The 62605-nt window shown below is 30.8% G+C and overlaps 6 protein-coding genes and 1 long non-coding RNA gene across 7 annotated transcripts; 6 read left to right on the top strand and 1 right to left on the bottom strand.

The window, feature by feature from the left end:
* The first annotated feature begins 11289 nt into the window (after positions 1-11289).
* Positions 11290-15278, top strand: LOC100796415 (receptor-like protein kinase HSL1). Its single transcript, XM_003526213.5, has 2 exons — positions 11290-13951; positions 14657-15278. Exons 1-2 carry the CDS (start codon positions 11368-11370, stop codon positions 15043-15045), a joined length of 2973 nt encoding a protein of 990 aa, XP_003526261.1. The 5' UTR covers positions 11290-11367; the 3' UTR covers positions 15046-15278.
* A 4709-nt stretch (positions 15279-19987) lies between these two features.
* NAC163 (NAC domain-containing protein 163) lies at positions 19988-23508 on the top strand. The gene is made up of 3 exons (XM_003526212.5): positions 19988-20724; positions 20932-21124; positions 22409-23508. The coding sequence occupies exons 1-3, from the start codon at positions 20608-20610 to the stop codon at positions 22954-22956; spliced, it is 858 nt and encodes a 285-aa protein (XP_003526260.1). The 5' UTR covers positions 19988-20607; the 3' UTR covers positions 22957-23508.
* A 2406-nt stretch (positions 23509-25914) lies between these two features.
* LOC102670249 (GDSL esterase/lipase At1g29670) lies at positions 25915-29924 on the bottom strand. Its single transcript, XM_006582718.1, has 3 exons — positions 29831-29924; positions 26238-26357; positions 25915-26132 (listed from the first exon to the last, which is right to left on the bottom strand). The coding sequence occupies exons 1-3, from the start codon at positions 29922-29924 to the stop codon at positions 25915-25917; spliced, it is 432 nt and encodes a 143-aa protein (XP_006582781.1).
* Positions 29925-32705: 2781 nt separating this feature from the next.
* Positions 32706-35220, top strand: LOC106794182 (uncharacterized). Its single transcript, XM_014776800.3, has 3 exons — positions 32706-33639; positions 34090-34218; positions 34916-35220. Exons 1-3 carry the CDS (start codon positions 33511-33513, stop codon positions 35057-35059), a joined length of 402 nt encoding a protein of 133 aa, XP_014632286.1. The 5' UTR covers positions 32706-33510; the 3' UTR covers positions 35060-35220.
* A 1696-nt stretch (positions 35221-36916) lies between these two features.
* On the top strand, positions 36917-40364 carry LOC100795544 (uncharacterized). Its single transcript, XR_001388820.3, has 4 exons — positions 36917-36998; positions 38330-38468; positions 38913-39049; positions 39929-40364. It is a non-coding gene; the product is annotated as an uncharacterized lncRNA (long non-coding RNA).
* A 9107-nt stretch (positions 40365-49471) lies between these two features.
* Positions 49472-51986, top strand: LOC100794314 (uncharacterized). Its single transcript, XM_003526209.5, has 3 exons — positions 49472-50405; positions 50856-50984; positions 51682-51986. Exons 1-3 carry the CDS (start codon positions 50277-50279, stop codon positions 51823-51825), a joined length of 402 nt encoding a protein of 133 aa, XP_003526257.1. The 5' UTR covers positions 49472-50276; the 3' UTR covers positions 51826-51986.
* Positions 51987-53673: 1687 nt separating this feature from the next.
* Positions 53674-57091, top strand: LOC100793794 (uncharacterized). The gene is made up of 4 exons (XM_003526208.5): positions 53674-53764; positions 55096-55234; positions 55679-55816; positions 56690-57091. The coding sequence occupies exons 2-4, from the start codon at positions 55106-55108 to the stop codon at positions 56873-56875; spliced, it is 453 nt and encodes a 150-aa protein (XP_003526256.1). The 5' UTR covers positions 53674-53764; positions 55096-55105; the 3' UTR covers positions 56876-57091.
* The last annotated feature ends 5514 nt before the right edge of the window (positions 57092-62605 follow it).

Raw genomic sequence — 62605 nt, 5'->3', positions numbered from 1 at the left:
ATCAAGTACTCAAGTTTAGATTAAGTGAAGTGTAAAATCTAAATACAAACAAATCTAAGTGTAAAATAATACAATACAAATAATCCAAACAAGTTTAAGTGCTAAAAAACTCTTGTGTTTGTTAAAGCACATACTATTTTGTTTTTTTTATAGTAAAAGTTAAAATACTTATAGGTAAAACCCATTTAACCTGAGAGTTATACAAGATGAAATAAAAAGTCCATTTTTTAAAACGTATTAAAAAATATGAGACCCATATATCATGTGGACTCCAAATTTTACATGTAGCCCATAACCTAATCCCATTTGGCCAACTCTACTCATAAGTTTAAATATTTAATACAGATGTCTCTAGTTGTGAAACAGTCATGATGGAAGTCAAACTTGCTGTGAAAGTAGTAATTGGAATGAGTATATAAAATATGTGAATAGTTGGAAAAGAAAATTGCATAAATTTAATATGTTAATAGTTGGTATTAGACAGTAACTGTTACTTGAAAAGAAAAGAAAAAAGACAGTAACGGCTACCGAAATTTTTAGTTATAGGAACAATATTATAGGATTTAATGGATATGTACTAGTGTTAAATTATTAACCAATTAAAAATAAATTTTAGTGTTATTTTTAGGGTGATTATTATTAAAACCTTTAAATTTATTATACATGGTTGGTAATTGAATATATACCAGTGAGAAAAATTATATTATTAGTGCATATAATTTAGATTTTAAATTTAGAAATTAGAATCAACAACTTAAATTATAATATAAAAATTATTTTTAATTATTACTACTTTTTTTCAAAAAATACTATTGAAATTTAATTTAGAGATCAAGATAAAATAAGCTAGATTAAAATTAATATACAATTAAAAAATAAAAATATAAACGTGAAAAAAGTAGTTTGAACTGGTTAAGAGATAACTTTTTTTGTTAATTGTGAGGATATTCTGTGAAATGATGCATATCCAATAAAGAAAAGAAAAAACTGTTGAATTGAGAAAGTAAAAAGAATGAAGTTAGCTCAAAATAAATTTGTGATAACAGTACTCATATTATGAAGTTATTTTTTACTATATTTTGAATTATTATAGGAATGCATGCGTGTTATATTAAAAAAAGTTTGTGGTCAATTGCCCCACAATCATACACATGGATCTATAATGGTTAAATTGCAGAAGAAAAAAAATGTATGTAAATAATTTTAAACCTTTTAGTATTTAAGTTCAATTCCTACGTAATAAAAATATACAAAACAACTCACTAGCTAATAAAAATTATTTATAAGGATAAAAATTTCAATTGAATAACATGTGTCATTTTAACTTTTTAATATAATATTAATAATAAGATTAGTTTAATAAAATAATGATTCTCTTTTATTTATTTATTTATTAGTTTTTGTTGATATTTGTAAAGAAACTTAAAATGTCACTGGGATAAAAAGTATTATTTTTAATTATATATTTATTTTTACTTAATTTTAAAATATTTTTATGATTACAAAGTTAAAAATAATTTTATAATGAATAAAATTTAATTTCTTTATACTATTAGTGTGAGTTTTTTTAGTTGGTGAACAAGAGAAATGATGATAAATATACTTTTTAAGATTGTTATTAAAAAATATAATAAATGTTAATTTATGATTGAATAATAGTATAAAAGTTTTTTACATTGCAAGTGTTTACACTTTTTTCATATAATTAAACATATTAATGGTAATTTTATTTTATTTTTAAATTAAACAAATACAAAGAAATGAAGGAGTCCTAAAGGCTTAATTATACTTTTTCTCCAAGTATCGCAATGATCAATTGGGTCCCCAAGTATTGTAATTGTGCGATTTTTGTCACTTCATTGGCAAATTTACGAAAGAGAGTTGGTTTTGAAAACTATTTACGAAGGATGGTTTGTTTTAAAACAAATTAAGGGGGGGGGGGAGGGTCTCTTTCTGACGTGGGTGCCGCCATTGACACTGGCGGGAAGCTTGAACCGCCAATGACAATGGCAGGATAGGGGCTGACGCTGACTAGGAGAGAGGGGGAGGGGTGCCGCCATTGCTGTTGGCGGGATGGGAGGAGAAGGCTAGTCCCGTCATTGAAGCTGGCGGGATAGGAGAGAGATGGAAGGGTGCCGCTGTTGCCATTTGCGGGATACTTACAATATATATTTGAATATGTTTAGAGATATTTAATTTTTGTATACTTAATTTATTTCATGTTCGATTGATGCTTATTGAGTTTCTTTTTGTCTTTTCTATATTTTATATATTTTTCATTTTTTCCATCAATTTTTTAAAATAAATTTTCAAGTTTTCAATATTTTTTTTATTTTATTTTTTTAGAAAAAATAAATTTTTTACTGTTATGCTTGCAGAGTAACATATCCATTAAACTACAGGATAAGTAGATCGAGTGCGGAATCAAACAAAAGTATCTAATAAACAACTTAGTCCGGTTTAGTTAACTCATTCAAATGGTTGATAATCATATTTAGAATTATTTTTTTTCAATCTAATTTTTTTTTTATTTAGAGGACTCAAATTCAATATTTTATTTAAAAAATTGAATCTGAGATCATTTGAACTAACGTAACTGTTTGTTGTCTTTTAAATCACTTATGTAATTTTGGATTCTATTTATAATTTTTTGTTTTTTTAGTCAAATTCTATTTACATGTTTAATCTCATTAGGAAACACATTAAGAATTCAAAATTAATTTTTTATATTAAAACAACTTTAACTAGTTTTTGGCTTAATTAGATACGAAATTTTATAATGGACTATTTTAGTTTACTAACATGTTTTTAAAATAAAAATATTTAAACACGAGTCACCTTACTTTAAAATAAATTTTAACAAAAAATAATTTCATGAAATCAATTTTGCACATACCTCACGTTAAGTGCACATGAATTTTTTCATTTCTTTAAAACATTCTATCAACATTTCTAATTTTTTTTATTTCTTTCTTTTTGTCCTATCATAAATTTTATTATATGTATAATTATTTTTATCAACTCTCTAAGATAGTATTCATTAAACATTTTTCTTATCAGAAAATGATAATTAAACACCATGCAACACTGCTAGCTTTCAAACTTCAGTGAGTGTATAAGTGCAGAAGGAGGAGGACACGCAGTTACTATTCTGAATCCACTTTGAAAAGCGTCCCAGAGAGCAGTGAACTTGCCCAAAGTGCGGTGATAAGTTGATAGGGTCCAACACTTCGATTGTTTCACATTCATTTCCCCCTTTCTTTTTGGATTCTTTTTCTTTTCCATTTACTCTTTCCGCTGAGCAATAAGCATATATAGTTGGAACCACTACCTCCACGCTCTTATCTCCTTCATCATCTATCCCTAAACATATTCAAATATATATTGTAAGTATCCCGCAAATGGCAACAGCGGCACCCTTCCATCTCTCTCCTATCCCGCCAGCTCCAATGGCGGGACTAGCCTTCTCCTCCCATCCCGCCAACAGCAATGGCGGCACCCCTCCCCCTCTCTCCTAGTCAGCCCCCTATTCCGCCATTGCCACTGGCGGTTCAAGCTTCCCGCCAGTGTCAATGACGGCACCCACGTCGAAAAGAGATCCCCCCGTAATTTGTTTTAAAACAAACCCTCATTCGTAAATAGTTTTCAAAACCAACCCTCCTTCGTAAATTTGCCTCACTTCATTTAATAAACCAACGTCATTCTTGTTAATCTATATGAAATAGTATATATGTAAAAGGCTAAAATCGCACAATTGTTATACTTTGGTACATGGTGGGTTCAATAGTAAAACAATTAAAGTCTATGTTTTAACTTCGCCAACAAAAATTATTCGTTATTGATTTTTATAAAGTAAGAAAGATCACATATGTTAACAAAAATGTCTCATGTTGGCAAAAAGACCCAATATATAGTTTTTTTTCAAGTAAAATTTTTTTCTCTTTAAACTTGCTTTAGGCCCCTTTCGCTATTGTACCAGCCTTGCTTTGGTACCATTGCAATCCTAGGGACTAAAATGACACATTTGTAATAAATGAGAATCTGATTGGCACAATTGAAACCAAAGAAAATAAAGTCTCACAATATAAATTGCAATATATACCTAAGAGACCAAAAGTGCAATTAAGAAAAAAATAATTGTTTTGTCATCCTTTATGTCTACTTTGGTAGAAAGGAGAAAAATAGGGTGAATGGAACTAAAAAAGAAGTAGAAATAGGTGAAAAATAATATAAAAATTTAAAGTATTTGGTTGAAGAGAAATATAGGAGACATGGTCATGAGAGAGATGAAGAAATGAGTGGAAATATGTGAAAAATAATATAATGTGTCTCACTAGTTTTAAAATTATTTTCACGACTTTGTCTAGTTTATGAAAGAAAATGAGAAAAAAAATGGGATGATTTTTGGATTGTTTGGTATGAGAGATAATGAGAAGACTCAAAATTAAATAATATACATTTTTAACTTAGTAAATAATTACTCTATTTTTTTGATAAATAATATTTTAATCATAATTTTATTATTTAATTACTTAATGTCAAAAAATAGTTTTTTGCCCATTAAGTTTATATTGTAATTTATGCATAATTTTAAGTTGTGTTTCACTTTTTCCTACCTAATCTGAGCGTATTGCAATTTGGGGTGGGACCCATTGTTGGTTTCCTTTCGTGCCTAGTTTTAACGACAATCAAAGGAAAGAAAAAATTAAAAAAATTGTGTAATTTTTTCATTTATTTTCCTTGTGTTCTCTTTTTATCATAATTAAAAACATTACCATATGTTTTGTTCCTCGTTTTTTCAAATGTGATTCACATCTACTATGAAGCCAATAGGATTAGCTTCCATGCCTTTTTCATAGAATTGACATGAAAATTCATTATGTGCTTCTATGTTTTTTTTGGTAAAATAAAGCGAAAGACCCACAAGAACCACTAAAAGTGGAGTGGAAACACGATACATGTTACATTAGTCAAAATGATAAGACTAGCCCAACATAAAAAAAAATACGAAGGATAAAAAAAAATATGAAGTATATCCTTAAAGGATTGAGCATAATTAGCTCTAATGCATCTGTGACTTGATTAGCTTCCCTATGAGCAAGACTGACCCAAAGATAAAACAATTAAAACTTAAGTTTTAGACCTAATAACAAAAAAAATATTTGTTATTGGTTTTTTAAAGTAAAAAAGGTCATATATGTTGACTAAAAGGCCCCACATATCATTCTTTTCTTTAAAGAAAAAAAAAATCCCTACAAATTTTACTTTAAGTCTCATTTTTTGTTGAGCCAGTCTTGCCTATAAGTATGAGATCAAGAGAAACTACCTCCAATAGAAAGGAATCATAAGATATTATGAAAAGGACCATAACAAAGGTGAGTTCTCGCACAACCATTGCATGTGTAGCAAATTATTAGCTACTTGTGAATCAAATTCAACAACAAACCCTATGAATCCTCGACTCTAATAAGTGAGTATGCTCAACAAAATAGAAATGGATAATTTAGGAAGATGCAGTTTGAAAATAGAAATATGTTTATGTTTGCACCCGATCGAACCCAACACACAACTAGTTTAAATTTTTAAATTGCATACTACATAGCATGTGCTACAAGTCTATGGCTATGCAATTTGCACCAAGACTCTCAAAGACTTGACAATGACAGGGCATTTTCTCTTTATCCTTGAATCCTTTTGTGAGACCCTTCTTATTTTTTCCTTCCTTCTTCTTTTTCCTTTCTCCTTTTTTACTTCATTGTTCTCGCTCAAGATCAACATGTTATACAAGTATTCACCACCAACACCGGTCTTGGTCTCCTTCTCAAAAATGTCAACAATGTCTTTTATGACACCAGCTGGTACACCACCAACTGCTTCTTCATCAACATCATTTTCTCTGACACCAATTAGTCTCCCTCCATCACAACTGCATTCTTTACTACAAAATTGGTATTTACTATCGATTTTTTTGGACATTCAACATCAGTTTTGAATCGATGTTGAAATGATTGTCGTTAAAAATAGGTCATTTTTAACATTGGTTATAAAAACCAATGTTGAAATCCATCATACAACATCGGTTCTCCCTAAAAAACGACATCGGTTCTAAAAATCCGATGTTGTAAGTATCATACAACATCGATTTTGCCAAAACCAATGTTGTATAGTAGCAAATAGACAAAAGAAAAACAAAGATGATATTGGTTCTGAAAAAATTGATGTTGTAAGTATCATACAACATCGGCAAGACTCCTATATTAGAGACAATAGTGAAAGGTCTTAGCAATAATGATTAGAACATAGGCAAGACTCCAATATTAGGGAAAATTCAATGTTGTAAAGCAAATTCCACAAGCAAAAATGAAAATGATATATCTTCTTTAAGTTTGATTTGAAGAAAATAGATTTTTGACTTTAATTTTGCAACTATGAAGTCAAATTATGCATTTATACTTATAACATAATACATATCATGCTAAACAGATATATAAATCTCATGCTTCTATGTCTAAATGATAGTGATTGACTGAGAAATTTGAAATCTCATATCACAACCCAAACTCATTAATGATTATAACAATAGCTTCGACTCATTTTGAACACCAACATTGACCATTATTAAATGAAAGGATAATTCAATGTAATTTGCACGATTATCATCACTCAATTCAATAATAACTTCAAATGTCAAGTTAGTATAATTACATGCCTAGGGCAAATGTGACATAGGTGTTGGAAGATAACTCTTTTTGTTCTCTAAGAATATATGTTAATAGTGTTGTAGTCCCACCACCAAGTGAGTGCCCAACAATCTGTGGTATGAAAAGCCAAGAATATGATGAGTCGTGTGATTAAATAAAATACATATAATTTCATTTTAAAAGCAAACATTAAAAAAAGAATATGGCATTCTAGTGAAAGGATAAAAAAAGTAAGAAACAAAAGGAAAAATAGAAGAATTTAAAATACAGGGTGATAACATCATAGTATTCTTCTAAGAATAATATAGAACAATACCTTGACTTTTGTGTCTAGAGATTCATAGCCACCATAATATAGGGTTGTAGCATCATAATATTCTTCTAATAATAATATAGAAACTATGGGAACATTTACTTTCTTGGGAGGAAAACAATGGCTTATTACATATCAATGACATTAATAGAAATAGAAAGAAAGACCCAAGGATCATAGCCACCATCATTTCTCATTGACTTGGTAGTGCAACATTATGTCAAGCATCAAGGACAAGTGACATTAAGTTATGTTAATTACTAAGTAACTCATAACTGCTATGTATAGGTATATTTTGGGATTAAATTATATAGGAATTGGTAATTTTTCTCTCTTATTTCTTCCTTTTTGTGCAAATAATTAGAATTTTAACATCATTTAAGTTGTTGTGCAGAAAATATTAAAAGTTGATGAATTTAAGATGTGTAGTGAATAATTGGAGCAAAAAAAAAAAAAGTAAAACCCAAAAGAGCAAATTGGTGATATGAAGATACGTGCTTAGCGCGTCCCAGGCCCTCAGTGCTCATCACAGGCTCAATAGACACAACACACTTAGTGCCAGGAAGTATGGATAATTCTAGAAAGTGAAGGCGCGCTTAGCGCGAGACACGGGCTAAGCGCGAGGTTACCGCCATACTCACTAAGCACGGCAATCGCACTTAGTGCGAAGGTTGCATGAAAACCAAGCTGAATTGTACCTATAAAAGAAGGAGGAAGATGAGGGAAAAAACAGATAGAAAATTCAAGAAAACACAATTCCTTATAGAAGACAAATGCTAGAAGAAGGAGAAGCAGACATTAGAGACTATTCCTTCCCTTCATTCCCTTTCTCAATTCCCCTCTTACAATTGTTCCCCTCTACTAAATATTCTCCTCTTACAATTGTAAAGCCTTCTATGACAAGCAGATGTTAAACCCCCTTTATTGGAAACTTAACAGCCAACTGTTCTTGATATAATTTCTTTTCCTATCTATTATGAATATTACTTTTGCATTATCCTTTCCTGTGCTTAATTTTATTATTTATGGCTTAATCACTCATTTGTATGGTAAGTTTTAGGAGTAGCATTTGGAAACGTTATTTTCTAATAGAACTAGGAAATAATATCTAAATAACTCCATCACTAGGGATATGTTGATTTTACTTAGCCTGTTATACATTTATATTCTTAATGTAATTTAACTATTTTATCTTTACAAAAGGATTTGGGAGAGAAGATAGATAAGTTAGACTTTTTCACTTAAGGGATCTTGGTTAGAGTATATGAGTAGATGCAGGTGTAAAATTGGAATAAACATAATTAGAAAAAAAAATCATTAATATTATATCAAGAGTAATTTTTGTAGGCTGAGTTCCCAACATTCTCATCTTTTGAAATTAACTTATATAATATTAGTTTTTCTTATCTTTTTTGTTTTTAACTAATTAATTTAAATTCATGTTTGATTTCTTTCCTTGTTTAATTTAATTTAATTTTCTGCCAATTTAATTTATTGTTTTTCTACATCTTTTTCCAAATCTTTTTAATTAAATATTCATCTATCTAAGTATAAAAAAAGTCTCTATAGATTCGACACTTGAACTTTTGTTTTAACTTTACTACTTCTGATAATTTGGTGTACTTGTCAATCATCTAACACTAACTCATTCTTTAAGTGGCCACAATTACCTTTAATTTGTGTGAGCACTAACACAATTCCAATCACCATAGTTTGTAAGAACTCACCAAAATCACATGAGTCATTATCATTACACCAAATTCATAAATGTTCAAGATTATTTTACTGTAATGAAAGCACATCAAAATTTAAAAGCAGTTGTGACAAGAATACCAAATTTAGCACCTACTACAATGAAGCAATCAAGATATTAAATTGGACAATTACAAATGCACGTTAGGATTTGATGGTTTTGATAAAGAGAAAAACACTCCTTTTAACACATGCATGCAACTTACCTTCATGCATGCAGCCTAACGATTGGGGAAGAATGATTATTTAGTTTTAGATGATACCTTCCGAGCAACATCTCAATGTCACATTCAATTGTCAGAATCAAAATCAATTAAAAGAGATAGATTTTTTTTTACATATATTCATGCTACATTTCATTTCAAACTAAACAATGGCCATAAAGCGATGCACTAGAATTAAAAGTTCGAATTAATTCCTTTATGATAGTTTGAGGAAAACCCAAATGCTAATAGTAATCCTCATGATAGATGACATCTCAATTTATTGAAATGTAAAATACAAAAACAAAGACATTGTAATAGTCACTAACCTCAAAAGAAGTGTCAACATGACTAGAATAGACTCTTGATTGATAACTGTGCAAAATCCTATCCAGCCAGTAATAATTTTCCTAAAAGACATGTGCAAATAAGAAAAAAATAGCTTATAACTTTTATCATTGTTTACAGTTGAGAATTAAGGGTTATACGAATTCGTATGTCTTGGTCTATCTATTTTGTTCCATTGATTGCATAGTAAAAGGCTACAATGCTAACAAGACAAACTTCAAGAGACCAACTAACCTGCAGTCCTTTCTCACAAGCTTGTTGCTCAATTTCAAGTATGGTTGAAACATCCTGTTCTGAAGGTCCTTCCTCTTGAAGATGTAGCATTTCATCCAAAGCAATATCTACCTATAAAAGATTTACAAGACAATAATTTTCACAAAGTTAAGTATTGAAAAGTTCACTTATTTTACATTTGAAGGAAGCTTGCCACCTTGAAATATATCTCTGGATTAGAAAAGAAATTTATGATAATGTCTCCATGAACATCACCTATTCTTGATGGTTTATTACCACCAAGAAATACTAAAACACCTACATATATTTGATACACAAATGTAAAGCCTTAGAAATAATAGAATACCATATATAATGATAAAGGCTAAAATCAACTGCCACCCAACAAACCCGAATCCAACTGATCTGAAGATGTTCATGGTTGACTACAATCCTAAAGTGTTCGATTTTGGTCGGATTGAACATCTAAAACCTAAGGGTATGTTTGGTTTACATTTTCATTTTCTGAAAACTGTTTTCATTTTCAAAATATTAGAATTATGAAAATATGTTTGGTTTGACTTTTTATTTTCTATTTTCAGGAAATAAAAATACTGAAAATTTATGATATATTGAATTTTTGTCTTTTTTATATTTTTAGATTTGCTTGAAATTACATTCATTGTCATCACATTTTCATTTTACCCAAAATGAGATTCCTGTTTTCAATTGAAAACATTGAAAATGATATTTTATTATTTTCATTTCCTGATTGTTTTGTGTTTTCATTTTCACTGAAAATATTTTTAAAAATCCAACCAAACACATTTTCATCAACATTTTCTATTTTCAGTGAAAATAAAAATAAAAAATAATCAAACCAACCACCCCTAAATTTGACAAAATCGATTGATGATGAGGTCTACCCAGATTGGGCATCTTTTATGCTTGAGTAAAGTTCTATTATTCTACTAGTACTTTAATTGCATGATATTGTAGTACTCTTATCTTGATTCCTGGTCTAGTCAAACATGCATAAATGATCTTGAATGTCATTTATTATCGGACACATCAATAAGGTAGTAAATATGTCAAACATATATCCAAATTTTAAGATATGTCAAATTTCAATGCAAAATTCACCAAAAATTACCTTACGAGTACTAAGTTTCAACGGTAATTAAATGAATTTTTAAACAATCAATTGTTTATTAAAAAAAAAAGCAATCGTTTTTCTTGAAAAATGAAAGATTGTTAACTAGCTAACAAAACCACCTAATGGGAAACGTTTTTCCCCATAGCAGTTTTTTCACGCTGTTTTGCAGATCTCTCCCCAGAATCACAATTAAACACATTCTATATTTCTTATCTCCTTTTCATTTTTCACATACCATACGTAGCTTTAAGAAACCGTCATTCTTTTGCAAAACAGTGGGACTCAAATCGTGAATCATATCAAACACAAAAGAGAAGATGGGAAAAAGTAGTAACAGCACAACAAGAAAAAGAAAAGTGAACACATGAATAATTCAGGAAAGTGACTTCTATTCAAACAGTTACTAATCAGAAAATAGTAGATAAACCCATCACAACCCATGCAGAAAAAACGTGCATTCTAGCACGGAATAGGAGAATTCTCGCGTGCCCATGCGTTTAACAGGTTCAATTTCCATTAAAATAGAGAGTCACAGTGGGACCCACTTTGTTGCTCTTTTTAGTCTTTTGTGTTTTTCTCTTTTTATCTTCCAAATAACAAAAGTACAAAACAAAACCGAGACAGAGAGCAGTGAAGTGAAACAAACGACCAAACCGAACAATCTTTCTGATCTCTCGCAGGATGTTCGTGTTTTTTCTGCTATTCCTCTGCTTTCTCTCTCCTCTTCCGCACTCTCTCTCTCTAACCCAAGACGGTCTCTTTCTCCTCGAAGCAAGACGGCACCTTTCCGACCCGGAAAATGCCCTCTCCTCCTGGAACCCTGCCGCCACCACCCCATGCCGTTGGCGCAGCGTCACCTGCGACCCCCTCACCGGCGCCGTCACCTCCGTGAGCCTCCCCAACTTTTCTCTCTCCGGCCCCTTCCCCGCCGTCCTCTGTCGAATCGCCTCCCTGACCACCCTCAACCTCGCCTCCAACCTCATCAACTCCACCCTCTCCGCCGTCGCCTTCGCTGCGTGCCGCAACCTCGTCTTCCTCGACCTCTCCCAGAACAACCTTGTGGGCCCCATCCCGGACTCCCTCGCCGGAATCGCCACTCTCCAGCACCTCGACCTCTCCGGTAATAACTTCTCCGGCGCGATTCCGGCGAGCCTCGCCTCACTCCCTTGCCTCAAGACGCTCAACCTCGTCAACAACCTCCTCACCGGAACAATACCCTCTTCACTCGGTAACCTCACTTCATTAAAACACCTTCAACTCGCTTACAACCCGTTCTCGCCGAGTCGCATACCGAGTCAACTCGGTAACCTCAGGAACCTCGAAACGCTTTTTCTCGCTGGCTGCAACCTCGTGGGCCGCATCCCTGACACTCTCAGTAACCTCTCTCACTTAACGAACATAGATTTTTCGCAGAACGGAATCACCGGTCACATTCCGCAGTGGCTCACGCGCTTCAAGCGCGTGAACCAAATAGAACTCTTCAAAAACAAACTCTCCGGGGAGTTACCCAAAGGAATGTCGAACATGACGAGTTTAAGATTCTTCGACGCGTCCACGAACGAGTTGACTGGGACGATTCCGACCGAGTTATGCGAGTTGCCACTCGCGTCGTTGAATTTATACGAGAACAAGCTCGAAGGGGTTTTGCCGCCGACTATTGCGCGTTCTCCGAACCTCTACGAACTCAAATTGTTCAGTAACAAACTTATTGGGACATTGCCGAGTGATTTGGGGAGTAACTCGCCGCTGAACCACATTGATGTTTCGTTTAACCGGTTTTCCGGCGAGATTCCGGCGAACATCTGCCGGCGGGGGGAGTTTGAGGAGTTAATTTTGATGTACAATTATTTTTCCGGGAAGATTCCGGCGAGTCTTGGCGACTGCAAGAGTTTAAAGAGGGTTCGGTTGAAGAACAATAACCTCTCTGGGAGTGTTCCTGATGGGGTGTGGGGTTTGCCACATTTAAATTTGCTTGAGCTTTTGGAAAACTCTCTTTCTGGGCAAATTTCCAAGGCGATTTCGGGCGCTTACAACCTGTCAAATTTGTTGCTTTCGTATAACATGTTCTCTGGGTCGATTCCTGAGGAAATTGGGATGTTGGATAATCTTGTGGAGTTTGCTGCTAGTAATAATAATCTCTCGGGAAAGATTCCGGAGAGTGTGGTGAAGTTGAGTCAATTGGTTAATGTTGATCTTAGTTATAATCAACTCTCTGGAGAACTTAATTTTGGTGGAATTGGTGAATTGAGTAAAGTCACTGACCTTAATTTGTCACATAATATGTTTAATGGAAGTGTTCCAAGTGAATTAGCAAAATTTCCTGTGCTTAATAATCTTGATCTTTCTTGGAACAATTTTTCTGGGGAGATTCCTATGATGTTGCAGAATTTGAAGCTCACTGGGCTGAATTTGTCTTACAATCAGCTTTCTGGGGACATTCCTCCTCTTTATGCCAATGACAAGTATAAGATGAGTTTTATAGGGAATCCTGGGATATGTAATCATCTACTTGGGCTTTGTGATTGTCACGGTAAGAGTAAGAATCGGAGGTATGTGTGGATTTTGTGGTCCACGTTTGCACTTGCTGTAGTTGTGTTCATTATTGGGGTGGCATGGTTTTACTTTAGGTACAGAAAGGCGAAGAAATTGAAGAAGGGGTTAAGCGTTTCGCGGTGGAAGTCGTTTCACAAGCTCGGGTTTAGCGAGTTCGAGGTTGCTAAGTTGCTGAGCGAGGACAATGTGATAGGAAGTGGAGCTTCTGGGAAGGTGTACAAGGTGGTGCTCAGCAATGGTGAGGTTGTTGTGGCAGTGAAGAAACTGTGTGGAGCACCTATGAATGTAGATGGAAATGTTGGTGCTAGGAAAGATGAATTTGATGCTGAAGTTGAGACTCTGGGGAGGATTAGGCACAAGAATATTGTGAAGTTGTGGTGTTGTTGCAACAGTGGGGAACAAAGGCTCTTGGTTTATGAGTACATGCCAAATGGGAGTTTGGCTGATTTGTTAAAGGGTAACAAGAAGAGCTTGTTGGATTGGGTCACAAGGTATAAAATTGCTGTTGATGCTGCTGAGGGGCTTTGTTATTTGCATCATGATTGCGTCCCTCCCATTGTTCACAGGGATGTGAAATCCAACAACATATTGGTTGATGCAGAGTTTGTGGCTAAAGTTGCAGATTTTGGAGTTGCCAAAATGGTTACAGGAATCAGCCAAGGGACACGGTCAATGTCTGTGATTGCAGGATCCTATGGCTACATTGCACCAGGTTTGTGAAATTAAGTTTAGAAAAAAAAAATCATTCTCATTTCATTCTGTTTAAATTCTTAAACCCTATAACACAAATGTTAAAATATGCTTTCTCTAAAGTGAATAAGTGTAAATAAGTAATTATAGTGTAAATAAGTCCTTTAAAAAAAAGTAAATAAGTAATTAATTTCAATGGTTGAGAAAAATTATAGGTTTATATTGTAACATATTTAGATTTAGATTTGTTATGCATCTCTATGGAATATATCAACTGTCGTCAACAATTAAGATGCTTACGTGAGTTGCTAGCTTTAAAGGAGCCGAACCTTAAATGTTAAAGCTAGCACATAAATGTTAGAATTTGTAGTCTTCTCCAAAGTTAATAAGTGTAAATAAGTAAATTCAGTGGTTAAGGAAAAATTAACGGTTTACTAGTATATTCTAATATATTTGTGATTTATTATGCATATGTAGTTAATTTTCTTGTCAATAATTAAGATAATTCACTTTTCCTCTGAAGTGAGTTGCTCACTTTAAAGAGACAAATCCCCAAATCCTAAATCAGTGTGCATTTCTTCGTATTTGTCTTTCATTTGTCAATATGTTGCTATTTCTATCATGTAACATATTCTTGTCTAGATAGAAAGGAAATGGACTTAAATTAACATACTTTGTAACATGCATAAGTTACTTATATAAGTGCTACTTTTTCTTTTATGTGCAGAGTACGCGTACACTCTCCGTGTGAATGAGAAATGTGACATATATAGCTTTGGTGTGGTCCTTTTGGAGTTGGTAACTGGAAGACCCCCAATTGATCCAGAGTATGGTGAAAGTGATTTGGTCAAATGGGTTTCCTCCATGTTGGAACATGAAGGACTAGATCATGTGATTGATCCTACATTGGACTCCAAATACAGGGAAGAAATCAGCAAGGTATTGAGTGTGGGGCTTCATTGTACCAGCTCCATCCCAATAACTCGCCCCACAATGAGAAAGGTGGTTAAAATGCTTCAGGAGGTAACAACTGAAGTTCCCAAATCTAGAAGTGTAAACGGTGGAAATGTTCCATGTTCCTATGAAGGGGCATCTCATGCTATCAATGAAGTGTAGTTTGAGCAATGATGTGAAAATATATAATAGATAGCTTAGCTTTTCTCTATTGCATAGTGCAAAGGGTGGAGTATTTGACAAGGGTGAAATATTGAAGCTCATCTATCTTATAGTCTAGGATCGCTTAATTCTGTTTTAGGGGATAGTAGTTGTATTGTATCATATACAACAACTGCAAGAAATCTTTTATATATGGATGCAGTAACATGCGAAAGTCATTCATTAACCTGAAATGTTTTTGTGCTGTAGAACATGGATGCAGTGTAATTTTTATAAATCATTTTTTGCTTAATTATGCTTTAGGTCCATAAATTTGAAATGAATCCAATATTGGTTCTCAAATTTAAAAAGAATTGTTTTCGTTTTTTAAATTAAAAAAATACGATTTTTGTCCCTCAAATATACTATTTAGGAACTGAAAGACGGTTATGAAAATCATTTTAGTTTCTCAATTTAGTGTTTAAGAGCTAAAGACATATTTTTTTTTTTGAAATAGAGACTATTTTTATAAATTTAGGGAACCAAAACTAGATTCACTCTAAATTAATTGAGGAGCTAAAACACAATTTTTTTTAATTTGTTTTGTCTTAAACCATACAAATGTAAGAGATTAGCAACACATTTTTTGGGCAAAATTTCTTAGTGGGTGAAATTATGTAGGCTTTACTAAATAATTGAGTCTCATTCTTTATTTAGTTGGTTTCATATTTACACTATCAAATTTACATGAAATTTAACTAACAAATTAAAGGAGTAGAGAAATTCTAACAATACATTATTTAACATTAGTATTTTTGAACATGTTCTCTATTGCAGTAAAAAAAAGGTTCTCTATTTAATATATATGTCTCATTTGTAATTTTGTATTTTATTTATAAATCTTGTAGTTCTTATTTTTTGTTTAACGAGTATAACTTATTATTTTCTATTTTTGATTAATTTTGTGATTCTCATCTCCTATTTAATAAGTCTTATTTTATATTTTTTAATAAATTTTAATCATTAATAATGTATTAGAAGAAGTGTATTACTAGACTCTCAATAAAAATATATTGAGAAAAGAGTATATATGCTGCTACCATTAATATTATTATATTAAACATTCGAATAAGTTTACGATAAACAGAAATTTTTTCCCTCTAAAATGTTAACGCAACTAACATTATCGTGAATAACAACATTAAATTGAGTTTGAATGAAAATATATACTCCCATTTAGTAAATTGGCTTATTAAAATTAGTCAAATTGATAGAAACTCACAATTTTGACCACCCAATAAATTTTATGTATTGATTACATGGGAAACAGATCATAGATGTATAAATTTTAGTCTTGCTCTCCCCATTAGAGAAGGAGGACCCATGTGTTTCCTTGAACGGAAGGAAGCTCATTGGAAAATGTAATTGATATTTTCTTTAATTTCTTTGGTAATTGGCTATGGCGTTGGTAAGTTCTTTTCTACCATGCTTGTATAATTAATTGTTTTGCATTGGTGTCTTTAATTAAGTTTCCCCTTCATAGGAACTGTTTATTTGATAAATGTATAACATTAGTCTCGAATATACATACTGAGTATCATAGATTTGAAAATTTTTGCTGCTTAATTTTGTGATGAGCTTTTTGCATTGGTGTCTTTAATTAAGTTTCCCCTTCAAAGTTATTATGCATGAGCTTCAAATCAAATGTGTCCTACAAAATTTGAATAATGAGCTCTTTCTCGTCTTAATTCTTTAATTTGAACGGAAAGGTATAATTACATCACCCAAAAGAGAAAAAAATAAAAAAGATATTATATGATTAGAAATTTACAACAACATATATACATGTCCTCGAGTCCTTGGCAGCAAGTTGCTTACTTGTTTGGTACAAATGTCTATAAGTGATGAGCTTATTTTATAAGGCCGACCATAGATTAATGTTTAGGTCCATTGTCAACCTCGCAAAAGTGTCTGCCTCATTGACTCTCCTTTTGCGTAATACTAGCAATATAACTATACTACTTAGTTTATTAAATCTTTTAAAAAAAACAAATGAATTTGTCTGCACAATTTTATAGTTTTATAAAATATTTTTGTTTACAATATGTTTATTTATTTAAGATTTTATTTTATATTCATTTCTCAACTTTGTTTATACATATTTTAGGGAAAATTCACCGCAATTATGATTCATTTTTAAAATATTTAATGACATATTTATATTATAAAAAATTACACATTTTTATTTATATATTATAACTTTGAAAACTCTATCTTAATGATTTTATCTTAATTATAAAAAATAAAAAATGATGCAGAAAGTTCATTGAAACAAATTTAATGATAATAATAATAAATTGACAATAATGGACAATCTTTAAGAGTCACCAATGAATACTCATTAGTGACAAAAAAGGCTTTCGCTGGAGGGGTAGTTAAATGTGAGAGAGATGATCTACACTTGAGAGGAAGATTGTTAGAATTCAAGTATAAAAATAAAATCTCATATTGAATAAAAATAAACAAGTTAACTAACTAATAAGCAAGAAAGACTTGCAAACCTAATATCTTAAAAGATTTTAGGGTTGAATGTGGTGTCAAATCCATTAATAAAGATTTCCCTAATTTTCAGAATATAGTTTTTGGAAGTCTTAAAATTATAATACTTTCCCTAATTTAGTTTATGGAAAGGGGTCATTTTGAGGGAAAAAAATGAAATTACAAGAGGGAGGTGTATTTAGCAAACAAATAGGTGCATTTACCAGTTGCCTTGGGCCTATTTCTGTTAAGGTTGCACTTTAATCTTTTAATTAAGGGTCCAACATCTCAACTAAGAAATATTTAATTATCAATTTTCTTAATGAACAAAAAGGAGGAGGAGTGTTATTTACAACATCATCACAAACAAAGTAAACAATATAATCTAAGTACGTTGATTTTTTTTAGGAATTAGAATAATCCATGAGCAGAAAAAAAAGGAGGATGAGGGCAAAAGAAACAAAATGCTAATAATTGACATTGGGATATCATTCTTGAAATTAAATAAAAAAGTATGGAAAAGAAAAAACTTGGGACACAATTGATCTTAATTTAAGAGTTAGAAATACATGTTCTATATTTTTTTCTCTTTCCATGGTTGATAATACTGGCCTATATGGAAAATACGCCACCCATTAGCCTGGAAGTTTATGATTTTTATTTTTATTTTTTTTTATGATTGCTGGGGGTTCTATATTTGGCAAGGACGACAAAGGATCACCAACTTTAATAATGAAAGTAAAGTGAAAATTTCAGATTATTTATTTGGGTTCCATATGCTAGTTCTTGGTCATGATACACGTTTGGCTGATGCCTGGTCACACTTAAATATGCAAGCTAAGTATCACAAGTATCATATTGTCTAATATTAACTAGTATAATCAGACACTATATAAATCTAGCTAAAGCTAATTAAGCTAGGTTTAACTATTATTAGTATATTCTCCTAAAAGAAAAATAAGTTATATATCACTAGTATATTTCTTACGTATCTTGGTAATATATTATATTATAGGTTCTAGGTGAATAATGTATAACAAACACAACAATATATATTTAATTTGACGGTTATCGATCTCGAGCTATTTATTTATTGGGTTAAACTTAAAGAAGCGCATGTATACTAAAAATATTTATCAAAATATTCTTCTATATAGCCTAACCTTAAATAATTAATTAATTAAACTAATAATTAAATTATTAGTGAATTATATAAACTGTTAATATGAATATTCTAAGTTTATTTATTATATTATACTAAGTAATTTAATTTATTAGTGTAAAAAATTTTCATTTATGCTAGATGAAATGTAGACTTAAAATTTATAAAATGAATTTTAGTGAAACTAAAGAATGAATGAAAAGTAAAATTATTTCGTCACCTTTGTTCTGTAATTTACGACTAGAAAATCATAAATTATTGCTTTTAAGATGAACTAGAATATCAGCCTATCATATGCATTCGCACGGTAAAATCTGGCCCCAATTCAAAACACTTATCATTGCAAGGAAAAACACAATCCAACCAAAATTGAGCGGAAAACTTTTTTTAAACAAACAATCTGCACGTGTGTAGTGGTTGGACGGATTTATGGATAGTATAGACAATAAGAAAAATAAGGTTACATACCCACCTATTTATATATTCATATTTGGTAAAAAAAAAGTTTTAAAAATAAAAATATTTTCTGTTTTAAAAATCATCTCCATAAAATTTTAGTTTTACACTATTTTGAATATAAAATAAATTAATCCAAACGAATATTTAATTCCATGCAAAGCAAACCTTATGAGGGTCATCACCAAAGTGGGCTTAATTATTTTCACCTAGATATACAAATATGCATCAATTGATCGGAACTCAACAACTGCCAGCACATAAACAAACGTAGGGACAGTACTTCCAATCTTAGGGAAACTCATTAATTTACAAAATCTGTCTTGTTCATCTAGACAAATCAATTGTGCAGAATATGAACTTGAAAAGTAAAGATCTTATTTGATGAAAAAAATGTTGAAAACTATTGAAGACTATTTATTTCCAGTATTTTAATAATAAACTCTTGACACAAAATCACGTTTGCTTTTGCCCTATGGCAAAAGATAATGTATGCCTACAACCATTGTTGACATTGAGAGCTAAGACTGTCTAAGTCACCTTAGGATATGAAAGAGAGAGAGAGATGAGGGGTTTCTTGGTATGCATGAGAAGTCTACGTGAAGGAATGGAATTATGGTTGGCTGAAAATTGTTCGCTTCAATTTAATTTCTCTTCTTAATTATTTTTTGGTATTTATATTTTTTAACTTTATCTACACTCCAGGGTGACATTGGACCTAAATTCTTTGTGCTTATACATTAGGTTGCCCTAATCCCACTCAACTCACTATCCATATTTTAATACACCTTTTCCAAATTAAAACCCGATTTATTTAAGAAACTCGTCAGAGCTACCTTTAGTCAGAGTAAAAGGGACAAAATCACTTGCAAAAACTAAAGGGGACGAAAAACCCTTCATTTATTCTTCTACAAGTTTTCACATACCATATATACAAAGTATGACTAAACTTGCGATCAAAGCAATCCTATTTTTTTATTCTTTAATATTTTCCCTGTGCAACCAACCCTGTCTCTAATTGTTAATCTCATTCTCTATTTAGATTTTTTAGCATCTCTTTCTCACTTTCTCGTTAAGTGCAAAGCACAGGTTATTGGGAAGGACTGCAATATTATTCACTTCTCATGCAAAAGTGAGAGAGAATTTAATACTTTTCCACTACACCTTAACAAGTAGTGGCATGAAGGTAGCAAGCTTTAGAAGAGACAAGTTTCCCTTTTGTCCCTTTTATTAATTATTACTACTTTAAATCCCTCTCTTAACTCAAACGTTTCCCTCCCTCTTTCTCTCTCTTGTCTATCCCTCTATCTCTTTTAGTTTGGGTTCCATTTCACCATTTGTTTTATAGCAGCAGAAGAGGGAAACAAAGGAAAAGAGGGTCTCCATAAATGAAATGAGTGAGGGAGAGAACAGAAAATTACAAGGAAATGACTCAGTGCAGTGACTCTGAAAACAATCATCATAACATCATAGTGGAGGGACGAAAAGATAGCTTAATCAGAACTTGTCCTACTTGTGGTCACCATATCAAATGCCAAGAACAGGTTTTATTATTATTAATTAACCTTTTTGTGAATAAACATGTAATAGATATCATTAACCTTTTGATTAATTACTTTTTTTCTTTTGAGGGTGACGTACCATTATGTAATTGTTTAGTTAATTTGATCTAGCTAGATTCATTTTCCATTATCTTTTGGGTGTTCTTTATGCAAGAAATATATTTCATTGTGGTATTGATTAATTATTAGGGTGGTGGAATTCATGACTTGCCTGGACTGCCTGCTGGAGTGAAGTTTGATCCCACGGATCAAGAGATTCTTGAACATTTAGAAGCGAAGGTGCGATCTGATATTCATAAGCTTCATCCCCTAATTGATGAGTTCATTCCAACTCTTGAAGGCGAAAATGGAATCTGCTATACTCATCCAGAGAAGTTGCCAGGTCAAATACAATATGTTCAATCTCTCAATTCTCAAATCCTCTACGTGAGAAGTGTGCAAATATACTCTTTTAAACATTTTTTTACTATTATAGGTTAAATTTATTTAGAATTCCGACAAAAATCATGAAAAGGATTCATTAAATAAAATGTATCACTTACAAAACTTTTAGATTTCAAATAAATTTCAGCAATTTAACTAATAAAGAGTATGCGAAAAAATATATACATCTTGATTAATTCAATACAATTTTTTTTCTTAATTTCTAGTGAATCTTAACTTTCAAATTTTAATCTTTTTTTGAGCGAAATCATTATATTATATGTTCATTAAGATATATTTAATCTTCAGTAGTAATTAATTTCTAATGAAAAATACTTTCAACAAAATTTCTTTTTTAAATTATATTTTTTTTAATTCACAAGATTTTAATCCAAAATTTCATTTACAAGATATTCAATTCAATTTCTCTCGAACCAACCCATTAATAATATTCATTGTTATATATATATATATATATATATATATATATATATATATATATATCATAACGATGAAGAAGAAAACATCAGTTTTATTGAAGCAACAATTTTGTGGTAGAAGATGTGACCATTCACTTTATTAAGTTTAAATTATTTATATTATCTTATATCCTTAACTTGGACTAAAGCTCCATCCGACATGCATGCCATTTAGAGAAAGGGGATATTACCCTTCGACTAACCTTGCTATTACGTAGTACCTAGCTTCTTATCTTCTGTTTCCTATCTTAGTTATGCACGTACGCTAGCTGTGCAAAATGTTCTTTTGTTAAGTTATTATTAGTCTTACTGAAAACATATAATTCAAAAATATGTTTTTTATTCTAGTCTCTCTCTCCTTAGGTTCCGCAAAATTAAAAATATTTTTAATCTCTCACTGCCTGCCTGTTAAAAACACATGATTTTAAAAGAAAATGAATAAAATTCAAATAAACCTAATTTTAGAAGACTTGATATTTTAAGATACTTAAAAAACAAATTAAAAAATATAATTTTATTACCAACAAGGTCTAATATAATTGATAGATAATTAAATTTTTTAAACTAAGAGGTTTGTGAAAAAAAAAAACTTCATTGAGAAAACAAAATTCATTTTAGTGATCTTTACACAATCTCAAAATGATTAGTCTCTTGATTATTATTCGGGATATATTTTTGGTGAAGAAGAAAAAATATAGTTTTATTATATTTTTTCAGCATATGAATTCACATCTGATTGTCAATTTATTGAAATTTTAGTGCAGGAGTTAGCAAAGATGGCCTGATCCGGCATTTCTTTCACAGGCCTTCCAAGGCATACACAACAGGAACAAGGAAAAGGAGAAAGGTGCACTCAGATGAAGATGGAAGTGAGACACGTTGGCACAAAACTGGTAAAACCAGGCCAGTCTACAACATTGCCAAGTTGAAAGGTTACAAGAAAATCCTTGTGCTTTACACAAACTATGGAAAGCAAAGAAAGCCAGAGAAAACAAATTGGGTCATGCACCAATACCACCTTGGCAGTGATGAAGAGGAGAAAGAAGGGGAGCTAGTGGTCTCCAAGGTTTTCTACCAAACACAACCTAGACAATGTGGTTCCCTCATGAAAGATTCATCAGTTCCTCCTGGGAAACATATGAAGGGTCAAAGTGTGCATGTTGAGGTAATGAATAATAACAAAAACAGCAACAATAATGGGTATGTTGAGTACTACCATTCTTCAAATTTCATATCTTTTGATCAAGGAGGGCAAAATGCTCAAGTAATTTCTCATTTTCCTGTCCATGAAGGTGCTCCTTTCATTCCTTGAATGAAGTGGTGGAGAGTTATAAGGTGAAAGGTTATGGAGAAAATATATTAAATATATACACATAGAATATTCATAATATTGAGGCATTACAATTATATATTATGCAAAAATAAAATAAGTTAATAACCTACTGTCGTTAGGATGGGGAAAGGTGGGCAAGAATAAGGAGAGAAATTGCTTTATTTGAAAATTAATGCATAGAGATATGATACTCGATTAAGGAAGAAAGAGATCGGGAGGTAAAGAAGAAGATTTAGGTATGTAACACTTTTCTTCCTTTGTTCCCTCTCTTTATATTTTTTTGATGGTACGCACTTAGTTTCTACATATCATGCTTTGTACAGTAGTGTCAAAGGCATCATGCCCTTGCTTGTGTAATTAAAGACTAACCATCAACCTGTACAAACATGACTTTTACCTTAAGAAGTCTTGATCGAACTACAGAATATTTTTGTTTTCCTTGTTCCCTGAAGTTTTAATTTATTGTAAACGTGATTATGTTTAATTATTGTCTTTATAACATAAATAAATGTGTTGTCGCTGATTTTGGAATTTCTAATCTGTGGAATGTCATTTCTCTATGGTTATAATAGTAAGACTTGAGCGTCTCAACATATTAAACCGTATATCCTGCCTCTGAGAGAATTAGTAACAATCACAATTATAAATGTAATCTCTTGTCCTCGAGGAAAAAAAAAGAGGTTGATTGTTCTGTAATTTATATGTGACGTGAAATTAGATCATCTATATACACATGTTATTACATTAGGTCCTTAATGTATTTCTACGGTTTGTTTTGTTTAATTACTAAATATGTATTATTCTTTTGATTCAACAAACGGGTATATTGTTGAATTATTTTTAATTCATTGTCAAATTTGAAATTTTATAAAAGGAAGCAATTAGTTGGCTTTTATATGATAAATAATACTAGTTCTTAGAAGTTTAATAACAAGAATAACATATAAAAAAACAAAAGAAATATATCGCTAGAACCGATTAATTTTTTTATTATCCAATCATGGATTAACATGTATGGTGATGATTTTTGAATAATTATTTTAAAAGTGATATTTGAAACTAATTAGTTAATAACGTAAATAAATTTTAGACTGAAAATATATTAAAGTTAAATCCTAAATGTAAAATAAGGAAAATAAATATTCTCAAGACATGTAAGTATGCGATTCAAACTAAATTCTTGACTATAGATTTAAATGTGAATTAAAAATGAGTTGGATATAGTATGTGGTTAAAAATAAATTAGTATTTTTTATATAATTTAAATTTATAATACATAAATATTTTTGAATTATAAATTATATTATAATTAAAATTTGTAATAAATAAATATTTTAAAACAAGTTATTTATATTTTGGAATTACAATAGAAAATTATTCTCAATTTATTTTAAAAAATTATTAAAATTTAATTTAAAAATAAAGACTAAAACTGTAAATTGAAAGATAGAAGAGTACGTTTGGTTCACCGTTTAAAGGCTTCAAAAATGCTTTTGGATCCTCAAATGGATTATAAATAATGTTTGGTTGCTTCCAAAAGTCATTTTCTTAACAACGTTTCACTCTAAAGAGAGAATCAAACATAAGCAATTTGGGAGTTCCTTGTAAAAACTCATTTTCCATCAGAAGGATATCCAATAGCAACAAGTACTTTTAAATGTTAGTTTATCTAAATCAATTTCATTTTTTCATCATATTTTTGAATAAAAAATATTTAAACATAAATCATATTACAATAAATTATTTCTTTGTTTTTGTTAGTGAGCATCTTTTGAGGTATATTTCTCTTTATAACACTTCTGCTTGTTACAAGTGTGAAATTACTTCATAAAATTTGTGTTTGGTAGCATCTCAATCCTTAACAATTCTGATTGTTTTATATTAAATTTATGTGCATTATGAGTGAACTTTAGATTTTTATTTGAGATTGAATACAAGAATTAATATGGATAATTTGGATTAATCAATATATTCAATTTTGAATTGTTCGTTTGGATAGTTTAGGAATAATCATTTTTTATACTTGATTCTTTTGTGAAGGCTAAGTCTCCTTTTTTAAATTTGATGAAATTTTGGTAAAGTGTAATTCATATTGTTCTCCAGGTGCATATTTGTTTGTGGTGGAATTGATGTCATTACTTTCATTTCATGTATTTGACGACTAATGCGAAATACTGTCAAAATTTTGTCAGATTTAACTGAAGAGACTTAGCCTTGAAGAAAGAATCAAGTATAAGAAAATGTCTTCCTAAATGAGATAAGACCACACCTTTTATGAAATAAGATCTTCATGCATATCGGATACCTTGTGAGTATGACAGAAAATGAAACATGGATTGAAGTTGGATGAAAGCATCATGCATCAATGATGAGTATGAGAATGAGGTTGAACAATTCTTCGAATTTGGTGAACGAAATGCACTAGTTATGAGTGGAAAATATTTCTATTCATCTGTTAAATGTAGGAATGGGAGACAACATGTAGGGAACGAAATAAGGTCGCATCTCATATGCGAGAGGATCATTCCAAATTGTACAAAATGGGTATGAGATGGTGAATTGTCATACATGCTAATAGTGTCCCGCACTGAGTATGTTGATGTAAACATCAGAAAACATATAGAGGACGTGATACGTGACCATGGACAATAGTCATTTTGACAAGCACATGCACTTTTGTGTCATATTTTACAAAACATTATTCGAATAAGCCTTTGTATCTCCAAGGTACACAAGCTTCAGGTGGTTGTTAGCGGTGTTAGATTTGGTCAATTTGAAGGCAAGATATAGGTGAAGTTGTAAATATGACAGGAATAAAAAAAAGCACAGAAGACTTTGAACATGTAACTCGACACTTATGATCAGCTCAATACAAATTACAATTGCATGATAAAAAATTATTCAAGGACATAATCATAGTTTGAATTGAATCATCATTCAGGACCGAACAAGGTGCTTGATATCCATTGGGTAAGTGAGGGCTGAATTAGAACCGTTATATGAATTTATTGCAATGATTTGGTTGGCAGCTTTTGTGGGATGGAATTGATCCCAAAACAGATAAGTGGTTCGATTCTGGCATAGCGTTTGATTAGGAATACATAACCCATTTGTCCCCAATGATGGGCAGCAAGAAGCATTTGCAACAGTGAAACCTGAACCACATGAAACCATGGTTACTTGTATAATATTCTTGCATCCAAATCAAATTGTAAGACATTCAATTATTTTAATCTATAAAAAAATACTCGTATATATACCAAGGGAACTGTCAAGGCTTCTGGATGTGCTGTTTATAAAGATGAATTTGGAATCAGGAGAGAACTTGTTGTTGAATTGGTCCACTTCAAATTTAAGCTTTGCTTTGAACATCAACGTAGCTAAATAGGAACAAATAAAAATTGTTGTTCATTCTTGGTATTGACTTCTCAACATGACGAATGGAGAAAAATTCAAAAAAAGAAAAAGAAAAAATGGCCACATGTACTTTTGGGAATTCATGTTAACTGGCACAAGTCCTTTAGACCTTTTGTTTTTATTTGTAACAAACTTGCCAAATTCGTCATCTTAATTAGAAACCATGTTAATTTTTTTGATTGAGAAGAAGAAAAAAAATATTGTCAAACTCTTCAGCCTTCAATATTGCTTCATTTTCACTTCATATTGCAAAATAAAAAAAGCAAAAAAATATTTCAACTTGGACACAAAACTTTGTTGCCTATCCTATATATACACGCATGCAACTTTCATCTTTTGCACTTACCACACTACTCATTAATTACTTCTCGGATCATAATTAATAATCCAACTTATTTTGTCTCATTATTATAGCTTCTCTAGATGGAAGCTAAAACTAAGTCATGGGTAGTTCTACCTTTTCTTCTATTGGTTGAAATTTTCATGCAACAGTGTGTACATGGAGAATCAAAAGTGCCCTACCTTTTTGTCGTTGGGGACTCTCTGTCCAACAATGGAAATAACAACAAGCTTCCAACAACTACAAAGTCTAATTACAAATCATATGGCATCGACTTCCCAACAAGCCCAATAGAAAGATTTACTAATGGACAAACGTCTATTGACCTAATTGGTAACAATTTCTTTTGGTCTGCAAAATATATTGTATTAAAACTAGACTATTGTATTCTTTACGTTACTATTACATCTTGCATATGTGGTAACAATTTGTTTGGTCTGCAAAATATATTTTGTATTAAAATTAGACTATTGTATTTGGTTCTTTAACTATTACATTTTGCATACGTGGTGACAATTCCTTTTGGTTTGTAAAATATATTTTGTATAAAAATAATACTATTGTATTGTGTACTTTCACTATTACATCTTGCATATGTGGCAATAGTTTCTTTTGGTTTACAAAATATATTTTGTATCAAAATTAGACTATTGTATTTTGTACTTTCACTATTATATCTTGCATATGTCGTAATAATTTCTTTTGGTCTACAAAATACCTTTTGTATCAAAATTAGACTATTGTATTGTGTACTTTTACTATTACATCTTGCATATGTGATAACAATTTCTTTTGGTCTGCAAAATATATTTTGTATTAAAATTAGACCATTGTATTTTGCGCTTTTACTATTACATCTTGTATATCACATATATTACACTGCCAAAAGTTTGTTTCAAAATGCTTTGGATGGTCCAAGATACAACACTGGAAGTGCTAGAGGTACCTACTACAACCACAGTTTTAACAGGTCCATATAGGTCCATCCACAAATTAATCGTAGATTTAAGGCTCCCCCATGATGTAAATATTGAACTAGTTAATGCTTATTTATGACAACCTTGGTTATAAATATAACTAGCCCATAACCCACTAAAAACCATTAAATGTTTCATTTAAGAACTATTGGTCCATGATGTTATCTTTGGAAGCATAATTCACCCTTTATCTCAAGATTATGATTTTATACATTTTTAATATAAATATTTGTATACTATCAACTAATCATAAATCATACTAGATGATATAACTTTTAGTGTTGGTATTCTGAAAATCAAAGAACTTATCATACTTAATAAATTTTATAGAATGACAGTGTAAATAATCTTTACACTATCCGTGCATGAATTGTTTTAGTGATGTTCTTCGTGCTTTGTGTTATGAGTTATTTATATTATGCTTCTAATATTTTCATCTTGCATTTTTATCTCGCATGATTTTTTTATTATCTAAATATCTAATTATAATTATTGGTTTTCCAATTGCATCCCAAATGTATGCTAAATTTTCTTGCATCTTGTACCTTCTTTCTTTTTAATATGTATTAAAGGTTTTTGAATTGCATTTTATTATTGTGAACATTTTTTTCTTTTTCTAATTTTTGCATTCTTACTTATTAACTTTCTTTCATATTAATTAAACTATTGCGGTAGTGATAAGATTAGGCATCCCACTCAAAACTCCACACATGTGCGTAAGCTTTATTGTAAATACTCTTTTTGTTCTTATTTATTAGATTCAATGACCTAACTCCTTAAGATTAAGAAAAATGATTAATTTAATTAATAGAAACACATTTGTCCTAATTCTTTTCTTCAAAACATCATTGTTATTAATATTTATCACTCTCTTATAATTGTTTGATATATAGTATACAATTAATCATAGACATTTCAGTATAAAAATAATTAATGCAATAGAAATTATGAATTGGATCATGTAAAATAGAACAAACATCACTCTTAATTTGTGTCCTATAAATAGGAATAGAGTTATGAAATACTTGAAATAACTTAGTCTCTTTTAACTTATAGAAAAAATAGTTTTAAACAAATAAAATAATTGGTTTCTTTTAGTAATGTTTTTTGTTTAAGATTTATGATTTCTATTTTTGTTAATGATACATCTATAATTAGTTAACTTATCTAAGCATTTATGCATTTATCATGTATAATTTATTCAATCAAGTATTTTCTAAGAATTTTTCATGGGTGACTCAAATATTCATTTTTAAATTATTCTTTTCACCTAATTAAATGTTGTTTTTTTACTTTCTTCTCATTTTGCTAAAGGTCTTCAGACTCTTATGTGTTGATGACACTTGTCAATTAGTATCTCTCTTATGCTCACAATGCATTACCCATTTCTTTTTGCTCATAGGAAAATATTTGTTACATATATATTAATTTTTTTATAAATGTCACAATGTAAAATTTGAAATAGTTTTTTTAGTTATGATTTTTTTATATTGGCTCCCTCTATATAAAAATCTTGGCTCTACCCTTATTTATAAACATTCATCTTCAAGTGTCCATTGTCTCACAATGAATGAATTTCTTCACTTAAGTTTCATCTAATGCTTATGGTCATTGAAGCATTTAATGCAAGCATGAAATGCACGTCATTCCTAATGCAATGATTTTTATTTTTTTTAAAAGTCCTTTTAATTTTTATAAAAATGATTGATGAAGTTAAACACACAAGAAGTCAGATCAAGTAGAAACAAATTCTTCGAGTTCAAATTTCAAAAATTATGACTGACAATTTTATTACACAAATCACTAAAATTTAACAAAATTTCACCTTATTAAGAAATTATTCAATGGGTTTTAGAGTTCAAACTTTTATATGTATTAAAATTTAATTTTTCTTTACCAACTTTTTAGCTCTTTCAATTTTGAGATTGGTAGTTGGCATCAAAAGAGTAGTAGCAACAAAAAAACTTAGTAGTGAAAGAGTAGCAAATTTGAGAAAGTCAATAAAAATAGGAAGGTGAAAAATTAAGAGGTGAAAATTGGTATCTTTAGATAACTTTATCATTTTGCGTTGAATCTGCTTGTTTCTTTATTGTAGACAAAAATAGAAAAGAGGAAAAACCTGCTTGTTTCTTCTTGGATGGAGAACCGCTGCGTTGAAGAATGTCGAGGTCAATGAGGCCAAGAGACATGAGGCCAAGGGTTAGACCTAACATGCTCTTGCGACGTTCTATTGCCCTTCTTTTGTGCCTTCTTTGATAAGCTTTACTAAGGGTCTGACGCTGCTTTCCTCAATGATTAATTTGTCGTAGCGGTCGTTGTCACGCAGCGGCATCGGAGCGGCCGTCGAGGGAGCCGGTGTGGAGGCAACCTGCTCCCAGATGAGGCCGAGGATGGGCTCGTTGGTGGAGATGGGTGGGAGACCGAGGTACTCAGTGTCGACGTGGTCCTCAGCGGGGGCGGAGACACGGAGGAGCCAGGAGAGGGCGGGGATCATGCATGCTGAAGACGCGTTTCATGAGGTCGTTAGCATGACACTTTAGGGTTAGAGAGAGAGCCTTGTTGAGGACCAGCTCAGTGTCGGCGATGATGCGTTGCGTGGGCCGCTCGTAGGGGTCGGAGCTCGCGCGGGCCGCTTGCCGGAGCAGCCAGGCCAACTTCTCTGTCTTGGCCACATGCCTCTTTCGCTGCCTTGGCCACTTGGTCCGCCAGTTGGATCGGCTTTGCCATCACGAGAAGTCTAAGAGTTGCTTCACTATGTTCACTTCTTCATGGATCCAAGTTCCAAAGTCCAACTTGTGAAAAATTTGAGTCTTTATTGGAACAAGGAGTGATTGACAAAAAGGGATTCGACATGTGAATTTGGAGCTATAAAGGGGGAGTAAAGAATGAGAGGGGAAGTCTAAGAGTTAGGATGAAAGGGTGGAGAGAGAAATCAAATTTTAAAAATAACAAAAAATATTCTAAAACAATTTTTACAAAACCTTCTTAGAATGATAGTTTTCTAAGACGGTTTTTTAAAACCGTCTTGAAACTTTTGCATTTATTTACGAGATTTCCACTGTGTTCTTTTTAAGTCGATTATTGATCGACCAATGTAAAATGAATGTTGTAAAAAACCGAAGAGTTGGATCGGCCACAGAAAGCAACCACGAATCACTATGCATAGCAACCAAAGAAATCCAATCCCTGCGACTCACATCATCCCTAGCAAAATTGATTCCAAGAGTTGGCTCAGGGAGCTCTGGAGGAACTTCCTCTGATGGCAAAGTTACTTCCTATGCCTTATTCGGATGTCCATAGAGGCACAAATTCTCCTTTCCTTAAAGAAACACACATAAGTCTTCAAATTTAATGGAAGGACACAACATAATATGTTCAATCATTACAAAGTCGAGACAAATAAATAATCTCTATTACTCTATTCGGTCTTAAATATAAACAACTTTTTTTTCATATATAAACAAATCTCAATTATTTATGTTTTATTTAATGAGATCATCTCCAAGAGTATCCTTCATTTAATAAGGTTCAATTTTTATTTTTTTAATGCTTAACATCAAGTTACAATGAAATATAATTTAAGAAAAAAATTGTTTTCTATTAAAAATAACAATGAAATTAACTTATTTTTTTTTTATAAATGTAAAGCATGTCATTTTTTTTTTAATTTATAACTGATAGCAGAGGAAGTAAAGTGAAATTAAAACCTAGCAAAGTGAGCATAGATGTGACCCTTTAGTATCCGAAACAGATAACATAGAGCAAACTCAATGATATTATTTGACATTTCCAGGATAACTAAATTGCACAAGAACCATGCATGAACTCTCTTTTCTTTTTTTGTTCCTCATCACTACACATCCATTTTGTTTTTCTCATTTTTTTGTTCCATATAAACTCTACCTTATTAAGTTCAGCAAGCATTCACACACACCCCAGAGAAAAAAAATTACAAATGTGCAAAACAAAATGAATTCCAACAAAAAAAAACAAATAAAAGTCCATTTTTTTTTTACATTTAACAGAAATCAAACTAAAAATTAACCAAAAAATAGATTAAAAAAAAACCTTCACCTGGATCACAGAGCCCGTATAGTTTATCAACATCTGAGAAAAAAAAAAAAGAATGCAGGAAAAATGAAAGCAAGGGTGAAAAGCAAGAGAGAGAGAAGAATAGTACGTACCATGAGTGAGTGCACGAATAATAGCGATTCTTCGGGCGCTATAGTCCTTGAAGATCTCTTCTACACTGCGAGGTTTGGAAGCCATGCAACCAAATGGTACGGATCAAAGTGTAGAGAAAGAAGGGAAACATCTATAGCTATCTATTTATATTTATATATATAGGAAACGAGACTTGACCAAATATTAGTTGTGGATCCTAACTTCTACTTTACAATAATTGTTGATTCACAGTATTTAAATTTAACGGATCTAACTAATGAATTATTAAATTTCTCAATTAATGTTATTTATTATAAATCCTTAATAATTAATTATTAATCTTGATAATTTTAATAATAAGAAGTAATATTAAATATTGCATTACTACTTATGCTAATTTTGTTAAATTAATTAATTTAAAATATATTTCAAGAAATAATAATCAAAATTAATGATTTTATAAATATGAAGTTAAATTTAAAATAATTTATAATATATTATTTTAATTAAAATTAAGGATAGAAATGAATGAACAAATTATTATGTATTGACATTAGTTTACTTTTTAATAGAAAAAGATATAAATTTTTTATAAAATACACATGAAAAAAGTTATAAAATACTTAAGTTTCTATAAATTATAACTACTTCGTATAATATTTTCAAAGTATTTTTTTCTTTTATCTTTTATAACTTTTTTCCTTCATTTAAAAAAAAATTGTCTTGTAGGATAATACCTATTTTTTATGGGGTAAATTATTTTTTTATTAAAGATGATTAAGTAAAAAGAATTTATTGTGGGTACAATTGACACGTATTCATGATTGCATCCTCCATTGTTTTTAATATTTTATTTCAATGTAAATCTAAATATCTATGTAAAATAGACTTGAACTAAGGTGAGGCATTGATAAAAACATAAATTTTATAGTTGTTTTAAATTATATCTAATCAAATTTAATGACTTAATTAATTATATTTATCGAATTTAATATGATTCCTTAAAATAAATTTAAAGTAAGAATGAAAAAAAATTAACCCCAAAGGATTGGTTAAGAGCAAGATAGTAAGTGTTTTTTAAGCCTCAAGGCTTTTGGACCTGAGGGCCATCTATTCCTCCTAATTTTTGTAATAATAAAAAATGAATAAAAAAATTAAAGGACTAAAAGTAAGAAAGAAAAAACAGTCAAAGAAACTATAAAAACAGACTTAAAAAATTCAGGGATTAAAAAAAAATTAAAAGTTCATAAACTAAAAAGATAATTTATTCATTTTTATCGGGATAAATATTCTTTTTTACCTGACAAAAACACTCTAATTAACACAAAAACATCTCACTCAAATCAAAATAACTACACAAGTTATATGAATAAAATTACTGTATAGATTTTGGTGCAAAATAACATTTCTATATTTGGAGAAATAATATATTTTCTTGAAAAATAATAATAATAATAGTAATAATAGGTTTCTTTAACGAGTTCTAAGTTTTAAAAAAATGCCGAAGCAGAGTTTCAATTCAATTCAATAGCGATATCTTAGGAAACCCTTTTAAGCAGCAAATATAACCGGATCTAGTAGTTTGTTATCACCAAAACTAAGGGTGCAGATCTCATTGTTGACAGTCAGTATCAGATGGATCACTTTGCAGCACATGAAGAGCAACTTGCTTCACAGAGAATGAGGCAGAAACTTGAAGAAGTAAATGTGGCTGCTCAAACTAATTTTGTCCCTGTCCAAAGCCATTTACATTATATAGTCCAGGTTTTTTCCAGTCCTTTTCTGTAACAAGTAATTTAGTGTTTGCTTATACTATTGTTTCCAGTACTTAATGTTTCCTTAGAAGATTGGATGGTATCATGCCTTGATGACAGAAGTTGTATAAGAATTGAGCCCAGAAAGTTGTATCCCCTTTGGCCAGCTGATTTTTGTCTCACATTGTTTCTTCATTTCTGGTTTTAGTTCAATTATTTTACCATTCGTCTGGTCTTATAAGTCATAAATGCAAATTATTACATGACATAGATTTTATATTTTTAGGTATTAAAGGTTTTGACTTTCAGTACCTTAAGTCCTGTATTTTCCTTTCCACCACATTGATTTATTATATACCCATATTAGTTTTGCATACAATTGGTATATGTGGTAATGTGCTTGTTTGATAAAGCAGACATCCAATTCCATGTAGTTGATTGTTAGATTGGATAATTGCAGAAAACATATTTTAAGTGTGCATATGAGTGCTTTGATAGAAGCAAAAGCCAGGAAGAAATAAGCAGTTGTGTCGAAAAGTGCAGTGTTCTTTCTAATCTGCAACATACATTGGAGATGGCACAGTTTCAGGTAACCCATAGTTCTGTCATCATGTTTTCAGTTTCATCATCTGTTCTTTCTAATTTAAATTTTTAAGTGTGTATAAAATTATTAAGGTGAGTCTTATGAAATATGAGGAACATAATAATTTCATTTTATGCAACCAAAAGGCTTCAAGAAGGTTGGGTGGGGGGGGAGCACCCCTGTCTATATTATAGAAAAACCAAGACTCTTACAGTTGTCAATGCCCCCCTCATCATTTGTTTTAATATCTGCCAGAGTCATTTACTCTTATTTATTTATTGAATGATGACTCTGTCCTTGTCTGCATTTGAAATTTCTACATTGCATGAAAGCTGATAGCAAGTCATGGATAACTAGGTGCAAATTCAAGCTGCTTAGATTATCTGCTCTGCTAGTTGATGGCCCAAATTATTTGTATATTCTGTATGAATTTAGTATCTGACATCCACAGCATGTTCTATTTCCTGGAAGCATTGACATTTAGTACCTCCCTCTTTGGTCTGACACATTGTTGTTGAATGGTGGCGCCATAGCTGCCATGACTGAATGGCATGGCAGATTTTTTGCCTACCACCGTAGGTAATTTGTGAAGGGAGGTCCACTATGGTGGTGCCATAGGCTGCCATGGTGATGGCGGAATTTTGGCCTTCCGCCATCCATCATTGATAATGTTGACTCTGACCGTATTTTCAACTTGGTGCAGGAGAGGTTGAATAGATCTCTGAGGGTGTGTCAAGATAAGTACAAGGCGGCTAGGCTACAGAATAAAAATGATGCTATGAAAGATTTGGTTTCCTGTGCTGAGCGGTCAATCCAGAAAGCATCAAGAGGCTTACTTTGGAATTAGTGACAATGGCTCCCAGTAGCACGTTTTTCTAGTGGGAAAAGACTATCATTGTTGTTATTGGTTCATTGTAGCTTTTTTCTTCTTCCTTACATTTAATTTAACCCACAAGAAAATACTTGCATTACAAACAGATCATTGATAATAAGGGTGTTTTCTCAACACTTGAGAGTTTTAGTCCACGATGGATGTTGTAATTTGCAAGAAAGTTTAGCCGCACAATTCCAATCTTGACTATAGTTGCATATGGTTAACATTCGAATACAGGGGACATCAAATGAAAGATATGTATAAACCTAGAATGCTTTAAAAGAAACAAACATACATTTTTTTTAAAGACAGGGTAAAAGACACAAGTCTGTTCTACGTGAAAGCATTGATTTATTTGGTTATTTCGTATGGATTGATTATTTATGAAAATTTGATGAATGTGTTCCATCCTCAAATCTGAAGGTGGTTAGAGAGGAGAGGATGTTTATAAGGCTTGTGGTCTTGATTCTTAAGTGACGTGAGATTTTGTGACTATCAAGATAATGTATATTTCTAAATTTATATAGTTTATCCTTATTGTTTTATTATTTTTTTATTATATATAATGGTTGTATTGAAGTTTTAATCTGTGACACTATTATCCATATCTTTTGTTTCATGAAGGACAAATATCGTGAAAAAAGAAATAGGTGAATAAAAGGTGAATGTGTTTAGTAGAAGAAAAATGAGAGTCGAGAAAAATTTAAAGGAAGCATTTACTTATTCTTTTTCCTATTTTTATTAATCCTATTTTTATTAATGTTTATTTAAACCGATCATATATATTTTTGCTTTTTTCTCACTTATTTTTAATTATTTTTCTTATTTTCATTCATCATATTTGTCACTTATTTTTTTCTCCCACCAAACGGATCATCAAAAATTTGTTTCATTTCACTTGAAATAATGTTGTTACTTGATAATAAATACTAAAATGATAAATATTAATAAAAAAGTACATAGAGTAGAAGTGTTAAAATTTTAATTTAGTGAATTTGAAATATTCATATAATAAGTCATTTGTTTGGATGTAGGATTTTAAAAAATTTAAATTTACATCAATTTTTAAAAGAATTTTAATAGACTAAAATAGTAGGAATTGAAATTCCACCTAATTGGTAAGAATTTTAAATTCTCTCCTCTCACACGGTAGCCCTTTGTTCTCTCTCACACGTTTCACGTCGCCACCTCGAACCTTCATGTTGAACCCTAGTCGGGAATCGAATCAGAAGCCCAACCCAAAGCCTAAAGCACCTGAACCCTAGCCCGTATTTAAGCGAACCAAGAGCCATGCAGGGAGGTGTTGTTGCTCTGACGAAGACGATGAATATTTATGGTGGTGATGAAGAGACCCACAAAGTCGTTGATAACCACCTGATCTGAAACCATGGTGTTGGCTCCAACGATTTGCCACGAGGAAATATCAATCCTGGCTTGTGGTAGGTGTGGGCACAACGATGGTTGAAGGAGAGAAGATCGTCGAGAGAAGATCGTCATGGTGGCCATAAAGAAGGATGTGCTAAATGGATCATTTACTCTTTTATTATTAAATATCAACTTTGCGCGGAAGTTTGTTTACTTTTTTTATTATTAAATATTATCTAGCATGAAAATTATTTTAAATATTTAAAAAATGACTAATATTTATTTTTATTTAATATTAAAATTTTAAGTTTTAAATAAATATTTTAAAATAAAATTTTAAATTTCATTAAAATTGAAACAGGATAGTATAAAAAAACCCCGCGAAGTGTTTAAACCGTTCCGTTTGAAACAGGATAGTATAAAAGGAGGAAGAACGCGCAGAAGAGTTTCGAATTTCAATAGCGACGAAGGATAGAGTGAGAGAGAGAGTTTTCGAGAAGAATTTGCAACAGCCAACGCCTAAACCCCCATATACGTACGTTTTCAGGTGAGGTATTAGGATCATCTTCCATTTCTTTGTTCTTCTGCTTTCTTTTTTTATTTCTTTACGCTAAAATAAAAAAGAGTTTCATTTTATGCTTTTATGGTAGCAATTGCATGCAAGATTCATCTTCTGTAATATTCATGCATGAGAGACACATTATCTGTCTTTTAATGGCATCAGTGCTACGAATTTTGATGGTCTTTGACGCTTAATTGATTCTTTGTTTGCCCCTAATTTTGTTTTTGTGTTATGCTTTTATAATTTTTATGGAAAATACAAATTTTCAAACCTGATGTTTGTGATGTTTCCTTAAAAATAATTTCAAATGATTTTCCTTCGTATATGAGTCAGATGGTATTTCTGTTGAGAAATTCTTGTCCCTTTCCTATTTTCTTTTTAATTCTTTATCTAATCTCTTACTGAAATCTTGTTCTTGCAATCATCTTGGTGAAATCTTTTTTAATTACATACTGTGACTATCTTCTATATTATCAATTTTAACAATTAACTTGTTTCTTTTCCCCCCTCAAATAAAATAGTTTTTTTTCAATAAATTTCTTTTTAAGTGTATTTTTTTATTCATGATGACTATTCTTCATATTGTTTATTACATTTCCTTATCTGTTTTTCCTTGTTCTTGCAATCATACTTTCATTCTAATTCCAACTCTCAAATTTTTATTTACATATTGTCATTCTAATGCCAACTTCTCAAATTTTTGATGACTAGTCCTTGTTCTTGCGACATTTCAATGAGTATTTTTGATGACTAGTCCTTGTTCTCAAATTTTGGATGTTATCATGTTAATTGGAAGTGTAGGTTATTTGTATAGAAGATTCTTATTGATTTGACCGTGCCTGGCTCTATAGTGCTATTGATTTTCTGCGAGAAAATTCTTTATCCTTTGAATATAAATGCATAAAAGATTATGGGTTCATTTTTTTTAAAGAGATTATGGGTTCATTTGAGAATAACAAAACTATTTGCCATAATTTTAAGTCTTATCATATAAATATTTCTTGCTTATTCAGATCCTATTGTCTCTGTCATTGTATCTTTTCTTTGTCAAAGTTTAGTTTACACAGTTGAATATTGACTCTATATATCTGCAATTGCCTCAACTCACTGATTTACTTTGTTTAAAACTATGGTATGTGGCTTGATTCTACATTACATATTGTAAATCCTAGCTTTCAGGAATTTTGGTTTGCTTATTATAAAAAAGTCAACTAGATAAAATGCTATAGTAGGCAATCTTTTTAATAAGCAAATCAAACCAGATCATGCAGTTTTTTTACCCTCAAAACTAAGGGTGCAGACCTCATTGTTGACAGTGAGTAACACATGGATAACACAGAAGCTGAAGAGCAATTAGCTTCAGAGATGCTGCTGAATCAGAAACTCGAAGAATTGGATGAGGCTTATCAAACTAAGATTTCCCATGTCTATGACTATGCCAATTTTACTCTTCCGGTTAGTTCTGGTCCTTTTCTGCAATAAGTAATTTAGTGTTTGTTTTTACTATTGGATGCTAGTACTTAATTTTTCCTCAGAAGATTGGATGGTTTTTATGTCTTGATGATAGAAATGGAATAAGAATTGGGACCAGAAAGTTGTATTCTTTTGGTTAGCTGATTTTTGTCTCGCATTATTTCTTGGTTTCTGGTTTTAGTTCAAATTATTGTATGATTCTTCTGGTCTTATAAGTCATAAATGCAAATGACATGGATTTTATATTTCTAGGTATTAAAGGTTTTGACTATCTGTACCTTAAGTCCTGTATTTTCCTTTCCACCAGTTTGATTTATTATACGTTGATATTAGTTTTGCATAAAATGAGCATATTTGGTAATTTGTTTCCCTGATAAAGCAGACTTTCAATTCCATCTAGTTGATTGTTTGATTGAATGATTGCAGAAAGATTTTTTTAAATGTGGATATGAGTGCTTTGATGGAAGCAAAAGCAGGAAGAAGTAATCAATTGTGTCAATAATTGCGCTGATCGTCTTACTAAAGTGCAAAAAGCTTTGAATAATGAGATAAACATGTTTGAGGTAAGCTACTCCATAGTTCTGTTATCATATTCTCTCTTAGTTTTATTATCTGTTATTTCTTATTTAAATTTTGAAGAGTGTATAAAATTATTAAAAGTCTTATAAACTAAAGAAGCTTTGAACCTATATGCAAGGATGATTAATTGGGGACTGATTCTAGCTGGATTCATGGAAACATGATTGAGGTTTGGCTGACATCATACAATTTTATACTTTCTGGTTCCTGTATGCTTTGATGATTGGCCTTCTCTATTTCCTTTTCTTAGTGTGTTGGTTTTTCTAAATTGTATTTTGTGCATTCCAAATTGGTTCTTTGCAATTTTCTGATAGTTGCAATCCTTGGAAATTGTTTTATCTGTCTTGGGAGGAAGGAAGTTGTGGATTGTTGGCCAGTGAAAAACACAGGTTGTGAAGACCATGATATTGAACTTTGACTATTTGTAATACTGATTGTGCAGTTTGATTTGATGATACAAATCAATCATTGAATTGTTAGCTGGCCAAAAGTTTGGTGCTGATTTTTTACTTGAATGAGGTCTCTGTTAACTTGTTGCAAATTCAACTTGCTTTGGTTATCCGCTATGCTAGTGGATGATCCAAATTATTTGTACATTTTGGATGAATTTAGCATCTGACATCCACAGCATGTTCTATTTCCTGCAAGTATTTTGACATATAATTAAGCTTATCAAACTCGAGAGTTTATATAAACTCATGAAAATTCCGTAAACTCAACTCATAAATTCGACTAGTAAACTTGTAAGAATTTATTTTAATTTTTTTTAAGTTAAAAAATATTAAAATACCTATAAATAATAGAATAATTCGATGACCTTATACTTTCCTCTTTGGTCTAACATTGTTTTCAACATGGTGCAGCAGAAGATGGGTAAATCAGTTTTGGTGTGTCAACTAAAGCATGACGAAGCTAAGCTCCAACAGAAAGCTGGTGCTGGGCCTGATTTGGTTTCCTGTCTTGACCAGGCAATCCAGGAAAACATCAAGTTTCTGCCAGATATTAACAAGCTGAAAGCTGCCTTTGGAATTAGTGACGATAGCTCGTAGCTTATTTTTCCAGGGGGAAAAGACTACTATTGTTAATAGTTCTTTGCAGCTTTATTTTTTTTTTCCTTCCATACATTTTTAACCCCACACGCAAATCAAAGTGGGTGCAAACCAAACTTGCATTACAAACAGATAGTTATGGTGCTTTCTAAATATGCACACTTCCTATAGGCTGTAGTTGCATATGGTTAACATTCGAGTACAAGGCCTCCAATTTCCCAATATACACCAATCCATTTAAAGAAATGACCTTTCTCAACCACAACACAACATTTTGATATTGTTAGTTTAATATAATCTCATCTCGTTTACACAAAAATCTCAATTTTATATTTTCACAAAAAAAAGTATACCTAATTTTGATTAATCTATAAATCCTGATTTCTTAAATAATATGGTTACATATCAGCGTCATATCTTTCACCACATCATATTGTTTGTTGATCTCATACAAAACAAACTTGTAAAAGTAATGATGGAAAAGTTTGTCCTAATGCTTAATTATTCTTGATTGCTAAAATACACACTCAATTAAATGACACAATACAAAGAGATAATTAATGGTGTACAATTCACACCAAAAATATGAACCAAGGCTGAAAAGTAGGATAGTAATTAAGTTATGATAATTTAAACATGGATAATAGATTATCAAGTAATAATATAACAAATTAGATACTTGATATGCGATTAATCTTATATATATATATATATATATATATATATATACACACACAATAAACTCAACTTTGTAATGGAAGCCACAATCCTTAACTTTAGTAGTGCAGCTGCTTTATGATAAATAGCTTTTGTAACATTAAGAAATGGAGTCTGTAACTGTGCCTAAATTCAGTGTAACAGGTGGTTGATGTACTTTCATGATATACACCATATGTTCAAAGATTGATAGAATAATGGTGTAAGTTCCATTGGAACTTGTAGGCCTTGGAAGATGAATGGCAGCGGAATGGAGAAAGGAAGAGAGAGAGGAGACGCCACTTCAAGGAGAAGATGAGTCTAGAAGAAGCTCACCACCATAGGAGGTCATGGATAAGAGCTTGGAGGAAGAAGGAGATGAATGAAGGGAGAGGGAGAGAAGAGCACGAAATTTTGTGCTCCAAATGAGCTTTGAAATCTGAAGTTTAATATTCAAATGATCAAAGTTGAAAAAAATGCACACACATGACCTCTATTTATAGCCTAAGTGTCACACAAAATTGGAGGGAAATTCAAATTTCACTTGAATTTGAAATTGAATTTGTGGAGCCAAACTTTGGAGCCAAAATTTCACTAATTATGATTAGTGAATTTTAGTTATGGTTCAGCCCACTAATCCAAGATCAATTCCAAGATTCTCCACTAAGTGTGCTTAGGTGTCATGAGGCATGAAAAGCAAAGGACATGCACAAAGTGTGACTATATGATGTGGCAATGGGGTGTAGTAAGCAAATGCTCACCTCCCCCTCTAAAATTTAATTGGATTGGGCTTCTACCAATTCAATTAAATTTATTTCCAACCACACACATCAAATATCCACTTAGTGCATGTGAAATTACAATACTACCCCTAATACAAAAACTAGTCTAGGTGCCCTAAAATACAAGGGCTGGAAAATCCTATATTTCTAGGGTACCCTACCTACAATATGGAGTCCTAAATACAAGACCCAAAATTAATGAAACCCTAATCTAATATGTACAAAGATAAGTGGACTTATACTTAGCCCATAGGCCCAAAATCTACCCTAAGACTCATGAGAACCCTAGGGCCTTCTCTTGCATCTCTGACCCAATCTACTTGGAGTCTTCTATCCAATGCCCTTGCGGGATAGGATTGCATCAAATAATGCATCGTATTCACCTGCAGGGTTAGTCACTTGATCAGCCTTTCATTTCACCAAGAAATTTCTATAGAAGCAGGCATCTACTGCGAGCTTTAATGGCAGAAAATGTGCCATTTACTCATCCAAAAGTTTTAAGAAAATTAGGATTCATGTTCAAGCAACCATCTCCACAGTGGAACTGACCCTCCTGTAATTCATCCACTCAGAAAAAAGTCAAAATTTAATATGCATTTGAAAATGCTTATCGATAGCTTATTATGACACAAACACTTTTGTAAGTGTTTGAGAGAACCTATAAAATTAGCTTTTGTGTCCATAAGCTATTTTCAACTTATTTCAATTAACTTGCTGGGAAAACTAAAAAAAAAAAAAAATAGCTCACCGTTTATATGAAAAGAAGTTAACCCTATATCCTCTTCAATTATTAAAAGAAAAAACCTTATACAATAGTGCTTATCCAATTCATCCGATACACCATCCAAAAAGAAAAAGAGAGAGAGCTTAGAAGAACCAAAATAAGACAGCTCTTTCATGACAATGACTAAAGGTATAATTTGATTTTTATTTTTCTGTATTTGGTTAATGACCTATGTCTCTTTTGTAATTTGTAATATCCCAGGTTAAAAATTTTAGTCTAACATCAAAGGCATCATGCCCTTACTTGTGTAATTAAAGACTAACCATCAACCTGTACAAACATGACTTTTACCTTAAGAAGTCTTGATCGAACTACAGAATATTTTTGTTTTCCTTGTTCCCTGTAGTTTTAATTTATTGTAAACGTGATTATGTTTAATTATTGCCTTTATAACATAAATAAATGTGGTGTCGCTGATTTTGGAATTTCTAACCTGTGGAATGTCATTTTTCTATGGTTATAATAATAAGACTTGAGCGTCTCAACAGATTAAACCGTATATCCTGCCTATGAGAGTATTAGTAACAATCACAATTATAAATGTAATCTCATGTCCTCGAGGAAAAAAAAAAAGAGGTTGATTGTTCTGTAATTTATATGTGACATGAAATTAGATCATCTATATACACATGTTATTACATTAGGTCCTTAATGTATTTCTACGGTTTGTTTTGTTTAATTACTAAATATGTGTTATTCTTTTGATTCAACAAACGGGTATATTGTTGAATTGTATTCAATTCATTGTCAAATTTGAAATTTTATAAAAGGAAGCAATTAATTGGCTTTTATATGATAAATAATACTAGTTCTTAGAAGTTTAATAACAAGAATAACAGATAAAAAAACAAAAGAAATATATAGCTAGAACCAATTAATTTTTTTATTATCCAATCATGGATTAACATGTATGGTGATGGTTTTTGAATAATTATTTTAAAAGTGATATTTGAAACTGATTAATTAATAACGTAAATAAATTTTAGACTGAAAATATATTAAAGTTAAATCCTAAATGTAAAATAAGGAAAATAAATATTCTCAAGACATGTAAGTATGCGATTCAAACTAAATTCTTGACTATAGATTTAAATGTGAATTAAAAATGAGCTGGATATAGTATGTGGTTAAAAATAAATTAGTATTTTTTTATATAATTTAAATTTATAATACATAAATATTTTTGAATTATAAATCATATTATAATTAAAATTTGTAATAAATAAATATTTTAAAACAAGTTATTTATATTTTGGAATTACAATAGAAAATTATTCTCAATTTATTTTAAAAAATTATTAAAATTTAATTTAAAAATAAAGACTAAAACTGTAAATTGAAAGATAGAAGAGTATGTTTGGTTGCTTCCAAAAGTCATTTTCTTACCAACGTTTCACTCTAAACAGAGAATCAAACATAAGCAATTTGGGAGTTCCTTGTAAAAACTCATTTTCCATCGGAAGGATATCCAATAGCAACAAGTACTTTTAAATATTAGTTTATCTAAATCAATTTCATTTTTTCAACATATTTTTGAATAAAAAATATTTAAACATAAATCATATTACAGTAAATTATTTCTTTGTTTTTGTTAGTGAGCATCTTTTGAGGTATATATCTCTTTGTAACACTTCTGCTCGTTACAAGTGTGAAATTACTTCATAAAATTTGTGTTTGGTAACATCTCAATCCTTAACAATTATGATTATTGTTTTATATTAAATTTATGTGCATTATGAGTGAACTTTAGATTCTTATTTGAGATTGAATACAAGGATTAATATGGATAATTTGGATTAATCAGTGTATTCAATCTTGAATTGTTCGTTTGGATAGTTTAGGAATAATCATTTTTTATACTTGATTCTTTTGTGAAGGTTAAAGTCTCCTTTTTTAAATTTGATGAAATTTTGGTAAAGTGCAATTCATATTGTTCTCCAGGTGCATATTTGTTTGTGGTGAAATTGATGTCATTACTTTCATTTCGTGTATTTGACGACCAATGCGAAATACTGTCAAAATTTTGTCAGATTTAACTGAAGAGACTTAACCTTGATGGAAGAATCAAGTATAAGAAAATGTCTTCCTAAATGAGATAAGACCACACCTTTTATGAAATAAGATCTTCATGCATATCGGATACCTTGTGAGTATGACAGAAAATGAAACATGGATTGAAGTTGGATGAAAGCATCATGCATCAATGACGACTATGAGAATGAGGTTGAACAATTCTTCGAATTTGGTGAACGAAATGCACTAGTTATGAGTGGAAAATATTTCTATTCATGTGTTAAATGTAGGAATGGGAGACAACATGTAGGGAACGAAATAAGGTCGCATCTCATATGTGAGAGGATCATTCCGAATTGTACAAAATGGGTATGAGATGGTGAATCGTCATACATTCTAATAGTGTCCCGCACTGAGTATGTTGATGTAAACATCAGAAAACATATAGAGGACGTGATACGTGACCATGGACAATAGTCATTTTGACAAGCACATGCACCTTTGTGTCATAAATTACAAAAAATTATTCGAATAAGCCTTTGTATCTCCAAGGTACACAAGCTTCAGGTGGTTGTTAGCGGTGTTAGATTTGGTCAATTTGAAGGCAAGATATGGGTGAAGTTGTAAATATGACAGGAATAAAAAAAAGCAAAGAAGACTTTGAACATGTAACTTGACACTTATGATCAGCTCAATACAAATTACAATTGCATGATAAAAAATTATTCAAGGACATAATCATAGTTTGAATTGAATCATCATTCAAGACCGAACAAGGTGCTTGATATCCATTGGGTAAGTGAGGGCTGAATTAGAACCATTATATGAATTTATTACAATGATTTGGTTGGCAGCTTTTGTGGGATGGAATTGATCCCAAAACACATAAGTGGTTCGATTCTGGCATAGCGTTTGATTAGGAATACATAACCCATTTGTCCCCAATGATGGGCAGCAAGAAGCATTTGCAACAGTGAAACCTGAACCACATGAAACCATGGTTACTTGTATAATATTCTTGCATCCAAATCAAATTGTAAGACATTCAATTATTTTAATCTATAAAAAAATACTCGTATATATACCAAGGGAACTGTCAAGGCTTCTGGATGTGCTGTTTATAAAGATGAATTTGGAATCAGGAGAGAACTTGTTGTTGAATTGGTCCACTTCAAATTTAAGCTTTGCTTTGAACATCAACGTAGCTAAATAGGAACAAATAAAAATTGTTGTTCATTCTTGGTATTGACTTCTCAACATGACGAATGGAGAAAAATTCAAAAAAAGAAAAAGAAAAAATGGCCACATGTACTTTTGGGAATTCATGTTAACTGGCACAAGTCCTTTAGACCTTTTGTTTTTATTTGTAACAAACTTGCCAAATTCGTCATCTTAATTAGAAACCATGTTAATTTTTTTGATTGACAAGAAGAAAAAAAATATTGTCAAACTCTTCAGCCTTCAATATTGCTTCATTTTCACTTCATATTGCAAAATAAAAAAAGCAAAAAAATCTTTCAACTTGGACACAAAACTTTGTTGCCTATCCTATATATACACGCATGCAACTTTCATCTTTTGCACTTACCACACTACTCATTAATTACTTCTCGGATCATAATTAATAATCCAACTTATTTTGTCTCATTATTATAGCTTCTCTAGATGGAAGCTAAAACTAAGTCATGGGTAGTTCTACCTTTTCTTCTATTGGTTGAAATTTTCATGCAACAATGTGTACATGGAGAATCAAAAGTGCCCTACCTTTTTGTCGTTGGGGACTCTCTGTCCAACAATGGAAATAACAACAAGCTTCCAACAACTACAAAGTCTAATTACAAATCATATGGCATCGACTTCCCAACAAGCCCAATAGAAAGATTTACTAATGGACAAACGTCTATTGACCTAATTGGTAACAATTTATTTTGGTCTGCAAAATATATTGTATTAAAACTAGACTATTGTATTCTTTACGTTACTATTACATCTTGCATATGTGGTAACAATTTGTTTGGTCTGCAAAATATATTTTGTATTAAAATTAGACTATTGTATTTGGTTCTTTAACTATTACATTTTGCATACGTGGTGACAATTCCTTTTGGTTTGTAAAATATATTTTGTATAAAAATAATACTATTGTATTGTGTACTTTCACTATTACATCTTGCATATGTGGCAATAGTTTCTTTTGGTTTACAAAATATATTTTGTATCAAAATTAGACTATTGTATTTTGTACTTTCACTATTATATCTTGCATATGTCGTAATAATTTCTTTTGGTCTACAAAATACCTTTTGTATCAAAATTAGACTATTGTATTGTGTACTTTTACTATTACATCTTGCATATGTGATAACAATTTCTTTTGGTCTGCAAAATATATTTTGTATTAAAATTAGACTATTGTATTTTGCGCTTTTACTATTACATCTTGTATATCACATATATTACACTGCCAAAAGTTTATTTCAAAATGCTTTGGATGGTCCAAGATACAACACTGGAAGTGCCAGAGGTACCTACTACAACTACAGTTTTAACAGGTCCATATAGGTCCATCCACAAATTAATCGTAGATTTAAGGCTCCCCCATGATGTAAATATTGAACTAGTTAATGCTTATTTATGACAACCTTGGTTATAAATATAACTAGCCCATAACCCACTAAAAACCATTAAATGTTTCATTTAAGAACTATTGGTCCATGATGTTATCTTTGGAAGCATAATTCACCCTTTATCTCAAGATTATGATTTTATACATTTTTAATATAAATATTTGTATACTATCAACTAATCATAAATCATACTAGATGATAAACATTTGCTTCACTATGTTCACTTCTTCATGGATCCAAGTTCCAAAGTCCAACTTGTGAAAAATTTGAGTCTTTATTGGAACAAGGAGTGATTGACAAAAAGGGATTCGACATGTGAATTTGGAGCTATAAAGGGGGAGTAAAGAATGAGAGGGGAAGTCTAAGAGTTAGGATGAAAGGGTGGAGAGAGAAATCAAATTTTAAAAATAACAAAAAATATTCTAAAACAATTTTTACAAAACCTTCTTAGAATGATAGTTTTCTAAGACGGTTTTTTAAAACCGTCTTGAAACTTTTGCATTTATTTACGAGATTCCCACTGTGTTCTTTTTAAGTCGATTATTGATCGACCAATGTAAAATGAATGTTGTAAAAAACCGAAGAGTTGGATCGGCCACAGAAAGCAACCACGAATCACTATGCATAGCAACCAAAGAAATCCAATCCCTGCGACTCACATCATCCCTAGCAAAATTGATTCCAAGAGTTGGCTCAGGGAGCTCTGGTGGAACTTCCTCTGATGGCAAAGTTACTTCCTATGCCTTATTCGGATGTCCATAGAGGCACAAATTCTCCTTTCCTTAAAGAAACACACATAAGTCTTCAAATTTAATGGAAGGACACAACATAATATGTTCAATCATTACAAAGTCGAGACAAATAAATAATCTCTATTACTCTATTCGGTCTTAAATATAAACAACTTTTTTTTCATATATAAACAAATCTCAATTATTTATGTTTTATTTAATGAGATCATCTCCAAGAGTATCCTTCATTTAATAAGGTTCAATTTTTATTTTTTTAATGCTTAACATCAAGTTACAATGAAATATAATTTAAGAAAAAAATTGTTTTCTATTAAAAATAACAATGAAATTAACTTATTTTTTTTTATAAATGTAAAGCATGTCATTTTTTTTTTAATTTATAACTGATAGCAGAGGAAGTAAAGTGAAATTAAAACCTAGCAAAGTGAGCATAGATGTGACCCTTTAGTATCCGAAACAGATAACATAGAGCAAACTCAATGATATTATTTGACATTTCCAGGATAACTAAATTGCACAAGAACCATGCATGAACTCTCTTTTCTTTTTTTGTTCCTCATCACTACACATCCATTTTGTTTTTCTCATTTTTTTGTTCCATATAAACTCTACCTTATTAAGTTCAGCAAGCATTCACACACACCCCAGAGAAAAAAAATTACAAATGTGCAAAACAAAATGAATTCCAACAAAAAAAAACAAATAAAAGTCCATTTTTTTTTTACATTTAACAGAAATCAAACTAAAAATTAACCAAAAAATAGATTAAAAAAAAACCTTCACCTGGATCACAGAGCCCGTATAGTTTATCAACATCTGAGAAAAAAAAAAAAGAATGCAGGAAAAATGAAAGCAAGGGTGAAAAGCAAGAGAGAGAGAAGAATAGTACGTACCATGAGTGAGTGCACGAATAATAGCGATTCTTCGGGCGCTATAGTCCTTGAAGATCTCTTCTACACTGCGAGGTTTGGAAGCCATGCAACCAAATGGTACGGATCAAAGTGTAGAGAAAGAAGGGAAACATCTATAGCTATCTATTTATATTTATATATATAGGAAACGAGACTTGACCAAATATTAGTTGTGGATCCTAACTTCTACTTTACAATAATTGTTGATTCACAGTATTTAAATTTAACGGATCTAACTAATGAATTATTAAATTTCTCAATTAATGTTATTTATTATAAATCCTTAATAATTAATTATTAATCTTGATAATTTTAATAATAAGAAGTAATATTAAATATTGCATTACTACTTATGCTAATTTTGTTAAATTAATTAATTTAAAATATATTTCAAGAAATAATAATCAAAATTAATGATTTTATAAATATGAAGTTAAATTTAAAATAATTTATAATATATTATTTTAATTAAAATTAAGGATAGAAATGAATGAACAAATTATTATGTATTGACATTAGTTTACTTTTTAATAGAAAAAGATATAAATTTTTTATAAAATACACATGAAAAAAGTTATAAAATACTTAAGTTTCTATAAATTATAACTACTTCGTATAATATTTTCAAAGTATTTTTTTCTTTTATCTTTTATAACTTTTTTCCTTCATTTAAAAAAAAATTGTCTTGTAGGATAATACCTATTTTTTATGGGGTAAATTATTTTTTTATTAAAGATGATTAAGTAAAAAGAATTTATTGTGGGTACAATTGACACGTATTCATGATTGCATCCTCCATTGTTTTTAATATTTTATTTCAATGTAAATCTAAATATCTATGTAAAATAGACTTGAACTAAGGTGAGGCATTGATAAAAACATAAATTTTATAGTTGTTTTAAATTATATCTAATCAAATTTAATGACTTAATTAATTATATTTATCGAATTTAATATGATTCCTTAAAATAAATTTAAAGTAAGAATGAAAAAAAATTAACCCCAAAGGATTGGTTAAGAGCAAGATAGTAAGTGTTTTTTAAGCCTCAAGGCTTTTGGACCTGAGGGCCATCTATTCCTCCTAATTTTTGTAATAATAAAAAATGAATAAAAAAATTAAAGGACTAAAAGTAAGAAAGAAAAAACAGTCAAAGAAACTATAAAAACAGACTTAAAAAATTCAGGGATTAAAAAAAAATTAAAAGTTCATAAACTAAAAAGATAATTTATTCATTTTTATCGGGATAAATATTCTTTTTTACCTGACAAAAACACTCTAATTAACACAAAAACATCTCACTCAAATCAAAATAACTACACAAGTTATATGAATAAAATTACTGTATAGATTTTGGTGCAAAATAACATTTCTATATTTGGAGAAATAATATATTTTCTTGAAAAATAATAATAATAATAGTAATAATAGGTTTCTTTAACGAGTTCTAAGTTTTAAAAAAATGCCGAAGCAGAGTTTCAATTCAATTCAATAGCGATATCTTAGGAAACCCTTTTAAGCAGCAAATATAACCGGATCTAGTAGTTTGTTATCACCAAAACTAAGGGTGCAGATCTCATTGTTGACAGTCAGTATCAGATGGATCACTTTGCAGCACATGAAGAGCAACTTGCTTCACAGAGAATGAGGCAGAAACTTGAAGAAGTAAATGTGGCTGCTCAAACTAATTTTGTCCCTGTCCAAAGCCATTTACATTATATAGTCCAGGTTTTTTCCAGTCCTTTTCTGTAACAAGTAATTTAGTGTTTGCTTATACTATTGTTTCCAGTACTTAATGTTTCCTTAGAAGATTGGATGGTATCATGCCTTGATGACAGAAGTTGTATAAGAATTGAGCCCAGAAAGTTGTATCCCCTTTGGCCAGCTGATTTTTGTCTCACATTGTTTCTTCATTTCTGGTTTTAGTTCAATTATTTTACCATTCGTCTGGTCTTATAAGTCATAAATGCAAATTATTACATGACATAGATTTTATATTTTTAGGTATTAAAGGTTTTGACTTTCAGTACCTTAAGTCCTGTATTTTCCTTTCCACCACATTGATTTATTATATACCCATATTAGTTTTGCATACAATTGGTATATGTGGTAATGTGCTTGTTTGATAAAGCAGACATCCAATTCCATGTAGTTGATTGTTAGATTGGATAATTGCAGAAAACATATTTTAAGTGTGCATATGAGTGCTTTGATAGAAGCAAAAGCCAGGAAGAAATAAGCAGTTGTGTCGAAAAGTGCAGTGTTCTTTCTAATCTGCAACATACATTGGAGATGGCACAGTTTCAGGTAACCCATAGTTCTGTCATCATGTTTTCAGTTTCATCATCTGTTCTTTCTAATTTAAATTTTTAAGTGTGTATAAAATTATTAAGGTGAGTCTTATGAAATATGAGGAACATAATAATTTCATTTTATGCAACCAAAAGGCTTCAAGAAGGTTGGGTGGGGGGGGAGCACCCCTGTCTATATTATAGAAAAACCAAGACTCTTACAGTTGTCAATGCCCCCCTCATCATTTGTTTTAATATCTGCCAGAGTCATTTACTCTTATTTATTTATTGAATGATGACTCTGTCCTTGTCTGCATTTGAAATTTCTACATTGCATGAAAGCTGATAGCAAGTCATGGATAACTAGGTGCAAATTCAAGCTGCTTAGATTATCTGCTCTGCTAGTTGATGGCCCAAATTATTTGTATATTCTGTATGAATTTAGTATCTGACATCCACAGCATGTTCTATTTCCTGGAAGCATTGACATTTAGTACCTCCCTCTTTGGTCTGACACATTGTTGTTGAATGGTGGCGCCATAGCTGCCATGACTGAATGGCATGGCAGATTTTTTGCCTACCACCGTAGGTAATTTGTGAAGGGAGGTCCACTATGGTGGTGCCATAGGCTGCCATGGTGATGGCGGAATTTTGGCCTTCCGCCATCCATCATTGATAATGTTGACTCTGACCGTATTTTCAACTTGGTGCAGGAGAGGTTGAATAGATCTCTGAGGGTGTGTCAAGATAAGTACAAGGCGGCTAGGCTACAGAATAAAAATGATGCTATGAAAGATTTGGTTTCCTGTGCTGAGCGGTCAATCCAGAAAGCATCAAGAGGCTTACTTTGGAATTAGTGACAATGGCTCCCAGTAGCACGTTTTTCTAGTGGGAAAAGACTATCATTGTTGTTATTGGTTCATTGTAGCTTTTTTCTTCTTCCTTACATTTAATTTAACCCACAAGAAAATACTTGCATTACAAACAGATCATTGATAATAAGGGTGTTTTCTCAACACTTGAGAGTTTTAGTCCACGATGGATGTTGTAATTTGCAAGAAAGTTTAGCCGCACAATTCCAATCTTGACTATAGTTGCATATGGTTAACATTCGAATACAGGGGACATCAAATGAAAGATATGTATAAACCTAGAATGCTTTAAAAGAAACAAACATACATTTTTTTTAAAGACAGGGTAAAAGACACAAGTCTGTTCTACGTGAAAGCATTGATTTATTTGGTTATTTCGTATGGATTGATTATTTATGAAAATTTGATGAATGTGTTCCATCCTCAAATCTGAAGGTGGTTAGAGAGGAGAGGATGTTTATAAGGCTTGTGGTCTTGATTCTTAAGTGACGTGAGATTTTGTGACTATCAAGATAATGTATATTTCTAAATTTATATAGTTTATCCTTATTGTTTTATTATTTTTTTATTATATATAATGGTTGTATTGAAGTTTTAATCTGTGACACTATTATCCATATCTTTTGTTTCATGAAGGACAAATATCGTGAAAAAAGAAATAGGTGAATAAAAGGTGAATGTGTTTAGTAGAAGAAAAATGAGAGTCGAGAAAAATTTAAAGGAAGCATTTACTTATTCTTTTTCCTATTTTTATTAATCCTATTTTTATTAATGTTTATTTAAACCGATCATATATATTTTTGCTTTTTTCTCACTTATTTTTAATTATTTTTCTTATTTTCATTCATCATATTTGTCACTTATTTTTTTCTCCCACCAAACGGATCATCAAAAATTTGTTTCATTTCACTTGAAATAATGTTGTTACTTGATAATAAATACTAAAATGATAAATATTAATAAAAAAGTACATAGAGTAGAAGTGTTAAAATTTTAATTTAGTGAATTTGAAATATTCATATAATAAGTCATTTGTTTGGATGTAGGATTTTAAAAAATTTAAATTTACATCAATTTTTAAAAGAATTTTAATAGACTAAAATAGTAGGAATTGAAATTCCACCTAATTGGTAAGAATTTTAAATTCTCTCCTCTCACACGGTAGCCCTTTGTTCTCTCTCACACGTTTCACGTCGCCACCTCGAACCTTCATGTTGAACCCTAGTCGGGAATCGAATCAGAAGCCCAACCCAAAGCCTAAAGCACCTGAACCCTAGCCCGTATTTAAGCGAACCAAGAGCCATGCAGGGAGGTGTTGTTGCTCCGACGAAGACGATGAATATTTATGGTGGTGATGAAGAGACCCACAAAGTCGTTGATAACCACCTGATCTGAAACCATGGTGTTGGCTCCAACGATTTGCCACGAGGAAATATCAATCCTGGCTTGTGGTAGGTGTGGGCACAACGATGGTTGAAGGAGAGAAGATCGTCGAGAGAAGATCGTCATGGTGGCCATAAAGAAGGATGTGCTAAATGGATCATTTACTCTTTTATTATTAAATATCAACTTTGCGCGGAAGTTTGTTTACTTTTTTTATTATTAAATATTATCTAGCATGAAAATTATTTTAAATATTTAAAAAATGACTAATATTTATTTTTATTTAATATTAAAATTTTAAGTTTTAAATAAATATTTTAAAATAAAATTTTAAATTTCATTAAAATTGAAACAGGATAGTATAAAAAAACCCCGCGAAGTGTTTAAACCGTTCCGTTTGAAACAGGATAGTATAAAAGGAGGAAGAACGCGCAGAAGAGTTTCGAATTTCAATAGCGACGAAGGATAGAGTGAGAGAGAGAGTTTTCGAGAAGAATTTGCAACAGCCAACGCCTAAACCCCCATATACGTACGTTTTCAGGTGAGGGATTAGGATCATCTTCCATTTCTTTGTTCTTCTGCTTTCTTTTTTTATTTCTTTACGCTAAAATAAAAAAGAGTTTCATTTTATGCTTTTATGGTAGCAATTGCATGCAAGATTCATCTTCTGTAATATTCATGCATGAGAGACACATTATCTGTCTTTTAATGGCATCAGTGCTACGAATTTTGATGGTCTTTGACGCTTAATTGATTCTTTGTTTGCCCCTAATTTTGTTTTTGTGTTATGCTTTTATAATTTTTATGGAAAATACAAATTTTCAAACCTGATGTTTGTGATGTTTCCTTAAAAATAATTTCAAATGATTTTCCTTCGTATATGAGTCAGATGGTATTTCTGTTGAGAAATTCTTGTCCCTTTCCTGTTTTCTTTTTAATTCTTTATCTAATCTCTTACTGAAATCTTGTTCTTGCAATCATCTTGGTGAAATCTTTTTTAATTACATACTGTGACTATCTTCTATATTATCAATTTTAACAATTAACTTGTTTCTTTTCCCCCCTCAAATAAAATAGTTTTTTTTCAATAAATTTCTTTTTAAGTGTATTTTTTTATTCATGATGACTATTCTTCATATTGTTTATTACATTTCCTTATCTGTTTTTCCTTGTTCTTGCAATCATACTTTCATTCTAATTCCAACTCTCAAATTTTTATTTACATATTGTCATTCTAATGCCAACTTCTCAAATTTTTGATGACTAGTCCTTGTTCTTGCGACATTTCAATGAGTATTTTTGATGACTAGTCCTTGTTCTCAAATTTTGGATGTTATCATGTTAATTGGAAGTGTAGGTTATTTGTATAGAAGATTCTTATTGATTTGACCGTGCCTGGCTCTATAGTGCTATTGATTTTCTGCGAGAAAATTCTTTATCCTTTGAATATAAATGCATAAAAGATTATGGGTTCATTTTTTTTAAAGAGATTATGGGTTCATTTGAGAATAACAAAACTATTTGCCATAATTTTAAGTCTTATCATATAAATATTTCTTGCTTATTCAGATCCTATTGTCTCTGTCATTGTATCTTTTCTTTGTCAAAGTTTAGTTTACACAGTTGAATATTGACTCTATATATCTGCAATTGCCTCAACTCACTGATTTACTTTGTTTAAAACTATGGTATGTGGCTTGATTCTACATTACATATTGTAAATCCTAGCTTTCAGGAATTTTGGTTTGCTTATTATAAAAAAGTCAACTAGATAAAATGCTATAGTAGGCAATCTTTTTAATAAGCAAATCAAACCAGATCATGCAGTTTTTTTACCCTCAAAACTAAGGGTGCAGACCTCATTGTTGACAGTGAGTAACACATGGATAACACAGAAGCTGAAGAGCAATTAGCTTCAGAGATGCTGCTGAATCAGAAACTCGAAGAATTGGATGAGGCTTATCAAACTAAGATTTCCCATGTCTATGACTATGCCAATTTTACTCTTCCGGTTAGTTCTGGTCCTTTTCTGCAATAAGTAATTTAGTGTTTGTTTTTACTATTGGATGCTAGTACTTAATTTTTCCTCAGAAGATTGGATGGTTTTTATGTCTTGATGATAGAAATGGAATAAGAATTGGGACCAGAAAGTTGTATTCTTTTGGTTAGCTGATTTTTGTCTCGCATTATTTCTTGGTTTCTGGTTTTAGTTCAAATTATTGTATGATTCTTCTGGTCTTATAAGTCATAAATGCAAATGACATGGATTTTATATTTCTAGGTATTAAAGGTTTTGACTATCTGTACCTTAAGTCCTGTATTTTCCTTTCCACCAGTTTGATTTATTATACGTTGATATTAGTTTTGCATAAAATGAGCATATTTGGTAATTTGTTTCCCTGATAAAGCAGACTTTCAATTCCATCTAGTTGATTGTTTGATTGAATGATTGCAGAAAGATTTTTTTAAATGTGGATATGAGTGCTTTGATGGAAGCAAAAGGCAGGAAGAAGTAATCAATTGTGTCAATAATTGCGCTGATCGTCTTACTAAAGTGCAAAAAGCTTTGAATAATGAGATAAACATGTTTGAGGTAAGCTACTCCATAGTTCTGTTATCATATTCTCTCTTAGTTTTATTATCTGTTATTTCTTATTTAAATTTTGAAGAGTGTATAAAATTATTAAAAGTCTTATAAACTAAAGAAGCTTTGAACCTATATGCAAGGATGATTAATTGGGGACTGATTCTAGCTGGATTCATGGAAACATGATTGAGGTTTGGCTGACATCATACAATTTTATACTTTCTGGTTCCTGTATGCTTTGATCATTGGCCTTCTCTATTTCCTTTTCTTAGTGTGTTGGTTTTTCTAAATTGTATTTTGTGCATTCCAAATTGGTTCTTTGCAATCCTTGGAAATTGTTTTATCTGTCTTGGGAGGAAGGAAGTTGTGGATTGTTGGCCAGTGAAAAACACAGGTTGTGAAGACCATGATTATTGAACTTTGGCTATTTGTAATACTGATTGTGCAGTTTGATTTGATGATACAAATTAATCATTGAATTGTTAGCTGGCCAAAAGTTTGGTGCTGATTTTTTTCTTGAATGAGGTCTCTGTTAACTTGTTGCAAATTCAACTTGCTTTGGTTATCCGCTATGCTAGTGGATGATCCAAATTATTTGTAAATTTTGGATGAATTTAGCATCTGACATCCACAGCATGTTCTATTTCCTGCAAGTATTTTGACATATAATTAAGCTTATCAAACTCGAGAGTTTGTATAAACTTATATAAACTCATGCAAATTCCGTAAACTCAACTCATAAATTCGACTGGTAAACTTGTAAGAATTTATTTTTATTTTTTTTAAGTTAAAAAATATTAAAATACCTATAAATAATATAATAATTCGATGACCTTATACTTTCCTCTTTGGTCTAACATTGTTTTCAACATGGTGCAGGAGAAGATGGGTAAATCAGTGATGGTGTGTCAACTAAAGCATGACGAAGCTAAGCTCCAACAGAAAGCTGGTGCTGGGCCTGATTTGGTTTCCTGTCTTGACCAGGCAATCCAGGAAAACATCAAGTTTCTGCCAGATATTAACAAGCTGAAAGCTGCCTTTGGAATTAGTGACGATAGCTCGTAGCTTATTTTTCCAGGGGGAAAAGACTACTATTGTTAATAGTTCTTTGCAGCTTTATTTTTTTTTTTTCCTTCCATACATTTTTAACCCCACACGCAAATCAAAGTGGGTGCAAACCAAACTTGCATTACAAACAGATAGTTATGGTGCTTTCTAAATATGCACACTTCCTATAGGCTGTAGTTGCATATGGTTAACATTCGAGTACAAGGCCTCCAATTTCCCAATATACACCAATCCATTTAAAGAAATGACCTTTCTCAACCACAACACAGCATTTTGATATTGTTAGTTTAATATAATCTCATCTCATTTACGCAAAAATCTCAATTTTATATTTTAACAAAAAAAAGTATACCTAATTTTGATTAATCTATAAATCCTGATTTCTTAAATAATATGGTTACATATCAGCGTCATATCTTTCACCACATCATATTGTTTGTTGATCTCATACAAAACAAACTTGTTGTAAAAGTAATGATGGAAAAGTTTGTCCTAATGCTTAATTATTCTTGATTGCTAAAATACACACTCAATTAAATGACACAATACAAAGAGATAATTAATGGTGTACAATTCACACCAAAAATATGAACCAAGGCTGAAAAGTAGGATAGTAATTAAGTTATGATAATTTAAACATGGATAATAGATTATCAAGTAATAATATATCAAATTAGATACTTGATATGCGATTAATCTTGTATACCTGTATATATATATATATGTACATACACAATAAACTCAACTTTATAATGGAAGCCACAATCCTTAACTTTAGTAGTGCAGCTGCTTTATGATAAATAGCTTTTGTAACATTAAGAAATGGAGTCTGTAACTGTGCCTAAATTCAGTGTAACAGGTTGATGTACTTTCATGATATACACCATATGTTCAAAGATTGATAGAATAATGCATCGTATTCACCTGCAGGCTTAGTCACTTGATCAGCCTTTCATTTCACCAAGAAATTTCTATAGAAGCAGGCATCTACTGCGAGCTTTAATGGCAGAAAATGTGCCATTTACTCATCCAAAAGTTTTAAGAAAATTAGGATTCATGTTCAAGCAACCACCTCCACAGTGGAACTGACCCTCCTGTAATTCATCCACTCAGAAAAAAGTCAAAATTTAATATGCATTTGAAAATGCTTATCGATAGCTTATTAAGACACAAACACTTCTGTAAGTGTTTGAGAGAACCTATAAAATTAGCTTTTGTGTCCATAAGCTATTTTCAACTTATTTCAATTAACTTGCTGGGAAAACTAAAAAAAAAAAAAAGCTCACCATTTATATGAAAAGAAGTTAACCCTATATCCTCTTCAATTATTAAAAAAAAAAACCTTATACAATAGTGCTTATCCAATTCATCCGATACACCATCCAAAAAGAGAAAGAAAGAGAGCTTAGAAGAACCAAAATAAGACAACTCTTTCATGACAATGACTAAAGGTATAATTTGATTTTTATTTTTCCGTATTTGGTTAATGACCTATGTCTCTTTTGTAATATCACACTTTAAAAAGTTTAGTCTAACATGAGAGGCATCATACCCTTGCTTGTGTAATTAAAGACTAACCATCAACCTGTACAAACATGACTTTTACCTTAAGAAGTCTTGATCAAACTACATAATATTTTTGTTTTCCTTGTTCCCTGTAGTTTTAATTTATTGTAAACGTGATTATGTTTAATTATTGCCTTTATAACATAAATAAATGTGTTGTCGCTGATTTTGGAATTTCTAACATGGGAATGTCATTTCTCTATGGTTATAATAATAAGACTTGAGCGTCTCAACAGATTAAAGAGGTTGATTGTTCAGTAATTTATATGTGACGTGTTTTAGAAAAAGAGGTTGATTATTTCTACTGTTTGTTTTGTTTAATTACTAAATATATGTTATTCTTTTGATTCAACAAACGGGTATATTGTTGACTTGTTTTCAATTCATTGTCAAATTTGAAATTTTATAAAAGGAAGAGATTAATTGGCTTTTATATGATAAATGATACTAGATCTTAGAAATTTAATAACAAGAATAACACATAAAAAACAAAACAATATATAGCTAGAATCGATTTATTTTTTTATTATCCAATCATGGATTAACATGTATGGTGATGGTTTTTGAATTATTATTTTAAAAGTGATATTTGAAACTAATTAGTTAATAACGTAAATAAATTTTAGACTGAAAATATATTAAAGTTAAACCCTAAATGTAAAATAAGGAAAATAAATATTCTCAAGATATCTAAGTATGCGATTCAAACTAAATTCTTGACTATAGATTTAAATGTGAATTAAAAATGAGCTGGATATAGTGTGTAGTTAAAAATAAATTAGTATTTTTATATAATTTAAATTTATAATACATAAATATTTTTTAATTATAAATTATATTATAATTAAAATTTGTAATAAATAAATATTTTAAAACAAGTTATTTATATTTTGGAATTACAATGGAAAATTATTCTCAATTTATTTTTAAAAATTATTAAAATTTAATTTTAAAATAAAGATTAAAACTATAAATTGAAAGATAGAAGAGTACGTTTGGTTCACCGTTTAATGGCTTCAAACATGCTTTTGGATCCTCAAACGGATTACAAATAATGTTTGGTTGCTTCCAAAAGTCATTTTCTTACAAACGTTTCACTTAAAACAGAGATTCTAACATAAGCAATTTGGGAGTTCCTTTTCAAAACTCATTTTCCATCGGAAGGATATCCAATAGCAACAAGTAAAAGTACTTTTAAATATTAGTTTATCTAAATCAATTTCATTTTTTTCAACATATTTTTTAATAGAAAATATTTAAACATAAGTCATATTACAGTAAATTATTTCTTTTTTATCAAACTTGAGTTACCAATATACTTTTGATTCAAATTTATATTTTTAAATTTTAATTCAATCATGTAATAAGTAGTTAAGAAAATCAAGTATATAGATAACAATATAAAAAAACAGAGTAATTAATTTAAGATGTTGAGAAAGGAACTTTTTGGGCTAGTTTGTTAAATCAAATTGAATTAGAATTAACATATTATTAAGAAATATATTTAAAAGAAATAAAAAAATAAATGTTCAGGGTATGTGACTAATAACAGTGAAAATAACTTTTAAAAATGCTCTCATTCAAAATAACTCCTAAAAATATTGTTATTCAATAATAATTCCTAAACATATATGCTTTTATTGAAAGTTGAAGATTCAAATTTATTATATAGGCGTAAATTGTACGAAGTAGTTGAAGTTTCACGACTCAATTAATAAAATGTTGAAATATATTTAATTAGTGTAATAGCTTGTATGCTAAATGTGTGTTTAGTTTACAACTCATAATTTATTTTATATTATTATGATTTTTATGCATTTGATTTCTTAATTATTTTAAAATATTATATATAAGTTTAAATTCACATGTCTTATATAATTTTAATTTAACAAATGTTTGTTTTAAAAAATATTATCTTTATAAATATATTTGCATTTGTATATAATTTAAATTTAAACATACATATTTTTTAAAATAATATTAATAATTAAAATATTGTATATTATATTTTGTTCTTATTTTTTTTAAAGCATGCGTGTCTCCTTAATAAATTAAGGAAAGAAATGAGTATCATTAATTATAAAAAAGATTAGTTAGTATTTGAAAATATAGATTACATTCAAATTATTTTGTTAACTCAAATGTACCAAATTTGTCACCAATAATAAAGTATTCGAATGTCCGAGTGTCAAATCCACGAAGACTTTATTTGTAATTAGATTAATGCAAACCTAATTTAAAAGTAACTGATAAAGAATTTAAAATAAAGATAAAGAAATATATTAGATAAGATAAAGATTTAAAAGAAAAGATAAAAGATTTAAAGATAAAAATAGAAGATAGAGAAGATAAAATATTTAAACTAAGTTATGATAAAGAAAATAGAAGATAAAAATAAAATAAAATCAGAATTTGATAATATTGGGACCTAGCCTGCCTAGGATGTATGATTTTAGGTTTTTCTCTGTCAATTTGGTGAATTTTTCCTACCCAACTATGTTAAAATACTTGCCCCTGATGTCTTACGATGACAAACCTATCTCACCTATCTATCTCCCTCCCAAATGTCTTTGCAAAGACTCAATATAAGAAATATGCATGAAGTATTCTAGATGTTTGCTTTGACGCATGGGCATGATGCAATCACTCTATGTTTAACAATGATTTTATCAACATATCTCTTCCTTTTAGTTCTATTAGTAATTATCTTTTTTCGAACGACTAATTCCCAAAACATATGCATGCAAAACTTTCCTTGTTTTCTATTAAGGACTACCTTCTCTCAAGCACCTAACCATAAAAGATGATGCAAGGATGAATAATGTATGAAATTAAAAGTAAGAAAGGATAATAGGAAAGAAAACACCTATTTGCATTGATAAATATGAAGTGTACAATACATCTTTTGACTTTTAGGCATGCCGGTCCTAACTAAGGGTTTAACCACTCATGACCATTAAGGACTTTACAATGGATGGGGTATAAGAACAGATGGAATAAGGAGGGTGAAAGAAAGGGAGTAAATGATTTCCCTTGAAGGGGGATTCTATAGTGGTGTTTTTTTCTGCTTGGTTTGACTTCCTTTTTATAGTTGTTGTAGTGGACTTGGGTTTGTTTTGCTTTTAATCATATCTTCCTGAGACTTCCTGGTATTTTGGATATTTCCTCAATCTTTTTCTCTTTTAATCTCTCCTTTTCATATCTGCAAGTCATAAATAAGAAAAATATCAAATCTTAATATTTAAGCCAAAGATAACTGCTAAATAAATATTTTTAAAGATATTTTCAATATATTTTTATTATCAAAATAACTCATATTTAGCCGTTATCATATTTATTGATTTTTTTAATAACTAAGTTTTACATTTCAATATAAGAGCATGAGATATATAGTGTAATCAAGTAGTTGGTTTCAGTAATACCTAATTCGATCTCCTCAAGTTTCAACTTCTTGAATTTTAAAAAAAAACAAACTTTAACGATGTTGATTCATCAACGGTTCTACCAAAACAAGGAATTCAACGATGACAGTTCTATCAAAATCAAGAATTCAACGACGATTTTGACAAATGTCTTTGAAAGAGACGAGTTTTGGCTTTTGATTTTCATGCTCTCTTTGAGAGTCTCACTCGATCCCTCTCTTTGTGCCCTCTCTCACTTTGTCTCTCTTGCACCCTAAACACATGATGGTGTCACCTTCATTTCAGTGTGGCTGTCAAAGCTATCTCTAGCGCCACCATCAAAGCTACCACTCGAATCTATCTCACTAGTGAGAACACCCTCATACCCTTTCTACATTTCTTTCTCCATTTCGCTCACCCTCTAACCTTCCTTCTATGAACCCCTCACTCCCGTTAGTCTCGAGCCCTCACTCCGAAAGCTCACTGCCATGACGCTCTCACTCTCGTGCGACAAAGCTTCACTCTCAGACCAAGCCCATCGTGATGATGCCCTCTCACTACCTCTCCCGCACTACCATCATGTGCCACTCGAAGCTCTCTCACTCTCGACGAAGGTAAGAACACCCTCAAACCCTCTTTATGTTTCACTCTTTTTGTTTTTGTCATGGTGTGTGATTGTTATTCTTTGAAAAGCCTGTATATGTTTCATAACCAAAAGAGCTATATTGAATTGATGAGTGATTAGAATTGAATGTCAAGT

Source organism: Glycine max, chromosome 6 (genome assembly GCF_000004515.6).
Source record: "Glycine max cultivar Williams 82 chromosome 6, Glycine_max_v4.0, whole genome shotgun sequence".
In the NCBI taxonomy this organism is placed as follows: domain Eukaryota; kingdom Viridiplantae; phylum Streptophyta; class Magnoliopsida; order Fabales; family Fabaceae; genus Glycine; species Glycine max.
This window is presented reverse-complemented; position numbering and strand designations above follow the sequence as displayed.

Bases quoted from the DNA above. Each gene is read 5' to 3' on its own strand.
- LOC100796415 (XM_003526213.5), top strand. From the start codon at position 11,368: ATGTTCGTGTTTTTTCTGCTATTCCTCTGCTTTCTCTCTCCTCTTCCG. The intron at 13,952-14,656 runs GTTTGTGAAATT...TTTTATGTGCAG, and splicing joins CTATGGCTACATTGCACCAG to AGTACGCGTACACTCTCCGT.
- NAC163 (XM_003526212.5), top strand. From the start codon at position 20,608: ATGACTCAGTGCAGTGACTCTGAAAACAATCATCATAACATCATAGTG. The intron at 20,725-20,931 runs GTTTTATTATTA...ATTAATTATTAG, and splicing joins ATATCAAATGCCAAGAACAG to GGTGGTGGAATTCATGACTT. The intron at 21,125-22,408 runs GTCAAATACAAT...ATTTTAGTGCAG, and splicing joins TCATCCAGAGAAGTTGCCAG to GAGTTAGCAAAGATGGCCTG.
- LOC102670249 (XM_006582718.1), bottom strand. From the start codon at position 29,924: ATGTTAGGTCTAACCCTTGGCCTCATGTCTCTTGGCCTCATTGACCTC. The intron at 26,358-29,830 runs GTTTTTCCTCTT...GTTCCTATTTAG, and splicing joins ATCCAAGAAGAAACAAGCAG to CTACGTTGATGTTCAAAGCA. The intron at 26,133-26,237 runs GTATATATACGA...CATGTGGTTCAG, and splicing joins AAGCCTTGACAGTTCCCTTG to GTTTCACTGTTGCAAATGCT.
- LOC106794182 (XM_014776800.3), top strand. From the start codon at position 33,511: ATGGATCACTTTGCAGCACATGAAGAGCAACTTGCTTCACAGAGAATG. The intron at 33,640-34,089 runs GTTTTTTCCAGT...GGATAATTGCAG, and splicing joins ATTTACATTATATAGTCCAG to AAAACATATTTTAAGTGTGC. The intron at 34,219-34,915 runs GTAACCCATAGT...AACTTGGTGCAG, and splicing joins TGGAGATGGCACAGTTTCAG to GAGAGGTTGAATAGATCTCT.
- LOC100794314 (XM_003526209.5), top strand. From the start codon at position 50,277: ATGGATCACTTTGCAGCACATGAAGAGCAACTTGCTTCACAGAGAATG. The intron at 50,406-50,855 runs GTTTTTTCCAGT...GGATAATTGCAG, and splicing joins ATTTACATTATATAGTCCAG to AAAACATATTTTAAGTGTGC. The intron at 50,985-51,681 runs GTAACCCATAGT...AACTTGGTGCAG, and splicing joins TGGAGATGGCACAGTTTCAG to GAGAGGTTGAATAGATCTCT.
- LOC100793794 (XM_003526208.5), top strand. From the start codon at position 55,106: ATGGATAACACAGAAGCTGAAGAGCAATTAGCTTCAGAGATGCTGCTG. The intron at 55,235-55,678 runs GTTAGTTCTGGT...GAATGATTGCAG, and splicing joins ATGCCAATTTTACTCTTCCG to AAAGATTTTTTTAAATGTGG. The intron at 55,817-56,689 runs GTAAGCTACTCC...AACATGGTGCAG, and splicing joins ATGAGATAAACATGTTTGAG to GAGAAGATGGGTAAATCAGT.